Source organism: Gymnodraco acuticeps, unplaced genomic scaffold (assembly GCF_902827175.1).
Source record: "Gymnodraco acuticeps unplaced genomic scaffold, fGymAcu1.1, whole genome shotgun sequence".
Taxonomy (NCBI): domain Eukaryota; kingdom Metazoa; phylum Chordata; class Actinopteri; order Perciformes; family Bathydraconidae; genus Gymnodraco; species Gymnodraco acuticeps.
Genome location: NW_022990889.1, coordinates 1,973,129 through 2,040,134, shown reverse-complemented (window position 1 = coordinate 2,040,134; position 67,006 = coordinate 1,973,129). Strand labels below are relative to the sequence as shown.

General features: G+C 41.1%; 1 protein-coding gene across 2 annotated transcripts; it reads left to right on the top strand.

Moving 5' to 3' along the window:
- The first annotated feature begins 9,831 nt into the window (after positions 1 to 9,831).
- On the top strand, positions 9,832 to 63,185 carry LOC117557660 (FERM domain-containing protein 5). Of its 2 annotated transcripts, XM_034233584.1 has the most exons (14): positions 9,832 to 10,223; positions 49,070 to 49,174; positions 50,221 to 50,263; positions 50,439 to 50,517; positions 52,264 to 52,361; positions 53,472 to 53,595; positions 54,751 to 54,838; positions 54,982 to 55,070; positions 55,654 to 55,717; positions 55,836 to 55,927; positions 56,831 to 56,905; positions 57,792 to 57,860; positions 58,060 to 58,166; positions 62,166 to 63,185. In XM_034233584.1, exons 1-14 carry the CDS (start codon positions 10,122 to 10,124, stop codon positions 62,744 to 62,746), a joined length of 1,716 nt encoding a protein of 571 aa, XP_034089475.1. In that variant the 5' UTR covers positions 9,832 to 10,121; the 3' UTR covers positions 62,747 to 63,185. The 2 variants fall into 2 exon arrangements, with proteins under 2 accessions (XP_034089475.1, XP_034089476.1); XM_034233585.1 differs by lacking the exon at positions 57,792 to 57,860.
- Positions 63,186 to 67,006: the final 3,821 nt, after the last annotated feature.

The window sequence follows — 67,006 nt, the reverse complement described above, 5'->3', positions numbered from 1 at the left end:
TCCGGCGCAAGCAAGAGGGGAAAAAAAAAAAAACATGAAGAAACTAGAGCACCACTCGAAGGTGGGTTATTGTATGAGTCAAATGTACAACTTGCGAATGTTGTATAAGTCAAATTGCCATATTAAAACATCAGCTGCAATTCACGACATGAAGAAGGCAGTCTCTGCAGAGCATGCAGGCTAATGGAGATGCAGTTATTTCCAGCATTCTTTATTTAACATTAATTCAAGTATGTTATGCCTTTTATCTGCTAATGTACAGGAGGAAGAGTGATACACTGTCTGTCTAGTTGGCTTACATAACAGTTAAAGTTTGCAGCCTAAAAAACATGGAGAATTTCACAATGTCGCTTGGGGCCCCAAGTTGGCCAGGGGCGGCCCTGAGCATCTAGCAGCATCTAGCTCTCCTGCTTACAAACTTTTAGCCATCCCTGCTTATACAAGTAGTAGTTTTAGTTGTCTGCGAACTGTGGAGGCCTACTCCCACCTGTCGAGTGGAGCTGTACTGAGGTGTTTTTCCTCCGGAGACGTCACAAAGAGACGGAGCGGCTCCACCTGTTGCTGCATACGATCTGCGATTTACGGAGGCCTGCTCGTCGTGAAGAGACGGAGCGGCTCCACCTGTTTGCTGTCTGCGATCTGCGATCTACGGAGGCCTGCTCCCACCTGTAGAATACGGCTGTACTGGAGAGATTTTTACCCCGGAGTCAGTGCTGGAATTGGGCCGGTACTCACCGGTACGCAGTACCGGCACTTCTGGTTCTGACCCATGGAGTACCGGCACTTCTTGCTCAGTACCGGCATGCTGGTGGTATTCCGGTACTCATGCACCGTGCCAGTACTCAACACTCTCCCGCCGTTCTTATTATACATCCATATATATATATATATATATACAGCCGCCCGGTACTCAGTAGATGCGTCATGAGGTGCCGAACGGACATTCTCATCGCTCTAACCGCTGGAGTTTCACAGCGGCTGTCAGCTGTTTACTCCTGTCATTGAAACAGAACGTGCTGGAGAGGGGGCGGGGCTTATCTTCTCCATGTAAATACTGTGGTGGAAACGACTATGTCAAAATTAACCTATTTGACCGTGATTTAATAGTAATACACGTTTCAAAATAATAATAATAATAATAATAATGCCGAAGTAACATACTGAAAACTGTTAGTAAAACCATGTTTTAATGCTTTACAATTTACATACCTAGATGCACGTGTGTTGTGTTTATGCAGTGCAACTCCCACCCAGTGGGTGGCTATGTAGAGTGATAGAACAGAGCAGGCACGCCCCCGAGAGAAGGAAAGCAAGTCACGTCACAAATTAGCATTTCTAAAATGTTAGTGTGGATTAATAAAAGTGCAAAAAGACAGCGGTTGTCGCCGGAAGAAACTTCAAATACAGAGAATGCTGTGCCTGTGTTGGAAATTGTGTCTGATGGGGAGCTTTCTTTGGTTGATCCTCCTGCTCCAAGTTCTAGTGCATTAGCATTAGCACTAGCTCCGCCGCCTCCTCCAGAGCCTCTAACTTTAGCTGCTGCTGGCGCAACTGCCACCACCAACACCGGGCAAAGCGATGCACCTGACTGCTGGACAACGGACCAGGTGCAATATTTTTGCAAGACCAATGCATGGCTCCTTCTTAAAGATAAGAAGCTAGGATGTCGGATATGCAGAGATGTCAAATCTTTGGGAATACACACTGGACAAGGACTGAAACTGTCAACTGAATGGGGTGAGTGTGCAGTGTCTCATTTCGGTGTTGACAAGGGCAAACAACAAGCTAGCCTGAGAAAAAAAAATCAAAGAACATAAAGAATCACAAGCCCATGTAAAAGCTGCTGACATCCTTACATCTGCTTCACGTGAAACTATTCAACATCAAGTGCAGTCTATGCATAAATCTGAATTAGACACCACTATCAGAGTTTTTCGAACGGCATATAAAATTGGCAAACATAGCCGGCCATTCACAGACATGCCAATTGATTTGAATGTACAGAAACTGAATGGGCTGAACGTGGGCAGGGTTTTGCACTCCAATAAACCTGTGGCGAAATCATCGACCACATAGCTCATGAGCTGAAGAAAAAAATGGCAAAAGACATTACAGAAAACCAAAGAAAACTCTGTGTTTTGGTCGATGAATCTACCACTATTAGTGGTAAAACGGTGCTTGTTGTGTGTCTACGCTCAGCATTAGCTGATGCTGAGCCCGAAACGTTTTTTTGGGAGCTGATCGAGTTGGATGGAACAACGGCTGATGACATCACAAAGGCGTTAATGGAGTGTCTTGGAAGAGATTTTAACAAGGACTTTTTAGGTCAGTGTTTCGTTTCTTTTGCATGTGATGGGGCTTCAGTCATGCTAGGGAAGAGAACAGGCGTTGCTACCCAGTTGTGTAGTAAATTCCCAAGCCTGTTTGTGTGGCACTGCTCCAATCATCGTCTAGAGCTGGCAGTTGGGGATGTGGTCAAGGAGGTCTCAGGGCTCAATCATTTCCAGATCTTTTTTGACAAACTCTATTCCTTGTTCCATGCCTCCCCCAAAAATCAGAGGCAGTTAGCGCAGTGTGCGCAAGCAGTCGGACAGCGTCTCCTGGTGATAGGGCGTGTTTTTGTCCATCCGCTGGGGTGGCTTCAAGTGAAAGGAGCGTCAGAGCAGTCTGGGAAAACTACCGAGTGCTTCTTGATCACTTCACAAATGCTGCAAACGACACGAGCAGGGATTCCAGAGACAGAGCAAAGTACAAGGGCCTGGATGATGTGCTCACATCTGCAACGTTTGTCAGCAATCTGGGACTGATGTACGATGCGCTCACAGAGCTCAGCGACCTCTCTCGGCAACTCCAAAAAAGAGAGATGACACTGCCTACAGCAGATAGGCTCTTAACTCGAGAAATACGAGTTTTTGAATCCATGGTCACCATGCCTGGCCCACACATGACTACAGTTCATACAGCTCTAGCTGAGAAGTCCTTCAAGGGTGTTGCCCTGCGTGAGAATGGCAGGCTTGTACAGATTCATGCAGGTCAGTTTTTCCGCAGTATGGTAGAGAATCTGAGACACAGAATGACTTCCACAACCTCCTCTCATGTCAGCACAAGAGAAATCCCATTACATGGCCGGGAGGCCCGGGACAATCAGCTAATCCAGGACATGAAAGTTATCCATCCTGGAAGTTGGCCTGAAGAGGAGTTAGACGTACAGTATGGGGACGTAGAGGTGCTACGTTTGTGCGAAGTGCTGAAAGTGGACAGAAGAGAGACTGTTCAGGGCTTTCGCGAATACAAGGAAACCAGGGTATCCCGTACACCTGCTGCCATGGAGCCTCTACTGAAAGCAGTCCGAACCATCGCTGTCTCCACTAGTGAGTGTGAGCGGGCATTCAGCTGCATGAACGATATCCTTACTGCAAAAAGGAATGCTCTCTCTGTCAGCCGACTGTCCAGCCTGGTTTTCATTAAATGTAATGGACCATCACTAGGACAGTTCAATCCGGAACAGTATGTGAGGTCCTGGCTGGCAAAGGGAAGGAGAAGTGCTGATGAAAGAGCCTGTCCAGCTCCAGCCCCTGATACTGATGTCCCCAAGGCCTTCTGGAGCCTTTTCTAACAATGTGAAGTATATTGCAAAGCAGCTCACCCAGTGAGAAGACTTTTGGCATAATGTGCCGATTTGTACAGATCCTGGAGATAGAAGGACTTCAGACCAACCAGGGAGTTATCTGATCAGCTTGGTGTTCAATGTAACTATTTACCATGGCTCAGACTTTGTTACTTGCAGTTACAGTTTCTCATTTTAGATTGTGCAAATTTTGCATTTGTTTTTACATGTTCTTTGTTCATGCTCTTTATCATTTTTCTGAGTTGGAAAGTTAGATTGCATCATAGTTTACTTTATACATATTTGTATTCTTCAGTGGTGAAGTATATTGCAAAGCAGCTCAGCCATGTGAGAAGACTTTTGGCACTTTTTCGTTTTTCGTTTTCTGAGTTGGAAAGTTAGATTGCATTCAAAATGTACAGAAATACTTAATTTTGTTAAAGCTTTTTATAAAAAATGCTTCTGACCAGAGCTTTGTTTCCTTGTCATTAATGTTGAACACCACCAGAGGGGCTCTCACCTGAAAGGTCTCTGCTTCATGTGTCTTCAGCAGAAGATCTAGACTTTGATTGCTATATTTTCAGTTAATATTGACCTTACTGAGCTTTAGCCATATCCGCTGCCTATCATAAAAAATGTTAAGTACAGTGAACCTTTCTAAAATATACAGTAGTAAAGAGACAAACCCACCAGCATTATAGTAGCCAAATTCTTGTTTGTGGGCTGTATATATAAAATTGACTTGAAAAAGTTGCTGATTTTAGAGTACTGGCACCTTTTTCATTCCAATTCAAGCACTGTCTATAAGTGGAGGGTGTTTGAGGAGTGGTGCCTTTAAAAAGGACACATCTCTTTTCAATGTCCTGTCGGGGTGATTCTATCATTTCTACAGGACCTGATTGATAAACACAGAGCTTTCTCTATGATCAAAGTGTACCTGGCTGCTATTGCTGCATGCCATGTGGGCTTTGAGGGAAAGACGGCTAGCCAACATCCCTTGGTCTGCCGTTTTATGAAAGGTGCTCGCAGGCTCCTCCCTGTTTCCAGGTCACTGGTGCCCTTATGGGACTTGGCAGTGGTTTTAGATGGGCTCACTCGACCTCCATTTGAACCCCTGGAAGAAGCTGACATGAAACACCTGTCACTGAAGACAGTGTTGTTACTGGCTCTGGCATCTGCCAAGCGAGTCAGTGACATTCATGCGCTCTCTGTACATCCTTCATGCACTCAGTTTGCCCCGGGGCAAACGAGAGTGTTGCTGAAGACCAACCCTGCCTTTGTACCTAAGGTGGTTGGTTCATGTACCCCCATTAACATTGAGGCATTTCCTCCGCCACTGTGTTCCTCTGAGGAACAGCGGCCGAATTTGCTGTGCCCAGTCCGTGCTTTACGCACCTATATGGACAGGTCAAGAGAGTTTCGATGCAATGACCAACTCTTTGTATCCTGGGCTAACCCTCATAAGGGCAAACCCGTTACCAGGCAACGGCTCTCCCACTGGATTGTAGAAGCGATTGCTCTGGCTTATACGAGTCAGGGTTTGCAGACACCAACGGGCCTGCATGCTCATTCTACTCGTGGACTGGCTACATCCTGGGCTTTATTCAAGGGTGTTTCCATCCAAGACATTTGTGCAGCAGCGAGCTGGTCCTCACCGCTCACTTTTGTCCGCTTTTACAGGCTAGATGTTTCTGCTCCAAGTGTGGCCCGTGCAGTGCTGGGCCCCGTGTTGAGACAGGGTTCTACCTGTTAAGTTCTGGTTGTTTTGGTGATTTTCGAGATAAGCATGTCTAGCAATACGGGAGTTTCAATATCCCATAGTGCAGGGGTGGGGAACCTTTTTCCTCTCAAGGGCCATTTACATTTTTACAATATCCTCAGAGGGCCGTACAAATTATTGACCTCTGCTTAAAATAACTAAAATCACAGCCCATTCATTTCATTCTGTGCAAAGAAAAAGCAACCTCTTAACCCAGATATCTCACCATGACTCGCGTATGCATGCACGGTGTGGCGTGACCACCAAAACAGAAAGATATGGACACAAGATGTGTGCAAATGTATTTAGTTTCCTATCCATGTGAACATGATTTAAGTGGGGGGGGGGGGGGGCCTAACCTCCTCTAGGGGGGTCCGGGGGGCATGCTCCCCCGGGAAGATTTTTTTAAAATGTTGAAGTTAAAAGCATCAATCTGGTGCACTTTGAGAGCAACATGAAGAGATCTATGGAAACATCTCTCAACACCCATATGAAACAGAACTGGAAGCAGATTTACTTTTCTTTATGAATATTTTACAAATCACTCTCCTTTTAAACTGTATTCTTCTTTATTAATAACAACTTTTTTTTACTGTCATATAGTATTTTGTACCTGTTTACTTTATTCTCTTATTTTTTTATAACTATAATGATCATATAAAGATGTGCCTTTACCTCACTGGTTGTAGAAAAAGCTTCTTATATTCGTTAGCATAGCTAGCTAACCAGATGCTAATAACAACAAAGTTATTGACTGTATGATCAGTATGACGGATGAACAGATCGCCACTGGGCTTTCAACTAAAGACACAGCCACGCAAAAACTGCGGCGTGTGTACGGCTCCTTATGGCTACTGCAATTTCTGAAGTGCTGGAGCGGCGTTCTGGTGCTCTCCGTCAGAACTGCATCCCTGTCAGTCGAGACATATACCACGTGATGACACGTTAAACTCGTGTTGTGTTCAAGGACCCTGACCTTGGCCAGGAAAAACAGGCACTCGCTTGTTTAATTTTTTTTCGGTCTAGATTTCTTACATTTTTTTCTTTTTTGCGTGATTTTATAAATTACCTCGAGGGCCGTACCAAATTGTCTCGCGGGCCGTATACGGCCCAGAGGCCGGAGGTTCCCCACCCCTGCCATAGTGAGACATCGAATGGAGTGTTATGAATGAGAACTATAGGTTACTTACGTAACCCCAGTTCTCAGAGTAACATGAAGTGAGATGTCTCACCTGATGGCCCTTCTTGCTAAGGGGAAGCGAGCAGAGGTGCTTATTTTTGAATGACGCTGCGACGTAGCGCAAGCTACTTAAAGGGTGGGTGGATTCCCTGACGTAGACGTCAAGATCACCAGCCAATCAGGATTGGCGTAATGAGATTGATGCTTCTGTTTGCATACGCGTTGAGGCGCATCCCATAGTGAGACATCGAACGGAGTGTTACTCTGAGAACTGGGGTTACGTAAGTATCCTATAGTTTCTCTGATAGCCTATGTCATTGAGTAAAAGGAACATTTGTCTTGCTCCCTTTACCCTGTAACGTTACAAAGGGACATATTTAAGCGGTAATCTTAAAATAAATACGAAACCAAGGTCTAATGTATGCATATTTCACAACTACTAATAGCTAAAGTATTCGATGGCAGCACCAGTCCCTGATGGCTCGCCGTGGTGATCGTATAGTGGTTAGTACTCTGCGTTGTGGCGGCATCAACCCCGGTCGAATCCGGGTCACGGCAGGGAGTGAAAGACCTTTTGGATTTTCGTTGTATGAGGGTTACAATATTTACAACGCTGAAAAACAATTATGTGGTAAACGTGGTAAGCTGTAGTACACACATACATGTATGAAAGAAAGTAACGGTTTCCTGATAAAAATGTGGTCAACTCTGCTGTGAGAAGTAGGTCGAAATTGAATAGTAGAAATATTAAAATGCTTATAATTATAGCGAAAATTCCCTATCACCTTACATGTATCACCCAAACCATTAACATGCCATAGTACACTATGCACCATACAAACAGTAGTTGCACTGTCTACTTGAAACGCACTAACTATGACTGGCCTGCAGGTGGCAGTAGAATACATTAACCCTCCTGTTGTCTTCGGGTCATATCTGACCGATTTACTACTTTCATCAATCATAACTTCTTTGTTTTACATTCGATTGCATTAAGGCTTTATGATATCCTTCACAGTAGACATTTGAACATATATCATTGCTGACCACCACTTTCATTGAATTTTGGATGATTTAGTCAACTTTGTGTTCCCGGTCAAAAATGACCGCCATAAAGAAAATGAATTAGTAACCATCCGGATCAGATAAAACACAGTCAGTCTCTCTCTCTCTCTCTCTCTCTCTCTCTCTCTCTCTCTCTCTCTCTCTCTCTCTCTCTATCTCTCTCTCTCTCTCTCATATCTCTCTCTCTCTCTCTCTCTCTCTCTCTCTCTCTCTCTTCTCTCTCTCTCTCTCTCTCTCTCTCTCTCGCACACACACTCACGTAGCCTTACATTTTCTCATAGGGAGGGGGGGGGGGTGCAGGAGCTCCAACAAGCCGTTTAGGCCAGAGAGTGAATACACATTTTATGACTCGGTGGTCTCCAGTGTGATCTTCTTTGCTGTAGTGTGTTGGGGCAGCGGGGTGAAGACAGCTGATGCCAACAGACTCAACAAGCTCATCAGGAGAGCAGGTTCTGTCCTGGGAGTGGATCAGGAGTCGTTGGCAGTGGTGTCGGAGGGGAGAATGCTGAGGAAACTCCTCGGCATTCTGGACAACGGGTCTCACCCCCTGCATGCCACACTGGTTTCCTACCGGAGCACTTTCAGCCACAGACTGAGATCACCGATAACCACCACACAGCGCCACAGGAGGTCTTTCCTCCCAGTGGCAATCAAACTCTTTAACTCTTCACCCCTAAATAAAGGGCACTGAGAACTTACACACCAACACTATGTGCAATATACATATCAAGATAATTAACATCATTGCAATACACTAGCTGCTATATATATATAACTATGTGCAATATTATATTATTATTAGTATTAGTATTATTATTAATAATGCTATGATAATGTGCAATTACGTAACTGCCACTACGTTTAAATTGTTGCACTATAACTACTAAATACTGCTAATAATGATTGCATTGATTGTGTGACCATCTATGTTTCTATGTTTCTATGTTTCATGTTGTCTGTGGATGTTGAATTGCTCTTTTTCTGCTGTGTTTATTGTGTTTATTGTATTTTGTTACTCTGGCACAACAATTTCCTTCGGGATGAATAAAGTCTTATCTTATCTTATCTTATCTTATACTATACAGAGATGCTGTATGAGAAAACCAATATGATTTTGGTTCACATTGAACAATGTAAATCTATTCTAGTAGACCTCAACAATGGAATTATGATAAGTAGAAATGGCCATGACATGGGACCTTTAACAAAAATATTTAAATGTTAACAAACCAACCTGAGTGCTATGACACCTCAATACATTAATATTAGGTAGGGCTGGCATTGTTTAAAGCCAGTAAGCTCACCCCTCAGGACACATTGCTACAGATTTGTCATATGGTAGGCTATAGCTTCAGAAGATTCTTTCACACACACATACGGATATTGGGCCGAGGGCGACACCGTACTTCCGGTATCCGCCGTTTTACGCGAGGTGCAAGCAGGCCAAGGGTTTAGCCGTACACCGTCTAGGTGTTGCTTCGCTTCCTGTACTGAATATCATAGTCTATTGCCTTAATCAATATCTAGTCAACTCTAAAATACCACATATATGCAATGGCATGATAATATTATTGTGACAAGTGGGGTATTCACCTGGTGTTTCCAGAAATTAGACGTAGATGCAGCCAAAATCGATGCAGTCTGTAAGGGCAATCCGACAACCCACACAGCTCTAGTTTATGCTGGTAACGACCTAGAGCACACCCCTCAAGTCCAGAGATGTAATCCGAAGACATGCAGCGATTTCTTCAGTCGTTAATTCAGAAAAAAAAACTAGTGCGCTCTGCCATGCTACGTTAGCTAGCTGTTTATATTTGCACTTCCAGGATATTTGCACCTCCATGAAAATGGCGTATTTATATATATATGGCGCGTGTTGCATTGTGGGTAGCTCGTGACGTCACTGTGTGTGAAATAATCTGATAAATGGTATTAAAGCTTAGTCACATCCATAATGAATCACAAACATCTTTAGCATGTTATCATAACAGGTGTGTTAAACTGTAAGGCACCTGCTGTCAATAAACATTTTGCAAAATTAAAAAAATATGACTTTATATTTTAATTTAAATCTCTAGTTGATATTTAACCAACAGAAGCCACTTTTAATATTTTCTGGACAAATTGCGGAGTAAGAACGAATATATTAAAGTGCAGAGAAAAAACACCACACACCCCAGTTGGTTCACTTTGACGTCAGTTTTCATTGGGACCCGCCCGCCTGCTCAAGTGGCCGCGGTGAATGGTGAGAGATAATCCTCCTCGGCTCCACAGCAGACACACAACAGAGCTACCCTGCTGGATCTGGATGCGGGCATCCTTGGATTCTGCTCTTTTTAACACGGGCCCACAGCACGAAAACTTAACGGAACAACAATGGTGCACGCCTCGCCGGCTGCTGGTCGTTTAGGGGACCGGGGATTGTGGTCAATGTGACATTCACTGGCACGCTGCTGTTGAGTTGTATTGTTCTGGTCCTAGACGCAGAGCAGCAGCGATTCTCCGAGAAGATGTTGAGCCGATTCAAGAGTGGCAGCATCAGGAATCTTGAGCGGGAATACAGCTGCACCGTGAGACTGCTGGATGATACGGAATATACGTGCACCATTCAGGTTAGTCACCTGTCGACCACAGTGTTTCCACTCCGCAGAGCAGGGAATAGCGATGCATTTGTGTCTGACCTGGCAGACGGAAACGCGAGTGTTTGAGCAGAGTGCCCTTCATGTCCCGCTGCTAGTGTCGATCAAGAGACAATACACACCACAATTTCTCTCGTTTCAAATAACACAGGACTTGCGTATTGTTTTCTCATTCACGTGACCTACTATGTGAATTTAGTGGCAGGGCTTATTTCAGGGAGCTTTGTAGGACAGACATAGCAGTTCCCCTCCAGCAGAGGTTGATGGGGTGTCTAAAGCACATTACACTCTGAAATTCAAACTGAAAGGGATTCTTTTTGGCTATGTGTCAGTGTGTCTCCTTGCTTAAGGTAGTGTTGCTTGCTGGATTATTGCTTGTTGGTATTAATTATCATCACTTAGTGTTGTTGCTCATGTAGTTTGCCTTGAACCTCTGACATCAATATTGCAAACAGGGTATTGTGTTGCTCCTCTGGAGGACATGCCTACTAAGTTCATTTATTTTTGACTGATCTAAACTGATCTAAACTGGTTGAAGCATAGCTCAAATATGCCATTTCAATTCTCATTTAGTGAAGCAGTATTCCTATGTTTGCTTGTATGCATATATATATATATATATATATATATATATATTTCATATTATTATTTACCACAGTATATTATCAGTTGTTTCATGTTGCTTGTGGAGATGAAAACAGAACTAGGCCCTGATATAAAAAATCTCTCTCTCTTTGCCTTTTTGTCTCACCACTACAAGCATTGCTTTGATGATTGTGCAGTTTTACATTCTTGCTGATTTCATAACAAGTAGGTGAGAGGGCCTGTCACATCAATTACAACACAAACTCGTTCCCTTTGTGGATCCTGTACAGTTGTAGTGGGGGTGTAAGGAAATCCTTGGAGAATTCTCCTACTAGTCAGCAACATGTAGACTAGAGGCATTAAAGCCGCTCCACGATACACCAAGGAAACATTTAACCTGCAATGTGAAACAATTAAACATTAATAAGACATGCACAATTCTTGTCACTATGATATAGTGTTATCAGCAGCAGGCCATACTGCAGGCATTCCTATTTTCTCTCAGCAGCGAGCATGAAATAGATACTGCATTTACTGTAGGGCTGTGACTGTGTGCCCAGGTTGTAAACAGACCTGTGTTTGTGCTCGTAGAGCTGAGCCAGAGATGGATCTGGGCCAGATGGACTGAGAAGCCAGCAGGTGTGTGTGCAGCAGAGTCGTGTACTCTGGGGGGCTGACGTCAGCAGGCAGGAGGAAAGAGAGTGGAGTGAAAGAGGAGAATGCTCTGCTTTGACTGTCTGGCATCCTGACTATCACCTGTCTAACCTGGCTGTGGGAGGGATCAGGCTAATGCACCTGAATAACCACACTGCTGGAGTTTATTCCTCGTTTACTTCAAACTTTGCTCTTCCTGCCCCCCAGGCTTCTCGCTTGCCATAACCAACAAAAAAAAACAGTACCTAAACTGAGGAAGTAAAAAAAAAAGAGGCAAAACTAGGTCATATATTCTCAGTGTCTTATTCCACCATGTTTTTCTGTCTGTTTCTCTCTGCCACCTTCTTATCCTTTTCCAGTTTGCTGTAAATGTATTCCCGCTAGACCTTAATATTTAATTGCCCCAAATCCAGGTTGTCTCCTGACCTACGTCAGCCTCCTCATTTCTTCTGACATTAAACCAGGTATCCACCTATACAATGACATCCTAATGGTATTTACAGTAGTTCCATTAAGCTACCCCTCAGCAAAAATCTTCCAAAATTAGCAACACAAAATAAGCATCTACCACAGCTAAGAATAAACCACTTTTTAAAAGGAGGGCAGAAAATGTGTCCATCTTTTTAAGCAGTGGCAGCTGTAATGCATCAACTTATGTTTTGCCTTAATGAATTATGGATCTTTCCACTCTGTTTGGAGGAGAAAAAAGTGAGCACTCCTCATTACACAGCCCTGTAGATTAAGCTCTCATCTAGTCACAGGTTGATGGAAGCGCCTGAAATCCTCTGCTGCCCTGAGGCCTCTCCTGCTCTCTGATTTTAATGCAATGTTGCAACAGAGAGTCAGTCTTCACAGGGCCTTATGTATGTGCCATGTCTGAAAAAACAGTCAAACCATATGAAAATAAAAAAAACCTATATAGATGATTAAAGAAAAGACCAAGTACAGTCACCCACCCAGTCATACACTGTGTTTGAAGGTCTGCTGCTGAAGCAAAACTCAAACACTATTCTAATTTAGTTCCTTCAGATGCAATATTTATGAGTCATCTAAATGCAGTTTGTTTATCCCTTATCCCCAGTTTACCTTTAAAGTCTTCCAGATTGTGCATTTAAAAGAAGCTCCAAATATGCCACTCTTACACGGTCACTTCCCAATATTTTCTTCTGCATCTTTTTTCTTAAAGTGTCTGCATGCCTGTTGTAACAGTAAAACCGTTGAATAGATTTTGTGAGTTTTGCGTGGGGAGATTCGGCAAAAAGAGAGTTTGAATGACAGACAAAGGGAAACAATTGTTTATCCCTGAAAGCATTGTTCAGATTTGTGAAAAGTAAAAGAAACAGTAGGCTATGTTTAGGCTTCTTGTTTCTGACAATTTTCCTCTGCTTTTACTGATAATAATTTCTTCAAATGCTTACAAAGAAAAAGCGTTTTGTGGTATCGCATAGATCGTACTTATTTTCTCCTTCGCTAGAGCGAATCTGTTACGCATTCTGAAAACCTGCAGTCTTTTGTCATTTTGCTTCTAATTAATAAAAGATGTATTGAATTGCTGGCAGCATAGTGATATTGCCCACTCTATTCCAGATGCAGAGTTAACTATAGCGCACACACTGTGAAACCTGTGGTTTACTAATAACTGCTTTGCTAATAACACAACCACCAGCTTTCAGGTCAGGGTAACATGTAAACAAAAATGGAGATGGTTTCTGAAGTCTGTACTAAAAGATAAAGAGTAGGCATAGAAATCTTTACCCTTGCTCTCCTGCTGTGACCGAAATCCGCTCTGAACAAGTTCTCCTGAGGTCTTGGTGAGTAGAGTGCGGGGGGAGGGGACCTCTGTGTGTGTGGGTGTGGGTGTATGTTTGTCTGTGTGTTTAGGGGTGCTTTACTCTGAAGCATGATGCCAGGGTCTCAGTCGTTGCTACGGTGACTCCACAGTTACCCTAACAAAATGTAGTAACTCTAGTCACGATTCCCTTCCTAAAAGTCCCGACAAGCACTCAGCCATTAGCGCATACTGGGAGGTAATTTATTTCCTGAATTCCATTGGAGGACAATGGTGGTGAGGTGACTGCTGCCATGCCCACACCCACCAGGACCATCTTATTGGGACAGTCTCATTGTTTCCCTGACACACATTCAGTCTTGTACCTCCTGTGATGTCATTATCGTTGGATGGGTTGGAAAATTGCATTTAAGGCTAACTGTCATTCTATGATACATTAGCATAGAAACAATATCAAACGTTGATGCGATTAGCCCTTTTTCATAGAAACACTTGAAGTGTCACAGTAGAGCACAGGTGTACATCATATAATTAATGACGGCTGCATGCCATTAGGCTAGCTCAGTTTCAGGGTCCTGATATTGTGCATGCTGCCTCACTCTCATGGCTAAATGGGTAATTGAATGTAACAGAGCCATCAATATTGTTACTTATTTAGTGGGAATGCTGATACAGCATTCCAACTATCTGTTATGATACGCACAAAATTCTTTATTATTCCGCCGGGTTATTTTGCACCTCTTCTTCTCCCACATTCCACAGAAACTCCGTTCAAACATCAAAATGTTCAGCTCGGTCGGGAATCGATGGCTATTACTTTTCTTATTCATAACTTTCATAATTCCAGAGATACATCCCATAATTCATCAACTTTTTAACATGGAAGTCAATGGAGAAACTCTTCAGACTTGAACAATTGTCATGCAACTTCAACTGCTAACTGATCCTTCATACTTTCACTCAGAAACCTCATTCCAACTTTAAAATGTTACACATCCTTCTGACATTATTAGTGTAACACAACTTTTAAATCTGATTCATACTTTTAGAGATATTAAACATTGTTCAGACCTTGGTAAAGAGGCCTTCTTCAGATTTTAGAGTGCGTGATGTCGCAGCTAGAGTGGAGGACAGATTTAATTTTGCCTTCATATTTTCTTTTAAACCTGCCATAATTCCCAAACCCTACATTCCTGAGACAAACATCTTGTAGCTTGAAAAAAAAGAATAAATTAAGCAAAAATAATTAAACAAAATGCCTCTTGAGGGCATGAAGTGACAAAAACTTTCAACATGTCTCCATTAAACCCCATTGTAAGTTCAGCCTCATCCCCACCACAGCAGCCGCACACCTTTAGTTAATCTGCCAAAAAGGCCACATTATTAACCCGAAAGTACACAAAAAGTACACTTCAGATACTCAACTTCCTTGACATGCTTCACGCTTTGAAATGTCACCGATATCTGTTACGGTTCTTCAACAAAACGTTCACATGTAAGAGGTTTATCTCTCATTCAGAACAATGAAAATGCTCTCCTCTCAAAACTTCACAGGTTTGGTAACGATGCAGCCATCAACGCATCTAAGCGTATTATGGGATGTCATCAAATGCCGTTGGCATGGCGACAGATCATTCGCCATCAAGTTAGTTCAAAAGTTTGCAGTTAAAATATTCTGCTGCTTTTCCAAGCCTTTTTACTTCCTTTTCTTCTCTCATCACACATTCAAGCCCCCAGTGTTCATGTATAATTTCAGTCTAAATTATTCACTTGCTTCTTACACATTACATTTCAGCATAGCAGTTTAGCGTCAGCTTTTCAGCATAAAGCATTCCCACTAGCAATTTCTTCAGGAATTGCATTCTCTAGTTTTACCTGTTCTTTCCTTCTAATAAACCAAAACTATATATTTTGTTATCGTTTTTTAAAGAAATATAAGCAGGATTTTCTTAAAAATCACTTTCATTAACTAAAAAGTCACATGTGATCAAAGAATCCCCAAAAAAAGTTGCAAATATGACCAGAATTGTAATGCTGAATGTTACTTTAGGTTTTTCTCCATAATCCGTTTATTAAGGGGTAGAACTGACAACACAAGAACATTTGGTGAATAAAATATTGTATTGACAAAGCAAAGCAAGTAGTTCTGTTCACATTTTGGTTCCTTGAACATTTGTTGATACTTGGGTTTACGTGTACGAGCTGCTCTTACATTTGTCACTGTTCTTGTATACAGTGACTTTCCTGTGTTCAGTATTTGTATCTAATTAAAGTCAAACAACAAAGTGACCTAAGACTTATCTGACAAAAGATCATTACTCAAAGTCTTCATCTATCCACATAGCCAGCTCAGAGCAATGATTTTTATATAAAGTTCTTGCAGTTTCAGCTCCCTGGTGACTGCAGATTTTTAGCTGACTTCACATTGTCTGGACCTTCAGAAGTGTCCTGCGCCTCGTCTACAATAAGTCATCTAGAGTTGAAAGAGTGTATACTTCTCTGTCTGTGAGCAGGTGTGTGTGCTCTGAGCTCACAGCGACTGACACACTGTTGCTATGCTTCATATGAATGTTTAAAATGTGTGCTAGGTCTTAATGTTTCATGAGGAGTAACCTCCAGGAGAACGTCACTTGTGTTTACCAGCATCACCGCGCACCAACGTCACGATTGGCTGAACCTGTGGCGCATGGCTGGTTGAGATTAAGGATTACATCACTGAATCGTCTATCCATACAGCAGAGCAGTACAGGACAGCCTCAGTTATTAGCACTCTCCAATATCTCACTTAAGATGAGGGAGAGCCACTTGCCAGTTATACTTTATCAATCACGTCTTGTTTCTAATGAAAGAGCTGGTGCTGTGTGTCAAGGTCACAGAGGGCTGCTGCTTTGTTGCTGCATTTGGATGTTGTCCTTAATCTTCAGCCTTATATTCCAGTGGGGTATAACTGGGAAATTAAACTGTGCCTGACCTGCATTAGCTTACTGAGATTCACGAACCAGCTTAGCTGAAGATGAGAGGCATATGTCTCTTTGGCTAAGCACTCATTAAAAAACAAGTTCACACACATAAACACTTTTCTCAAATTGTCCCATCGAGATGCTGAGCCCACTAAATGTGGTTGCAGAGCTTGTTTGAGTTTGTGTCAGCAAATGGCCCTCTCATATTCCCCAGTGTGTCTTTGTGTGTGTGTCAGTGCATGTGTGTGAGTGCTGGATGGAGAGCAGTCTGTCAGTGTGTCGGGACTCGGTAGCAGTCTGCTGATCCCTCCTTTGTGCTCTCTTGGATGTATTGTATGACAGAGAGAAACACAGAGGGGCCTGAGGTTATGCTCAACCTGGAGGCATGAATATTACATCTTGTAGCAATATCTTCCTGTGGTGAATGCTCTGCTAATAGGAGATGAGGACAAGAGCAGAGCATTGTTGATGATCTTTCTCCACCATCAGGCCGGGTTCACTTTAGATGGCCAGCAGCTGCAGTAATGCAAACAGATTGCACAGCTTGTTGTTGATATTGATATACTTGGACTCATAAATGAGTTTCAGAATCAGAATACCTTTATTAGTCAGAGGGGAAATGTACGTTGTTACAGCAGAAAAAGAGCCACATTCAGCTTAATGTTACATATGTTACATGCATAAAAAAGTATTCAAGTTAAAAAAAGTTATAATAAAAAATATAATAAAAATAAAAAGTTACACAATTTACAAAATACACATCCTGTAACAGTTCTTAGGATTTAGCTGCCAGGTATTGCACATTTATTGTAAGGAGCTGTGAGATTTGGAAAGTATCCGGAACAAATACTCTCTCTCTCTTTTTGTCCTGATCCATCTATCTAAAAACCTGTCTGAAAATGAGCTGATCAGATTTGGCTACTTTGTGATCACAACTGTTGTTTTGGTTGTGTAACCATTAGCCAATAATGATCAAGGTAACACTTGCCCATTATCACCTGGATATCCTCCTAAAGCACCATTTTGTGTGTGTGTGTTTTTTTTTTAAACAAACACTTCTGCAGCTCATTAGCATTTAAAGCTACAGACACAGAATCCGCACTTTTGAAACAGGGCTGAAACAGAGGGGTTTATGGGATGCTATAATGCACGATCTGTTTAGAATTTCAAGCCAAACACTTCAGAGGCATGTTTTGTATATTTCTGAGACCTTTAATCTTTGATAAATTACAGATAATAATGTTTCTAATCTGCATTTATTATGTACAGGAGGGATGCACCCCCCCAAGCCAGAGTAAATCAGATGAGAGTCAGTCTTCAAACGCTGACCTCAAAAGTTTGTAAACACAATTCGGTATCAAACTGAATTTTAATTGCATGTTATATAATGCTCAACATTTGCTGTTGCAGGACAACATAATGGCCGTGGTTGATATTGGGCTGTGTTTAATTATGAGACATAATTTGGTGCAGAGTAATTTCTGCTGTGTAACAGCCCTAATGTTTTTGTTTTAGGACCATAGCATGCTGAATTGCCACTTTGCACTCAAACACTTACTTTGATATCAGTTGTGATAGAGCTGTAATATGTTTTCTGCCTCATTAATTCCTTGATATCTTAACATACACATTTAGAAAAGAAGACAGAGAATGTGTTGTTTTAGGAAAACATTTCAACAACAACAATGTCAGCGTTGCAATTTGAAAACTGAACTCCATTCTGATTGTTTACTATTTACTATAGTGTGCTTGTTCTATTTGTGCTGCTATGTTACTGTCCATAGTCAACAACACAAAATGCAGGACTCTACTTTGTCCTGATGGCTCTGGTCCTGTTTGCCTTTGGGCCACAGGGCTCTCTGCTTGTTGAGAGAATCCAGCCTTTGTTTCAGTGTGGACTTCAAGGCCCTGTGCTGTGCCTCTGCAGACTAATGAGGAAACACAGGCATATGCTCGTACTGCCACACTCACTGTGAAAAACAACAGAGCAGCACTTTTTGGTCACATTGTTGAACAACAGCAGGTTGAAAATTGAGAGATGTTGGTGCATTTGGATTATTATTTAATTGTTGAATCACTGACCATGCTTATATATATTTCATCTCTGTCAGTGAGATGATGTTGTTCCTTGTGAATAATCCTTGGTCCTGCTCTTCAACACAATACTTGCTTTGTGATGGAAATTGATAATAATGAGTGTGTCATCAACTCTTGGGACAGGTGCTGAGCTCAGATGCAGTCTCACAGCCGTGACGCTCTTGTGTTGGACCACAGAGCAGTGAAAGTCAAAAAAGTACTAATATAGAGAGAGGAATAGAGAGGGTAACTTGTTATTCAATTCTCAGTTCAGTCCTCATTGCAGCATATCAGTCTCATGTCCTACGAGGAAGCCTTTTCGAAACAAAAAGAGAGTCGTTTTTACGAGGCGTATTTCTCCCTTCTCCCCTTTGTCCTCCTGCTGTTTCTCTCTTTTATCCCCCCTCAACTGCTCCATGGGTAACCTCTTTCCCTCCGTCTGTACCATCAGGCTTGTGGTTCTGCTGCACACTGCCTCACTGCAGGGTTTTCTGAGCTAATGATTGCCGTCCCTCCCTTTCCTTCTTCCATCTTCCTTTCCCTTATTTCCATCCTAAGTGTCTCGTGTGTTGTCTGCCTTCTCAGCAAATTGACCTACTCTGCATGCTCTGTGTATCTTGCCTCTATAATGCTTTCAGTTTGGTCATTGCTTTTCAAGGAACAGATAGGTTGCTGTAATAATTTCTCAGGTTATCCTCATGATTTTAAGGGTAAAATAACTATTTTAATTCGGTCTTCCAGCTGTGCCAATATACATGTTCATGCAAAGGCTTATTCCAAGACTGACTGTGTACATATAAACTGGATTAATGCTTCAGTTGATGTGTATAAGGCAACTCGGTTCCTGGATCCTCTGGGATTTAACTTCACAAGATAGAGGCGTTACTCAGAGTGTATTCATTTGACTGGAATGATGACTTTGTGCTGGCTGGATAATAATATACACCCCAGGTAAAAAGATCTGCAAACAAAGAGCTGTCAGTTCCTGCAGGCTTTATGTTTAGCAGTTTAGCAGAATTACTGTTTTGTAACAGCTTATTTTCACATAGTAAAGCATGTTTGTGACATGACGAGAATAAATGAGTGAATGTAAGAGCGGACTCTGGTAGAGTTAACTCCACCAAACCGTATATAAATTAAACATTAAAAAAAACATGCAGACCAGCTGAGATGTTACCAGCTGACTAAATATGGTGCATGAGTTCCATGAGTAACCAATATTTAATGTAATATAATGATTACTTTCCGATGCACCAGCTGCTAACATCTAAGAAATGGCTTGTGTCCTGAGATTTGCCGCACAATATTATTTTGCCAAGAGAGGGGCTATAAACAAAAAGCATAATGTCAGCAAAAGCCCCTCAGAGGTTATTCAATTGACCGCTTGGTGCAGTAGTGATTTGCATAAAGCAGTCTCAGAATGCACAACGTGTCAACCTAAGCTGGAGAGGACAATGGAAGTTTCCGCTCCTGGACTAGAATATAAAACTACTAAGAGCTTTAGATTGCAGGACTTGTCTAAACAAGGGATGAACTATTTCTCTGCTGATACTTGAGTTTTTTAAGTCTCTGTTTATCTCTCTGTTTGGAACATAGTGGGATTATTTGTATTGCTGTGGCACACAAAAAAGTACCCAGTTGTGAGTGGTAGTGGAAACCGATGTGTCATACTTAACAAGTATACTTTATGTGGTGCAACAAATCCAGGTGTCTGAACACATACTGCTTTAAAGTTAGAGAACTAAATTAAGCACTGATTCTAACTGGTATGTCATGTGGGACTTGTTTTGCTGGTGCACATTAAGCTGTTTAGTGCCAAATTCTGATGTTTTTAACACCAGTGCACAATTAAAACAATAACAATAAAAACACCCTTGACAATGTTTATAAGTGTTATAAAATGTAGGTGGAATTACTTTAACCTGCTATAATGTGTTGTACTTTATATATACAGTCTACAGTGTTTCCCACATTTTATTTACGGGGGCACCGCACCCCCCCAAGGCAAGAAAAGCCAAAGGCCCCTTAACCTATTCGGGTGGTCCACGCATCCACCCCCCCCTCAAATAAGATAATACATGCGAGTTCATGGCTACTGTAGACAACGTTCTTGTTGCTCTGTGTTGCGTTGTTAATGAGTGAAACACACCGGAGTTGAGGATCTGTGGAATTTACAATTTAGCAGACGCCTTATTCCAAAGCGACTTACAATGACCAATTACAGGGACATTCTCCCTGGAGTAACCGAGGGCTAAGTGTCTTACTCAAGGGCACACTAGTAGTGGTGTTCCAGGCAGGATTTGAACTCGCAACCTTCCGATCATCAGCCCACCTCACTATCCATTAGACCACCAAAGAAAAAAAGAAAGAAAGAAAGAATAATAATAATATATATATATATATTTTTTTTATGAGATCCATTTGTGGCGGACGATATTTAATTGTGGCGGCTCGCCACAAATAAATCAATGTATGGGAAACACTGGTCTATGGTTCTACTGCTTATTAATACGGATTAAAAAAAGTTATCACCTGTAAAGCAACGGCATGTTTGTGCTGTTTACCAGGAAGAAGGTGAGCATCATATTAAAAGTGCTCACTAAGGAAACTCTCTGTTCTCTCTCAAATGAGAGCCTGGCTCTCAGAGAAACACAAGATCCTCTCATCTTCACACAGATGGGGCTAGGAGTCTGTGAAGAGGTCCACTTAGGCTCTACTGAGAGTACAAGGTTTGTTTCTTCTCTGCGGGTCTCACTCCTGATCTCCTTTACTGTCTTTTATCCCTCTGCTCAAAATAATGACAATACACGGCACGCTGTCCCTCGGTCTCAGGTGTGTGACGGCACACAGTTGGAACAAATCCGCTTACAGAAATGAGAAAGGCAGAGAGTAAAGGAGCTTAAAGATAGCCGTGAGGACTGGAGCAACAAGACGTTGAGACGAGGCGGATTTGTTATTTGTGGTATTTAGAGTTGAAAAACACTAGGGATGCACGATAATTATCGGACCGATAATTATCAGGCAAACCTGGAATATATTAGGAATTATGACGTCATCCAGTATTAATAGCCCCGATAATATACAATATATTTTTTGGGTAAAACAAAAGAAAAAAATGCTGCGGTGTGGGGTGGATTGGGATGAGGGGCGCTTGTTTTTCACTCGGCTCCTCCCGTTTTGCCAGTACTGTGGTATTAGTGGTTTAGGAAGAGGGGAGTTTTTCACAAATCCAGCGCTCCCTAACTCATGCCTGGCTGTGACGCAACTCAAGGCATATGCTCGAACCGGAGCTGCCTGGACGCTGCAATCATGTTGCGCACACTTTTCGTACAATGAATGTCCCACTGTCTGGCTTCCTGCATAAAGTCAAGTGCTCGGCGCAGTTGTGGCGAAATGTCGCTCCTCTGTTTTCATTTAAACAGCTCCGTATATCCGTTAGCGCAGCTAGCTAGCACCAGATGCTAACAACAACAATGCACGTAAGGTCTCTCTCTCGCTCGCTCGGGCCACACATACACACACACCCTCCCGGTCCTCCAGATGGCCAGTCGGTGCCTGCCGGTGAGCGTGGAAGTGTGGTCTGCCACAAGCGGGCGACAGGAGCGGGGCTGTCAGCATCAGCTTGTAGATGGTATTTTAAACTCGATGCGCTCTGAAACTACGGGGCGGTCGAGGAAAAAAAATACACATGCGTTAAAATAATTAGTGGCGTAAACATTTTTTTATTATCGGTATCGGTCTTGAGAAGCAGGAAGGTATCGGTTTAAAAAAAACAATATCGTGCATCCCTAAAAAACACCCTTTGAAATTGTAATTCATTAAATAATCGAATATTCCACCCACGCTGGATATTTTTCTCCAGAGAAGGAGTTTTCCACCAGGTACAGATGACAGGTTGAATCGCTTTTTGAGAGCCATTGTTTCTGTGTTATGCTTGGTCTGTGTGCATAATAGTGTACTTCCTAGGCATCAGTCATTGTTTTATTATTCCATCTTAGAATCAAATAAAGACCTGGCTCCCGTCGCTCCAGCTGTACCTGGGCCTGCTGATTACACTAACAGCTATTCATGCGTGCAATCAGTCTCCTTCCCCTTTGTGTGTGTGTCAGCGCAGCAGTCAGGAGAGATGAGTGTCTCCGGAGAGGAGAGGAACACACACGGGAGACAAAGAGGCTGGCCAGTGAAACACACAACAAGCCACACACACAAAGCCAGCTGTCCACGGCAGGTTCAGGCTCAAACAGTAACAGTAGTGTTAACAAATAAGATATAGTTATTTCCAGTTTGTAATGACATATCTTTTTAATGTTATACATGTTCACTTGATATTTTACATGATATTTGACCTTGGCTATACTGTTTATTTCACAGTTAAGTCTTGCGGCTGTTGTCCAGGGAAGCATGCAGATGGATGATTGGCTCTGGAAGTTGAAAGAAAATAGTAATTAATTAAATGAAAAAATAACTAGCATTAACTATTAAATTGACAATGGAAATGAGTTGGCTAGTGTCTAGCTTTCACCTAATGGCTTTACAACAATATATCATGTGTAATTTCTGCCTTTATCATGTTACGTCTCTGAATCTGTCCTGTGGAATGTCTTTCTATATCATCTATTCAGTCTGTAATTGCAGGACAACCTGGGAACAAGCCAGGATGGCCTCAATGACCATGACAACCCCAGCCTGTCACAACTGTATTATATATACAGTCTATGGTCACAACGCATTACCCAGGTGTCTTCCTTCCTTAACCAGCTGCTAGAAATCACTTAAGGAGAAACATTCTCATTATTCCTGGTTCATTAGGTTGTGTGTCTAGATATATTAGACAACAAGCCAAGAAGGACACTTGTTATGGAGGTTTCTCCTTTCCTTTCCTCAGTTCATTTGGTATGGATAACTCCTTTGTTTGCCCTATTATGATTGTAATTGTAACCTGAGACTATTTCCACATGTAGCACAGGAAAATAATATTAGGAAAAGCATTATCTCTGAACAACACCGCTGTCTCCAGGTAATGGGTTTTCAGGCCAAGTAGTGACATGAGGATTTTACAATTGAATATGAATATGATCAGGGCCGCCCCTCCCTACAGGCCAATCACGCAGGCTGCATGGGGCCCCGCCTTGCGCAGGGGGCCCCGCCCAGAGGGCCTCAGCTGCTGTGCGCAGTTCTCCGTTCAGTTCTCCGCGCACCCCCGGCGAGAGTGAGAGTGAGAGGTGACAAGAGGAGCACGTCTGTAACCCGACACCGTTGCAATGAATCGACATCTGACCAATCACGGCTTTGATACGGCCACTAGTGCAGGTGAAGAGATGTCGGGGAAAAGACAGTTTCAGTCCGGCGCAAAAAACAAAACATGAAGAAACTAGCGCATCACTCGAAGGTGGGTTATTGTATGAGTCAAATGTACAACTTGCGAATGTTGTATAAGTCAAATTGCCAATTGCCATCTTAAAACATCAGCTGCAATTCACGACATGAAGAAGGCAGTCTCTGCAGAGCATATAGGCCAGGGGTGGGGAACCTTTTTCCTCTCAAGGGCCATTTACATTTTTTCAACATCCTCCGAGGGCCGTTCAAATTATTGACCTCTGCTTAAAAATGCTAAAATTCATTCATTTGGCCTTTCTTTCATGCTGTGCAAAGAAAAAGCAACCTCTTAATCCAGATATTTTACCATGACTCGCGCATAGACACAAATGTATTTAGTTTCCTATCCATGTGCACATGATTTCAGTTGGGGGGTCCGGGGGCATGCTCCCCCGGGAAGATTTGTTTTTTTAAATGTTGAAGTTAAAAGCATCAATCTGGTGCACTTTGAGAGCAACATTAGGAGATCTATGGATACATCTCTCAACACCCATATGAAACAGAACTGTAAGCAGATTTATTTTTCTTTATGGATATTTTACAAATCACTCCCCTTTCAAACTGTATTCTTGTTTATTAATAACAACTTTTTGTTACTGTCATATAGTATTTTATACCTGTTTACTTTATTCTCTTATTGTTTTATAACTATAATGATCATATAAAGATGTGCCTTTACCTCACTGGTAGTAGAAAAAGCTTCTTGTATTCGTTACCATAGCTTGCTAACCAGATGCTAATAACAACAGTTATTGACTGTATGATGATCAGTATGACAGATCGCCACTGGGCTTACAACTAAAGACACAGCCACGCAAAAACGGCGGCATGTGTACGGCTCCTTATGGGTACTGCAATTTGTGAAGTCCCGGCCCGGAGCCGTTCTGGTGCTCTCTGTCAGATTTTCACCCCTGTCAGACGAGACATATAGCACGTGATGACACGTTAGGCTCGTGTTGTGTTCAAGGACCCTGACCGTGGCCAGGAAAAACAGGCACTCGCTTGTTTAATTTTTTTGCGGTCTAGATTTCTTTCACATTTTTCTTTTTTGCTTGTGTTTATAAATTACCTCGAGGGCCGTACAAAATGGTCTCGCGGGCCGTATACGGCCCGGGGGCCGGAGGTTCCCCACCCCTGATATAGGCTAATGGAGATGCAGTTATTTCCAGTATTCTTTATTTACCATTCATTCATTATGTTATGCCTTTTATCTGCTAATATACAGGAGGAAGAGTGATACTGTCTGTCTACTTGGCTTACATAACAGTTAAAGTTTACAGCCTAAAACACATGGAGTATTTGTTCCCCTTTTATTCATTTTTATGTCAATTTGCACATTTCATGGTGATGCTCAGCCTCTCTCCTTAACTCCTAACAGTCATCATCATGTCAACCACAACACAGAGAAATACTGATAGAAATGTGTGTGTAGTTGTTGACACATTGCTGACAGAGGGAACTAGAATACAGATTTAAGAAATATCAGTTTTTGAGCATGTCATAAGCATGTTTTGTCTTGACTATATTACAACTATATTATAATAAAACAATATAATATTTTTATTATTGAATTGTTTATGATTATTAGTAGAAGTAGTTTATTTGCATTAATTATGTTTTTATCTTTTTGAGGCTAGTATTTGGCAGGAAATGCAAAATTCACCTGTAAACGCATACTGAGCGACATACATGCACATTTACCATTTACCTCACTGTATGAAAAAGTAACCGTTGATAATAATAATAAACAGGAATTATATTTGCAAAGTAGCCTACTTTGTTTCCAAAAACAAAATGTTCACTCCTGTCGGTTGGGGGGGGGGGGGGGGCCTCATCTCACAATTTCGCTTGGGGCCCCAAGTTGGCCAGGGGCGGCCCTGAATATGATTGTCACAGTGATTGTCTCTCTGGGGGTGTTTTTGTCAGGAGTGACTGAATAGAGTACTGATATTCTCTGAGCCATCAGATGCACTCTTGCCTCTTATGTACAACTAGAGATGAGTCGTTGCTATTGTATGCTGTTCTGTTATTAGTCTCTCAAACCAAATATCACATTTCGAGCATTAATGAGGATGTGAACCATGAATGTCTGTACAACATTTTTGTGTAAGTACAACTCGTTAGTGTTGAGCTAATTCACAGTAAAACATTTTTTTATCATTCACATCCTAATATTATAAAATAACTCTCTAAAGTCTGACTGAACCTTTAATGAAAACAATGAGTGAAGGATGCTTTAAAAAAATACATTTATTAATTAAAACATGCCTCAAATTGTGGATTTGTAAATGATCCGTGTATCTGTAATATATGTAGACAAACATGTCTTTATTCGTCTCATTATATGTTGATTTCATCCGATATGAGCTGTGGTAGTACTGATAATCTTTTGCACATTTCTGGACAAAGAACAACCTTAGGAAATCATTTCTGCCTTTGGTCTCAGCTCTGTGTCTTTGTTTTGGCTGTGTACATAGACAGAGGTGTGCCATATGGCAGCAGAATAGCAGTCTGGAGGGGATTGATTCAACTGTGGTGCTTCCCTCTCAATAAATGGCGTTCATGGAGCTCCCCTCTGTCCCCAGGGTGTGAGACAGGTGCCGCTGACGGGAATAAAGGGCTGTTTGCACAGCTCCCCAGCACGTCAGTCTCCAAACTCATTTGTAAGGGAGGAGTGATTGCTTGCCCCGGGCCTCTTTGGCTGCACATACAGTGCAAGAGGGGAGGAACCACTTCAGTTTCATGCAGTATGAAACAATTGTTACACAGTATTCTCTAAAATTATCGGAGCAGCTGAAATATTTAGCTTTTAAGCTTTTGAACTATTCTAACAGAAATGCAATTAAGTTTGGATCAGTCCACTCAATACAGGGATCAATTGTGGATCCTGTGGGCTGCGGCTATATTGATGATGCTGATCATGCTGTGGTCCAGATTGTGCTGATTTTAGCTATTTTTAGAGCAAGTCATTCCTGAGAGCAGGTACAGAGAATACACTCTACAGAGGAGTCGGCCTACCCACCTCCGCCCACACAGTGCCTCAAGCACAGTGCAAAAAGTATCATGAACACATTCTGTGACTATTATCATCTGATCTGTCGGTGCCCCGCTTAAAAACGCTCAGGGAAGATTCAGTGATACGTCTTGGACGGATTGTGTTGCTCATACCCTGCTACAGATTTAGTGCCTTTCAGGCCAAAGCAGTTTTCTACATTGCATAATAATAGCTTGTGGCCTCCTTCTTCGAAAGAAGGCTCACACCAATGCACAAAAAACAGGTAAATTAATGATAACGATAATATATTCTAATATTATTTAAGCTATTGACTGTCTGTTTTCTTTATCTCTGGAATTCCGATTGCGTTTCAACTTAGGCGTGTAAGACACCGCAGTGTTTCTCTATTTGCTTCCTGCATTTGTTTTTTTGTTTTGTTTGAATTGGTTATTGGGTCTCTTTTTGCTTTTGTTTATTGCTATTCTCTGAGTAGGACTTTCATTCTATGGTATGGTAATTGTTGTAAGCATTGATTGCTGTAATAATGTTAGCAATACATTCTGGCTGGGAAATCAAACCGTTTTCAAAGCAATATTAATTGCTAATAATTCTCAGATTAAACTTTTACCGGGCGTTTCGTTTATCTGTGTTGCGTCTTTACCTTTATTGCTAATATCTTCTCAGTGTGGCATTCAGCAGGGAGAAGAGTTTGGTCCCTCCTGAGTTTTGCAGTGTCTTCATTGACCACAGTTCCCACTCTTAACTCCATTGGGCTTTCCTGAAATACACTAGGCATTAACTTCCCTCTATAATTAATGAGGGCAACAAACTGAAGACTGGCAACAGAGCATTATGGAAAGACCCCAGGAGTGCCCTTCAGAACATCCCTCTCTCTGGTGGGAGAAGTCACTAACGGCTGCTGGTTTAGTAATGATGTGGTGACAGTCAGGGCTGCTGTCTGTAGGAGGTACAATAAAGCTCACATTATTCTTCGTTATACAGTAGCTACTTATCTAGTGTGACTGCTGTCAGTGTGTTTACGTGTCTTTAACTCCATACTTTCCATTCCTTAATCAGCAGTATCTCTGATCTTGATGCTTGGTCATACAATGGAAAAGTCATGATCTGTACACATGGCTTAGAAGAAACAACAGTAAAGCGGGTTTGACTGTCACCCTTTCAGCTACCAGGGAAGTGATGAAATCCTTAAATTATGCTTGCTTTGTTACGTTGCATCAATTACATCATTACCTAAGCCAGTCACCAGCGACTGAATAATAGATGAGTGCATATGAATTATGTATTTTCTACGGAATACTGTGGATGTTTCATTCAGATATTGCCATGCTTAACTAGAACAGTGAAAATGCACTTACCTCTTACATTAATGAAACTGAATGTAGGCTACTCCTTCCAAGACTAAAGCCTGTTATTACTAATTTGGGAGAAAACAGCATATTGCCTGACTTTTGAACTCTACTGCGGGCGCAAAGTAAGTGATTCTCTGCCAAGGCTGTGCCCTTCTGCGAATGGAGGAGCAATTACCACCCAGCTGTCAGGCCCTGTTTGCTCTGTGACAGTTGGTCAGAATTTGCAGTCAATACTTTACTGCCCACTTCAGTCACCGCAAACATCACCTTGATTTGATTTATCGCTAAGACCCTTGTCTCAGAATCAAAGCACACAACGCAAGGGCTGGGTCAGCACCATTTTCTTTTGTGGGTTGTTTGTCCGTTATGACGGCAAACTTTTTATGGTGCACATTCTGAATTAATAATCAGTCACAGGTGGGACTTACAACATTAATAAATGCTGCATAACATGCCAGGTGTGTAACATGTCAGTACCACTGCTCTATAATTATACCTGCTTTCTTTCTCGTATGGTTACACCTACTGTTTTAGAGTTGTCGAGTGGAAGGGGTTTTTGAATTAGCTTCACTGTTGTGTTCAATGACACAGCTGTTACCAAACAACAACACACATCCCATCACATATTTTTTAGATCCTCAGGCTTTCTGCTGAAGAAGGTCATAGCTCTATGATGTACATTATGGATGTATTAAACATTAGATGAAGCAGCTATACCAAGTACTCTCTCCATTCCAGTAAAAGCTGCTTGGCCAGCAAATAACCTCTGCTGAAAAGGTTTCCATCACTTCTTCCTCCCATAATGTATGTGCATTAGCGCCATTTTTGGTAGCAGGCTTGTGATTGCCGGTCCACAGAACTCTTGTAGGCTATTGAGGTAATCAAATGTAATTGTCTATACAGTAGTGTAAGAGCCTTTTAATGTGTGATGTATCACAAAGCTACCCATTTATATCACAAAGCTACCTTATATCTGCAAGCTTTCCACATTTATTTTTTTACAGGTATATAAATATTTCATGTAAATATTGATATATTTTAATGTAATAATAGTTAAATTAAAATAGTTTTTTATAGTTGTTTTATTTTTGGCTCCTTTTCTTACAAATGATCTTGACTGTGTTAATGTATGCACCATACTGTATACACCAAGTCCATGTGTTTACCTTCTATAATAAAACCTGTTTCTGATTCCGATGATGCATAGCTTTGTTATTTAACCCTAAATCTTCTGGACACTTTGCAAATAAGTAAGCTGTAGATCAGTATTCTCTATTAAAATGACTTGCCATGGAGACTTGGTTTATACCTGTGCAAAAGACAATGGATTTGAGGCACTCTGCTCCTGTTCTGTAATTAATGACTCTAAATTGATCGGTAGTATAGTGATGCAATACTTGATTGGCACAGTTTATGCTATTTGAAAGTAATATGAAGATCTCTTTCTACCTACATTACTGATTATTTTATACTCAAAACGGTGTCTTCAGAATAAATGCATTTCACCTAAACTACAGCACATCTCTTTGGCCCAATTGAAACAGGCACAGGCATTTTTGGCAGTAATATACATGTTGCACATTGCATTTGTCCCTCTGGGCGGCGCTTGGCATATTGCACTGCTCCACTTTTCCTCCCTGCGTACTCTCCACCACAGATTATCGTGGTTTTGTTTTTCCTCATGAGTGAGAAAAGCACTTATTCACATGTAGAGAAACTAGAAATTAAATCCCCATTCTGTGTGACCCAAATACACAAGACTGGACCACCTCACCCGTATGCTATGAAATTACCTCAAATAATGTACTCTGAGTCCGGAAATATTATATATCTGTAGGCCCCCAACCCACAGGTTTGATTTAATTAGCATCATTTTCAGAACATGAATCATACATTTATAAATGTTGGAGACATATATCCTTCTATGGATGACAGATGGAAGTAAATGAAGGCCAATCCTAAAGTGCTTTGTAAATGTTGTCAGTGTTGCCATGCTGAATGTGGGTGTTGAAGGTCATTTGTCAAGGTTATTGCCTGATGAGTCACTGTGGGGAGGAATTGAGAGAAATGGAGAGTGGGCAGAACAGACTGCCAGATCAACAATGTAATATTATTTAAGCACAGACACAAATCCTTCAGTATGTCAACACTAGAAAAGGCAGATGGATGCCTCATTCCTTTTAGAGAATAAGGTCACAGAAAGGCAGCAGAAATATAATTCACAGACAATTAAATGTAATTTGATATTGAAAGTTTATAATATACTGCTTCATCCATCTTGTTTATCCTGTCTTTGGTAGTAGAAGGTTCTTCATCTCAGCCATAAAGATATAATAATAGTGTTCCTAGGTCATACACAGCCGAGGGATTACAGCTGTGCATCTAATCCAGGTTTTTTTCTAGCTGCTTCTGAGTCTCCATCTGCAGTAACTCCTTCTCACAGACCTTTATGTGTAGATCAAAGCCACTCTGTAGCTTTATTTCTCTGTGACCCTGTTTTGATATCCACTAGTGGATTATTTTTCTCAATCAAGATGTTTTACGTAACCACTAGCCTGAGAGGATTATAGAAAAACATTCCGCTTTTAGAATTCAGTCCAATGAACCATTAAGATGCGGCCCTACTTTCTGTTTTATGTGTATAATAATCCTTCTGGTTCAATGCTTTGCAAGGCATTATTGGAGATGTATCTGTAACTGTTCAACAAAGAAGGAAAGGTAGAGATTAAAATGCTTCTTGATTTCCTCGACTGTAATACATTTTTTTATTTGTATCCTCATTTGTCTTGTTCCTGAGTGGCAGCCAAGTGAAAATTACATTTCCATGTCCTTGGAGTTCTGGGATGCTGAAGCACCTCGTCACCATGGAAACTGCTCATTTCGTCATTGCTCCCCAGGTGTGCTGTGTGTAACGTGTGCCAAAATCTCTCAGCTCGAAGTGATGTCCCACCTCATGGTGCACTTCCTCTCTCACCTCACATAACATTGTGCTTTTATCACGACAGAGCTGGATGTTATTACATTCATAATTTAATAATCAGCCTTTGTTTACGCTAAGCTTTCACTTCTTCTCACCCTGGCATGCAAAAACGGTACCAGACCTGTGATATTAGATTTTTTTTTTAACTCTCTATTCAAAATGCTGCGTTCCCTTCCTCTATTTACAAAAGCAGTGTTCCAGTAAAGACTGGAACATAAAAGCAGGCAGCGACACATCACAGTAAGCTATACAGCCCGTGGATGAAAATCTGCTTGTTCTGGCACCATAATTAGAGCCCGAAGGGTGCTGCATTAGCACATTCTGCTAATCCAGCGCTGGTGCTCCAGTGGGCTCAGGGCGAGGAGAGTCGGCCTGAGTCCCAGTAGAGCAGATGGATGACGTGATCAGAGGGAGGCTAATCATTAAAAAGGTTGATTACATGGTGGTAATGAGATCAACATTTTGCGCTCATGGCTGGTGGTTTTCATAGTCCTCTCTGGGCTTCTAAAGCAGAGTTTAGAGGACTTTTGCGCTTAAAAGGTTTTTTTTGTGAATTTTACTCAAGGTTGGCACTCTCAGGGGAATTTGATAACCTTGGAATATTGTGTTTTGACATTGCCTTCATTAACCAAGATCACAGCACCAAATCCCTACATTATTAGATATAAACCATTTGTTTTGTTTTTTTGGCCAAGGCAAATTACATTTCCTCCCCACAAAACCACATTGGGAACAACTGGGGGGTTCGGTGTGTTGCTCAAGGTCAGTGCAACATATGAACAAGTCACATGATCAAACCACCAAGCCTTATAACTAAGGGCAAGTTTGTGAGGACAAATCTCTCTTTAGAAATTATGAAGCTCTGTACAAAGAACACTCATTACGATAATGATACTAATAATACCATATAGTGAATGATTATCTGTGTAATGTTTCTTTTGTTTTGATTATTGTTATCACAGAATAACTTAAGCGAAACAATTGGTTTTTAAATTGGCAATGCTTCATTCTGAGGCCCCCCTTAGCGCACCTTCATTCATCAATGTCACTGGAGCAGACAGCCAGTTACACATGGTTGGTGTGTGTGTGTCCCATAGTTAGAGCATTGTCTTTCTCTTTCTTGTTAAAACATTTACATAATGAAATTGAATGAATGGCTGTGTGCATCCTCATTCCTCCCAGATAGAGGATTACACTTTGATTAAGTATTTATTATTTAGGGATAGTCAAAAAAAAGCAAGAGCCGTGTTTGGAAGGATTAGAGCAGATTAAGTGGCCGTTGTGTGTTGTTTCTTTGGTATTGTGTCAATTTTGCTCTATTCAATTTAGAAAGTCATTATGCACGACTGGGCTAGCTGTCTGAACAAGTCCTGAAAGTCACCATCCATCTACCTTTACAGGTTGCATATTTATCGAACCGCGATCAGATGAGTCAGCGTTGTAATTTCGAGGTGTTTCCAGGCTTAAAGTACAATGTGTTTTTCTTTCATCACAGTGGATCCCTTTCGATTTGATGGTGTGTATAGTATAAATCCTCCTAGAGCCATAAATCCAGGTATGCTGACAAACCTATCAGCATACTTCCCAGTTGCAGTTTTCCTTTGCTGACCAGGGAAGTTCTGATTTTATGGGCTGTGCGATTTTCATTTTACGACAGCTCATCCATCTAAAGCAGAACAGCAGCAGCAGCAGCAGCAGCAGCAGCAGTACAGAGGGCAAAGAAGGTGGTGATAATGTTGAGAAACACCTTTTGCTTCTGGAACCACTGTGCTCTGTTTACTTTATTCTTTATTCAAGCCGATGGATGTTCTCTACCAAACCCACTATTGTGAACGTTAAATTAAGCTATACTTACTACGGTCTCTATAGGAAAGCTTCTTGATTTTGCGTTTAGGAAATGTGTCCAATATTCAAAAATGCTTATACCGTGTACAAATGCAAATATTAGTTTCCATGGCTCACATTGCACTTTTCTGTTTATGGCCATAGCTCATTTGTTTCCACACTATATTCCTCCATGATTTGAGGGGAAATGTTTATGCATGTGAGCGCACACATACCTCACACATTAACATAAAAGATGACTAGGCAAATATTCCTTATTCATCCATGGTAAGGCATTTTGTTACAAGTATTCATGTCAAGCATAAAGCACATGGAATGAACACCGGAACATTTTAGTAAAATCTCAGACTTTACAGTAGTATGTTTTAGTGAGACTCACCAGGGAGGCTGCCTGCATTGCTGCATGACATCATAGTTCCTAGAGCTGTATGACTGAGGAGAGTTTGGAAAGACAGGAGGAAAGGGAAGTGCAGCCTCCCACGCCAACCGGGTCCCAGTTACCCCAGACCACATGCCACCCTGTGCAGCCAAGCCATGCCATTCTTGCATCCCCCTGGGCAAACAAAGACCCCTTTCAGGCCAGTCCCTACTGCGATCATGCAGAGCAGAAGCAATCTGTTCCTCTTGGCTGCTCACTGTGAAGTGACCCAGCCTTTTCCTCGCTACAGCGTTGCTGGTTTGTGCAGCATTCAACTAGCAAACGCTGATTTAGCTTGGTCCTCTTCATCTGGCATAAATGCTGATATGAACTGTATCCTCCTCTTTTTGGGATTGCATCAGTGTTTTTAGTGTGGGTTTGATTTGAGATTTAGAGGTTCATGGTGTATGGCCCTTGAAAGCAAAACACAAATGGAGGTTAATGGTTGTGACATCTATCACAGTTGATTACAATTTTCGTAACTCTTGCCCTCGGTATTGCATGGCGAGCAGAAATGATTGTAGCGGATGAGCAGTTCTGTTCAAGCTGCCAGAGTTTGGAAATGACAACCCTTCATACAGCTGAAGACAGTCGCTCTGTTTTATTCTTCCAAATCAGAGTGACATTGAATTTGTGAGTGTGAGCAGTTAGTATTGTACATTTGTATTTATTGTACAACAAAACTGTTGCCTTAAAATGGTTAAAACACGTCTAAAAATGCATGACAACATGTCTCGAGTTCTTGTTGACTAAAACCAACACAAATTTAATAACTAACATTTTAAAAAGGTAACATTTCATGAAAACCAGGCGCAGGTGCCATGTCATCAAAGATTCTGTGACCAGAAAAACTAATCAAAATACCTTTCTGCTACTTGCAGCTATTTTACACTGGAGAAGTTAAATGCAATATCTTGGAACGATGTTAAAATGTTATTCCCGTGAGAGGACAATGAACAACAGAGGACAAATTCTCAGACCTCCACTACTCCAATAAACAGGAGTTAGATTGTAAATTGTATTTTACATTGGCTTTGCAGTGTAACTCACACATCCCATCTGAAGCCTCAGCCTTTGATAATGTGGATTCTGTTAGCATGAAGTGGAACAATAGCTGAAAGCTTTCAGTTAGATTGAGTGACTTTTCTGAGTTTACCTTCCTCCTGATGGTTTAGGATGCTCCAGGGCCAGAACGCTATTTGCTAAATTGAAGAAGTCTGGACTGGGCAGTCTGGACCAGCATGCACCTGTACTCCCATCAGCCCTCTGGTGGCACATCTCCACTCTCTGTCAGTCAATCTTTAAGTGGACTTACATTTCTTTCTACCTGTAGCATCAATCTACTGGCCTGATTCAGTCACATGAGGTGTTCAAAAAGCCTCAACCTTCAAAATAAAAAAAGCTTTTGAGCCCCCAAGACACTTTTAAGGTTACAAGGGAAGCTTTTCTCTGAAGTAGAACAAAGAAAACCACGGCCCTGTAAAGCAAGTATAAGTTATTTTTTGAAAGATAAAAGGTGAAAAATAATAATATTCCTCCTTATGTGTAACTCTTCCAATTAACTATCTTCCATTGACAGGTTGGGTCGTGTCAAACTATCACTCTTTCTCTTTGGCATAATGTTATTTGTATGTATATATATATATCCATTCAATGATTGGAATTTGCAGAAATGAAAGAAGCAGGTGACCATGTTCCTGTCTCTTACAGTATCTTTCACTTAGACGTTGTTTTCGCATCCAAGGCTTTTGCAATGTTAAGATTTATTGGTGTCACATTATGCGTGGGACATTTAACAGGGAGGTTAAAAGCAATATTACGAGTCAAACAGATCTTCTTTGATAAGATTGAAATATGTAATTCCCGTAGCTATAAAGAGTTGTGTCTTACTCACTTGTTTTTCCATTTGAAGTCTGGCACACTCAAATCATTACCTTATGTAAGCTGCGTGGGAGACAGCTGAGGATGAATTTGAGACTCTGTTACTTAAGAAGAATGAGTGCTATCTTTACATTGTGTGTGTTCTGCAAGCCTACCTTCATTCAAAGAGCAAGCATTGAAGAGTAAGGCTCTGAGTAAGAGAGGCTTGTAAGAAGTGCTTCTCACGGATACTGCTGTTGCTATGAGACAGAAAACGGGTTTGAATCAAAGCTCTTTTTTGAGAAAAGTTTTAATGTTTTTAACACCTAATGCTTTGGCTGGAGTGCACAAACATTATGCTAAGCCCTCTGCTATGAACAAGCAATAGTATCCCCATGAAGGCAGTGCTGTGAAAGTACACTTTACTGTTTTTTGTTGGATTTGTTCTCAGCTCCTCTCCTCTCTCTTTCACTGTTGACTGCTGTCCGATCAGCTGTTTGAGGGGATATATTTCACACTGCATGAATAACAAGGAGAGAAAGGGCCACATGTGTCCCTCTGGGTTTGTGTAAGGATGTTGAAGGAAGCTTCTTTGAGAATATACTCAATTGTCAGTGATGGTTTTGGAAATCCCAGGGTCACATGACAACAAACCAATGCTTTATTGCAGTTAATCCCTTCAGTGTGTCCGTTTGTTGAACATGCTCCTCTTACCTGCTGCCCCACAATTTGTTGTTTGTTGCTGAAAAACAGCTGGAAAGAACAGAGACACAATATATTCTTTGTCTTAGCAAATAATGATGGATCTGATAAGATTGCATGGGAGGTTTATAACTCTAAGTCCTTGTGGGACAACCAGGAGCATGTCTCCCCTGATGAGAAGGAGCTAAGCTGCCTGGGACAGGAGCAGAAAGGCTGAAACAGTTCTCACAGCTGCCTTTTAAAGTTCTCATTGTTGCTCCACTTCTGTAGATTCATCCTAAGAGGTTTCATTTAAGCTGTACAATGAGATTGCTCTCAAAATACCAACTTTTAATTGAGCATGCAAACCCATTAAATAAATAAATAAAAATGTGGAGTATTGATGATATTTAAATATTCCATCGGTCATATATTTATATATGTATGTATGTATACATAACACCTTGTTAATTCAACATGTATATTTGCTACTTTCTTGTTTATTTCTAGTCTTTGAATTTGAAAATGCCATGTCTTTCTTATGCTGCTACAACGCAAACATTTCCCAAATTGGGATCAATAAAGTACTATCTTATCTTATTAAGTTATGCTTTGTTTTTCCCTGTGGTTAACCTTATACAGTAGACAAGGTTAGCTGCAGAAGGGTTTGTGCTGATATTCATGAGCCTTTCAAGTTTAAAGTGAACAAGCTGAAGCCATGTCAGCTCGTTGAAAATCTGTGTGAAGCACTCAATACAGGTGATTTACACACCATTAACAGTGTCTGTAACATCCAGCCATCTCCTGTTTTTCTTTGCAAACCACAAGGGAACATAATATGCCCTTACCGTGATATAAATTCTATCTCTTTAAAATACGCTAGAGGGAACATGTAGTCGTGTACAGTAGAGGCTTGAGAATAGAGCTTTGGGGAACTCCACATTTTTATTTATTGACTCAGACTGGACTCAAAGTAGGCCCTGTCCTTTCTGTGTCACAAAGTCCAAACCAGTTTTACTCCATCTAGTAATATGCTGTGGTTTACCAAGTTGAATGTAGAACTAATAGAGGTCTATCATCACCAACACTGCAATGTTTCCACTCTGTGTTCATATCATGTTTAACCTTGACAAAGGCAGCCTTAGTGCTGTGGTTTAAATCCTGACTGGAAAACATCAAAACACATTTTCAGGGTAGAGAGGGTGTTATTGAAATACTGTCTTTTCAAACATAATGCTTCAAAATGGGAAGATTGATGTTGTGTCCTTTCAAAAGGAGCTTGAAAAAAACTGTGATCAAAATAGTTCTTTTTTTTTGATGGATGGCCACATTGTTTACTTCTGTCCTCATTGATCAAAGAGAACATTTCCAGTGTGTCAAATGTAGCTATAAAACTGGCAAGGATTATGCATTAGGGAGACTCTATCCTTGAAGCCTCATAAGTGACACTACAGTTAATCTCTGAAATAGGCTGTCACCCCAAATCCCCAGCCAACAGCTCAATAGCCCGTTTTAGCCTCCTCAGTGTGATATCAGTATCTGAATTAAAAGTAGAGAGCTCATGTGACGCTAATCGAAGGAAAGTGTGTATCTCTCTAATTAGAACAAGCATGTGGTTTACTTGATTACATGTTTGCTGTTGTTGCAGTCCTAAGAAACACAAAACAAATGTGAAATGGTCATGACAGTGGGTTTAAAGAGGCCTAATAGCTTTCTCACACACAGTAAGGACTTGCCGTGTCCTCTGGGAGTTTTCAAAGACTGCCTTTTGTTTCCCTGTAGGCGATCCAATTGTGTGTGACCAATACGATATTATCCTACTTTTTCCTATTAAAGTGGAGCCTTGCATTTATTAGCCTTAACGAGTGCTTCTAACATTTGAAGGTTATTTTACAATATTGTATCTCTGATGGAAATAGACCTTATGTCCCTCTCAACCAACTTCCTCCTGACTGCTTTTCTGTTTTGTTTTGTTTCTTTGTTTCTTTTTGGCTTTGTTTTTGTTTTTGTTTTGTTTGTCTACCCTCCCTCCCAAATGTAAAGCGTCTTTGGGTTCAAGAAAAGCGCTATAGAAATAAATGTATTATACAGTAATACAGTACTATATCATGTAATGTAGATTATTTTCTCAAATGTTAAATGAATTGTTTGTTCTGTAAACCTCCAATTGCAATATCTAGTAACCCAACCAGACATGACCAATTTGCTTATAAAAACACCACATATTCACATTTGAGCAGCTAAAGCTATTGATATATTTAAACATATTTTGATAAAATCCCTTAAAAAATTAAGTGATTATCAGAATTGTTACCAATCATGTCTGTCGACTGCCTTATTGATTGATTGATTGATTGATTAGTATTTGCAGCTTCAGTTAGCATAATGTCTGGTAGTAGATGGGTGCTGATTTAAATACAGATATATTTAAAAATGTTGCTCTGTTACACACAATAATAAAGTTTGGAAACATTTAAATATGTTAAATACTAAAATCTTACAGTAGGCTTCTCCAGCCTCTACCTAAATATATCATTCTCAACTCTGTCATCTCTCTGTGCTGATCTGCTGCTCCCCACTGAAAGACAAAAATAGTCTTTCCCACCCTTCAATACATAATTTAGCGACAGGAGCAGCACGTTTTACTAACCCACCCTCAGCCAGATACACCCCTTTTTTTTTAACTAGGTGGAACTGCATTCAACGAAAACCATGTCTCTCTAAATCATTTATTAAGAAGATTGCATCTCCCCTGGGCCTCCATTAGAGCGTTGACACACAGTGGTGGGCTTTTCACGCCTGTGTGCACAGGCAGCAAGTCTCCGGGGCCAAAGAGCTTTCTGAATTTTTATGGCTGGATTCACCACTGGAAAAGGATCTTTCCCGGGGCTCTGAAGACAATGCAGAGGGTGAAGTGGCACCACGGAGGGCCCCTCTGCTCAGCAGGAGGTGTTTAAAGCAGCCAAAGGGTGCCGACTCTGAGAAATGGTCTTTCTGCCAGTCAATTAGGCAGCAATTCTGCCAGCCACACAAGTACTGCTCATTTACAGATATTCAGATTCATACACATTACAGCAAATGCATCAAGCAGACAACCAACGGTGCTAGCTGTTGATCATTTAGCAGAAGCAGTGGTTTACTTCAGAGGCGATAACACACTTGGATTTAAAGCTGAGTGCCTCTGGCATGCTGGAGTCAGAAGCAGCTACAAAATATGTGGGAGGTCATCATAAGTAAGGCTCACTGAGGGAAATTCAGGCATCACTACAGTGAGGGGGTTTCTGAATGTGGTTTACAAAGAAGCGCTGCTTCACAACATGTCTTTTTTAGGAAAATGGCAATATCTTTATTTAGAAATCCAGAACTTTGGACAAATCCTCCAAATACAAGCATAGCAGAACGTCATGTGAAGTCCTTTTCATGCATGCTCTCATGGTGTCCAGCTAACAAAGAGATTCAAAGTTTTTTGTCAACCTAGATAACTTTGAAGTACTGTATATATGTTATGAACAGAATGGGCAATACAACACAGATTTGGCTTTCATCACAATTATTTCACAATTTTTCCATACTGTTTATCTCTAGGTATTTTAGAGCAATTGTGGAGATTGTTGCAGATCAATGAGCAAGCCTGCCAAGTCTTTTTTGGTTGACTAACAAAGCCTTACTCAGAAGGTTCACTTTCTGAAAAACAGGTGTTTCTGCAGAGCAAACAAATATTCCATTAGGAAGTGCATTCATCAGCAGAGCCAGAAAAATCAAGCTTCTGCCCACTCACTACAGAAAAGCTTTACTCAAAAGGTTTCTGCTGCCTTTGTCTCTTCTTGCTCACTTGAATGTGCTGCATAACTTTGCAACAGCAATCTTATCGTGGTTTCCTGCTGGCAAATGGGAAATGTACTTGCGTCGTCAAATAATTGCTTCGGTGTGCTTTGTTCTGCAATTATTATGTTTCTAAAGCCATCGGTCAATGTGCTGCATGGATTGTAGGACATCTGTATAACCTGTCTGGCGAAGATAAGCGACTCATGCAACGTACAAATATTTGAACAATCTATGCATGTCCTTCACTGAGGTGATAAATAAGTCAGGTGTTCAAAAGCTCTTTATTATGCAAAAGGGTAAGAGGCTCTCCAAACCAAGAGACTGTTTTCATTGTGATCTGCAGATATTTGAGAGACGCTGAGGACAACAAGAGCCTGTCACTCAAGCTTTTCGATTTGTTTAATGCGTTCTCTCCTGAGCAAACAATTCAAACAATGACACCAAAGCTCATTCAGGCAACAACAGATGTCCTCAGGAATGTCTGCCATAATTTCACCATTATCTAAATTCACGCACCTTCAATGAAACAAGACATAAACACGTCTCATCTTAACTCCATTATGGACTTCTGAAGCCATCTATTAAGCACCCCTAGACTAAGTAATGTGCCTGTCATCTCCACTCTGCTCAAAGCTGGTTCGAGGTTCTCAGAAGAGCTGACTGTTTCAGACAAGGAAGCCTCGCGTTAGACTAACTCAATGTGACAGAGGAGGGAATCTCAAGAACATACATCTCCATAGATGGAGCCCTGAGGCGTCTTCTTTAATGCGCTGCAACTGATTCTGAAGTACAAAACTATTCTTCAGTTATCCAAACAGAACACTAAACACTTGTTCTGTATTTTTAGGAAACTGCTGGGAACAAAAGTAATTTGCTATCCTGGTCTTTTATTCAGCATTCAATGTGATTCTATTGAAAAGATGGCAAAATGGTTATTCCCAACTGTTGTTTTCTCCTGTGACTTCTCATTCAATCAGCCTACTTTACAAAAATAGGAGAGGTTACAGCTGGGAAATATCCCACTTCAATAATAATAGAAAAAGTCAAAGAATTCAGAAGGGAAATTACAATTGGCAGTTAAAAGATAACTTTGTCTGAGTTATTCCTTCCCAGCTCTTTCTGCCCTCTATCTTGTGCAGTCTTGCTTTTCATTTAAGTACTGACAGCAGTAGTTCGTTTAAGGTGACACACAAAGATTTAACCAGCTTTTATGTTTGTGTCAACAAAGCCTTTAAAGGTCCCATGACATGACCATTTCTACTGATCATAATTCCATTGTTGAGGTCTACTAGAATAGATTTACATTGTTCAATGTTCCAAAATCACATTGAGTTTCTCAACATACAGCATCTCTGTATAGTATGTGTATTCACTCTCTGTCCTGAACGGCTTGTTGGAGCTCCTGCTCCCCCTCCCTGTGAGCCCAGTGTGCTCTGATTGGTCAGCTCGCCCACTCTGTTCTGATGAGTCCACCACCGTTACAGCGGAACATCAGTGATTATGTGTTACAATGGCGTTAGCAACCAGAAAATGACACCAGTAATGACAAACGGATGAGAATGCTGCGTGGGGTCTGGGTGCCGTGTTGGCGGGACGTTGCGGGGCTCGCTGCTGCAGACAGTGTGAGCTGGATTACTGGGGTTGTTTCCTGATTGCTGCGTGGGGTCTGCGAGACACCGAGAAATCCGCGGAGCCGCAGCTGAGAAAATATAAGGGTGTGTGTGTGTGTGTGTGTGTGTGTGTGTGTGTGTGTGTGTGTGTGTGTGTGTGTGTGTGTGTGTGTGTGTGTGTGTGTGTGTGTGTGTGTGTGTGTGTGTGTGTGTGGTGTGTGTGTGTGTGTGTGTGTGTGTGTGGTGTGTGTGTGTGTGTGTGTGTGTGTGTGTGTGTGTGTGTGTGTGTGTGTGTGTGTGTGTGTGTGTGTGTGTGTGTGTGTGTGTGTGTGTGTGTGTGTGTGTGTGGGGCTCCACGGATTGGACCTGGGCATGGTTACGTCACCATACTCAGGAAGACAAAAATGGAAAAAAGAAAAATCTCCAACTTGGCGTTCTGGGGCAGCATAGGTATTTTCTGTGTTAGAGTTTTACTCGCTACAGGGTATACTTTGAGGGTTTGTGACTTTGCAGACCGTTTACATGCAGAAAAAGCTACACAACACACAAGGGGATGGGTAAGAACCGTAAAAGCATGACATGGGACCTTTAAGTAGCAGAAGAAAAAAAAGTGTGGACAATGGATAGTTAAATAACTAAATGTGCAGGTGACATGCTCTGACACAAAAAGGCAATCAGTGTACAGTCAGGAAGGGGATTGTGAGAGGAAACCAGTGAATGTGTGCTCTCAAAGAAAGAGGTTTCTCATTGTCAGCACAGTATAGCTGATTGGTGCCAGACAGAAGGTATCATGCTAGTGGAACAATTAAGCCCAATGGCAGGCCAGGCATATTTTAGACATGGCAGTCTGGAGAGAAAGAGCCAGTAGTGAAGACTGCTGGGTAAGCTCAGGCTGCCTTTTCCTGACAGGGTTTAGGGGTTTTGGGAAAGAGGATGAGAGTGGAGCTTAGTGAACTTTTCGGCCCATTGTTTAAAGAATCATACTTACTGGAAGTTATAGCCTGAGAGTGATGAGAAAATCATGTACTACAGCTTTGAAAAAGAAACCTGTGTAGTTTCTGTTAGGGTCTAATGTTCTTAAATGTCAATAATGACATGGATGAAAAAACAAGGCTAAAAGGCTTTAACAGCTGCCAAGGAATCTAATAGTGCAGTGCTTTTGGCTATAGCACTGATAAATAACATCAATGATTCCACGTGTGAATGGGTCTCTGACAACAACTCAAATGTGCATTTCTCGTCATGTCGAGGTCTAAACCCCGGTGGGGTTATGGTTACACTGCACGCACGACGTAAAACAGTAATCATCTCATGTTGAGGTTAATGTTGCATGAGAATAAATGTCAGGTCTGAGGGGCTGATACAGTCTGGATTAGTGACACTGAGTCATTGCCCGACAGCCTTTCAATACACTGGGAGAGACTAAACTGGCGCGTCACCACCAAAGCTGTGCAAATTCCCAAAGAATTAAGCATTGTTTATATGCTAATCCCAAGCATGACACCAATTGTGCTGCTCATTCTGTTTTGGGGGGTATTTGTCACACTTTTTAGTAAGAAAACCTAACTGTTGTACAGAGGGGGGAACAACTCCAAGCTCACTAAAATGTATAGTAACTAGGGATATGTTAAATGCATTTAAAAACATATTTAGCTGGCCAACAAAAGACCAATCTAATGTCTGTATACGTTATTGTGTCATCCTTGCTTTTAGATGCAAAGCCTAGCTCTGCAGGGTTATGTAGGAAATGTTTGGATGCAGTTGCTGCCCCAATGCCTAGCTGTATGTGCACGAGATGTCACAGAAAAGCTATTAGAGCCAGGCAGGTAGAGAAATCCATCACTGTGGGCTGAAGGACTAATGACTCAGAAATCCTCTTTGAGAAACGTATTTAGTTCCTCATTCGAGCAGGAAGGTGCATCATTAAGGCACACTTCACAAACAACTCCTCATCAATGTCACTTTTTGCAGGTGCTGATTCTACATTCAGCTTGTATCTCAGTAGTAATTTACTGTATGTAGATAGCGGTTTGCAATGGCTAACTATTAACAGTGAATGCGTTCACTTGAAAGTAATGACACTGTATGGTATGGTAAATGCAGCTAACACTGTTCAACCAGCCTTGTTCAAACCTGTATTGACTTTACAGGATTTGTTCTCCTCTATAAACTGAATGTCAATCTGTTCATCGATCCACCACTCAGCGCCCTAACCCTAACTCAACAAATGCTGCATGGATTGCCATGCAATGTTATACAAGGGGAGGCGTGTGGCGCAACCCAGAGGATGAATTGCAATTAGATTGGTGATCCTTTTCGTTAAGTGCCTACATCAGGTAAAAATCCAATGCACTTCCAAATCTTAGCATAATGCATTTTAATGATGCATAACTCCATTACACGAGTTGCAATCCGTTTTAAATCCCCCAAGCTAAGACATACACAGCTGTCTTGACTAATGTTACTAATCTTGATGAACAGCATGTGTTTCCTTAACTGACTTCATCACACAGTTAATTATCAGTCTTAATTTGACTTTTTTACCAAACATCCCATAGCCTAAAGCTTTAGCGAACACTGCCAAGTTTGTAGTAGTATTGTGGTTTAAATCCTATTATCACATAACGTAACTAATGAAGCTCCCTCCAAAAGTGTCCCTGCCAAACAATGTAGAGCTCAGTTCTTTGAATCGACTCTTCTCAGCTAATGTTTGTGTTGACGAACAATAACATTGGTCATAATGGTGTTGATTTATTAAAAAGCCCTGCCACGACATAGCATGGCTACAACTAAACATCTCAATTATGAAAAAAAACGATTTGAGCCGTCTCGGCATTTAGCTCAGTCCCTCTCACAAAGTCCTCTTTAATCATAAATGCCAACTCACATCTTCACATATTCAGATCTTCTTGAGAAGCTTTAAAAGCAATTATCCATGTCGCCTGTGTCCACAGCTATCTTTTGCTTTCCTTTTTTCTTATTTCCTCACATTTCTGGGCTAACTTCTTGCACTTTCCTACTTTGTTAATATGGATCTAAAAATCCTTTTTAGATTTGTTTTTTAAATATGATGTATATTCTACGTACATTTGCTTGCTCTTTTTAGGGTCAATATTTGCTCAGTCTTCAAATGCTTCGTCTTTGCACGTCATGCTGTGTAGTTATTCGAGGCCTCACTTTGACATTGCGGTGTCTTAATCACTCTTAAGATATTGTGTCACTTTCCATTATATTCTGTGTCTCCTTCCACCGCCCAGGGTTACATATAAGTTAATAACCCTATTTAAAAACTGCCATTGAGCTACTACAATGACGGCAAATGTCCGTCCATGTGCAGATCGATTGGTTCCACTTTAGCCATTATGCCTAATTGCCTTTTATGACATATTTGGCCTCACCATTTGTTTTAGATACCTCTGGGTACAGTAAATGTATAATATGTTATCATATGTTACTCTGCCCAGTGGATTGCTGTGAGGTTGATGCTGTTTAATAATGTTTTTTTGTATCAGAAATCTTATATTGTCATACTCAGCTAATTACTTAATTGCTGGCTGATTTGACTTAATGGAAGAACATGTTTTTAGAGTTTTATAGTTAATATGCAGAACTCTTTTATTCCATGTTTCCACCCCATTAGCCACTGGCATTATCCTGAGAAGTGTATTTGCAGTATTGTGTTGACAGTTTGAAAAGTAACCCCATAAATGCAGTTTATTATGGTCCTCTCATGTGTGATTTTACAGTTGTGTTTTATAACATTACTTGGCATTTATTATCAGCTTGGGAAATCTAAAAAATAACTTAAGTGTTTTGTGTCTTGACGCACTGATCGTAATTTTAATGTTTTTCCCACAAATATTATTGCTCTTTAAATGTGGTATAACAAAGCTTTTAATTGGTTTATCAAAAAACCTGCTTTGTGTTTAATTTCTGTGACATTGTAGTAGGTCTTTCTCCATTGATTTGTGTAGACAATAATTGTTTCCCCCTGCTCCTATCAGCTTCAAACTTATTTTATGAGGGGACATCAGTTCATTTATTTTCCCCGATTGGACTTCTGAAACATGATTCAGATCACTGATGGGCATTTTTATTTAAATGCTACAACAACCTGCCTCTCTGTATTGAGAATAGCATAATAATAATGTACAAAATCCTTGTGTTGCGCTGGATTGAACCATAACACAGGTATTTCAGTTTATTGAAAAACACACATTTGGTTGTACAGCAAAGAGAGCTTCATGTTAACTGTAAGAGTTTGCAGGTTGGCTTTATGGGGCTCCCAGTCCCAGCTGAAGCGGCAGGGTCATGACTCCAAGCAGCTCGGTAGGACTCTGAAACGCTCCAACACATTTACCAGCGCAACCACTCAGTCTCCTGGGAGAAAAAAAACGTAATCCACTTATAAAACCAAATAAATCACCTCAGGGTTCTGTGTACCTTTAGCCTTACACTTCACACACACACACAAAGTCCCACTCAGTCGATGGCATTATGTTTCCACTCCTCTCACTATAAAGTGATACAATATTTTATTAATGGTCTGCGCTCCTGCGTTGACATGGAGACCATTTTAATGATTAATCTGAAAGGAAAGTGCCCATTGTACACTGGGGGCCATATAGGAAGTAAGAAAACCACCGTGTTGTTTTCAGTCCGAGGCGTGTCAGAAAGTCCTTTTTAATTCTCATGTGACTATCGTTGATAACCTTTTATCCTCTGTTTACTCAACACCAAGCAACACATTATTTGGCAAGGCCATTTCAGATGTATTTATTATTTATTGGTAACAGGTGATTACTTAGTGAACAAATGCATCCTCTTTAACATTCAAAAAATGTGTCTCTTCTCATAATTTGTCACAAAGATCTTGAGGTGACAGATGTTTCGGTGTTATTGATTCAACAAATACAACACAGCAGGAATGGATGTTGTTAACAGGGTCCCACACGGTTGAAAACTCAGGTCAAACCAATAAACGCTTGTGTAAATCTGTCGGGGCTCCTGTAGAGCTATATTAAGATGCCAATCTAGGTGCGGAAAAGGTTCATTAGTGTTAATTAGACATTTCAGGACATCCTTTCTCTCTCGCAATCACCTCAGTCTTTAATTAGTGGGACCAGCTGGGGAATAATACAGCTGTGTTCAGGGTGGGGCAGAGAAGAGGTAGGGGGCACTGGGGAACAAGAAAAAGGGGGAGACAGGGATGGGGGGTTGTTGGTGGGAGTGCTGTTGAATACTAACAAACTTGCTCTCTCCGTGCAACAATAGAGCAGATGTCTTTCCTGATTCAGTGTGTCCTCTGCATGCAGGACCGTTTTTAAATTGTGGTTGCCTTTGTTGCTCCCTCTAGCTTTTAGCCCAATGATAAACCCACAGGAGAAAGTATACTTTACATTTTAAATGAGCGTAAAACTAAGATATATTTAGCTTTTCTTGTATCCTTTTTTAAATCTAAGGGCATATAACCTGAATATATTTAGATTAGGCAGATTGTTGTACATGTATATCTTTACTTGTATACTTAAAATCACCTTTCACCAAAATAAATCTAGCTGTAAAATTGTGTATAATCTTTTACCCTGATTTCAAAGACTGTTTTTCGCAGGTTTTGTGTAATCTGATTACTTTGAAAAGCTTATTGAAACCGTTGAAACCTGGCTACTTAAGAGCATTTCAGTAAGAGGATTATATAACAACTTTGAGAAAATACTAGTTTGCAAAATTCACCATGCATTTTTGTGTTTATGCATGTGTGTGTGATTCTTAAAAATGCATTTACATATGTTACTGTGTTTTGAGCACACCATAACAATCCAGCCTGTCAATCTTCTGTACTATCTAATAGAATAGTCCTTTTTCATTTGATCAAGGCACTGTAAATTATTAGGCATGTCATAACGGTTTTTAATATAACAACGAGGGAATAATCTTGAAGTGACAGCAACGAGCACCCATGGAGCTCCTCGGTCTCGCTACAGAAAGGTCAGTTATCTCCAGTAGCGGAGATCCTATCCGCATTTGGATACAGAGTCACAGCGGTTCAGCTACAAGCCCAGCATCGACAGGCCTTTGTCCTAATGAAGTGCCTTTATCTGCAGCATGAGTAATGACATGGAGGAGAGTGCTGCCAGTGACACTTCTACTCGCCGTCACAGGGCGAACGAGCAGAGAGAGAGTGGAAGGAGGAGAGAGATGTGACCAGGCCTGCTGACCTTAGCTGACCTCCTCATCAGCCGTAATGGAGGCGGAGACTTGAGTGTCCATGACCATGACATTAGTTCACACGTGATTTATTCTGTGAAAAGGACTCAGTATGATTTTCAAATGCTAATACCTTGGTTCAAGCAATAATAACTTCAACATGTTTATCTACAAAACCATGAAACACTAACGGCTGTATGATAAATCTAGAGGAACTTTTATAATGAACCAATATTCCAAATTAAGATTAGAAAATATCTGATCAAAGAATCTGTAAAATGATTATTAATCTTATCAAACATTTGTAAATTTGAAAATGCTTGTTTATTTATCGAATAGCAATTGAGGTTTGCCACATTAAAGGTAACAACCTAGTTTGTACACAACAGGTACATATTAACACCTTCTGAAACTAAAACCGGTATCTAGTTACAGCAGAGTGACATTAGCATTTGCAGTCGTGTATTTTAGCTCTGTTTTGGTCTCCACCAACAATTCAGGGAAATATCTGCCTCTTCAGCTGCTAAATGCTCTACTATGTTCACCAGCCAAACACATAGACAGGTGTTTCTCTGTCTTGGAAGGATAAAAGGAAAAGTCCTGAAAAGTTAATGTTTTCCTTTCTTCATGATACTGATTAATCACAACCACCTTCTGTCCAACCCCTTTGATTCACTGGAAAGATGCAATTGTGTATTGCCACAAAACAGCATAATTGTACATAGGCTATATAGGCTATTTTGATGTAATGATATCCAGTCTTATACATTTGCTTAACATTTCAGTTTTGCATACTGAGTTGCTTCAGATATGATGTTATAGTTTGAGAGGTTGTCATGTTTCATTGTCTTTAACATTCAGACTTGATTCCAGCCCCTGACAGTGACTGACACTGATTTGAACTGTGTGACACCTCTGCAGCTTCTGATTAGTCGCAGAGCTGTCACTTACTCTACCTGACTCTCTGCAGGGAAGCGCCACGTTATAATCATCACTCTTAATGTGCTCATCCCAATTATATCAGCATTGATTTGTGTTGCAGCATTTGACTTGTTTTTATCCAGCCATCTTTTTAGAGGAGTGTCTTAGCAGTGAACAGTTTGACGTGCTACTTTTGGATCTCTACACAATAATCTGATGCAAATATGTTGGTGCTGTGATGCAGTTGCATTGTTGCAAGCAGGAATAGGGTATCAGATAATTACTGGACACTTTGAAGGATGTCTAGGCTTTTCTGTGCTGCATTAAACCCTAGGGTTTCTCGAAGGAAATGCAGAGTATTAGCAAAATCTCATTGAGATTTCAGTTTATTTAATCCGTCCTCTCTGTGAGCTCCTCTTTTAGCTGTGGATGGGTTTATTCCAGACACTTCAGATAGCTCTGCCTGTGTATTAATATTGGATGAATCTGAGATATCTCTGCCAGGGTTTTAAATAAATCTGAAGTACCGTCTGCTGGCAGGAATGATTTCTCATAGATAGTACATTTTATTTTGTTGTATCTTTTTTGGACACATATCCAAATATGTTTTTGATTTGTTGTTGTGGGTATACTTGCTGATTTGTGTGTTTCTCCTCTTCTATTACAGCGGGATGCAAAGGGATCGTATCTGTTTGACATCATCTGCCACCATCTCAACTTGCTGGAGAAAGACTATTTTGGCATCAGATATGTGGATCCAGACAAGCAGCGGGTAAGTGTGCGTGTGTGTTTGTGTGTGTGTATGCGTGCTTAAATGCTAATTAATATTTTCATTCTTTTATAAAGCATTTTAAATGATTAAGAAAAGAGAAGCATATCCATTCAATAGTACACAGTTGTATTCAGGCTATATTTAACTAACATATTATGGCTTTACTATCCTGGGTTATAGTGTGTGCCTTGTTAATAATACAATTACATAGTTCATTTCTTAATTGAAACCATAAGTTTGTTTTGTTATCCATTGCATCCAATGTGTTAAAGCTATAATAGGTAATATGTGTACTTAAAATGACTTCATACCCACATAACTGGGTTGCTTCGTGACCATATACATCATGTGTGGCTATACTTTTAAAAATGGATTGGCTTTGATTCATTGCCAAAGTGAAAAGCTGTGTTCTTCAGCTTCTCTTATTCACAAAGCCTCTCAGACGGACGGTAGCTCCATCAGGCTCTTCTGCTGTGAGGCATGTAGTAGCACTGCCGGATTCATGAAGTATTCACATGTTCACACACATGTTGTAGTCCTGCAGACAAGAGCCAGGTCCGGCTGATGCTGCATTTCCGACACTATCACACTGTGGGTGGGGTTGGAAAGAAGTCAACCTACGAGAAATATTTAGAGAGAATATGCTTCCAGAGAGAAAGCTAACATTTATCTGGCTGCGGACACACAGAGAGTGTGAGACTGTCATCACCAGCAGCTCAGTGTTAAGTCTAAACCTGTTGTCTAATGAGCCTTCCTGCTCTAACTGTGTCTCAAGAGACCTCCACAGTCACATTTTCAAAAGAAACCCCGCTGAATATTAATGTGCAAAGCAGCTTTTGCATATTGCATATTTATCTAACAGTGCAGTAAAACTGCATCATATTCGGCCTGACTAGGATTCCCCAGAAAACTGTCAGTAATAACAGCTGATCACCATGACAACTGATATTTTAATTGTCACCTGAATGTTTTGATTGATGGAGGAGAGAGGATTTTTTGTGTATTTTGTTATTTTGCATTGATCTTTTTTTTTCTTTCCAATGCAGCATTGGCTGGAGTGTTCGAAATCAATTGCAAAACAAATTAAATGTAAGTACTGTTTACGTTTATATAGAGGACGCATGGATGATTGAATATTAATCTGCTTGTGTTAAACAGTCCTGCTGTCTCCTTCGATCTCCTGTTGAGTGTTTTTATAACTTACCTACCTAATTTAATAGGTTTTCTGTATGTTTCCTAAATGTTTTGCTTATGTTTCCTGCAGCTCAGCCTCCCTTCACCATGTGTCTGAGAGTCAAATTCTACCCTCCTGAACCTGCTGCGCTAAAGGAGGAAATCACTCGGTATGGCCAGCTGTTGTTGCTTTCACTTTAGATGAAACGGCTCTTATTTTGCTCCAGTTTGATCAAAAGGAAGAAACATATTTTTTTTAGATGTTCCTGTAGTACAGATAGTGCTCTAAAAGTTTTACGCGGAGAAAACATTGGTCTTTCTAAATCTATTTATGGGCCTTCATAATTAAAAAGCCTGAGTACTTTACTGTCTAAAAGCTTATGATAAATATGACACAGAACACAGTTTCAAGAGGAGTTGTGAAGCGGAGAGGAGAGTTAAACACTTCACTAATAAATAAATGACCAGAAACCTGAAACGGACGTGTGTGTGTGTGTGTGTGTGTGTGTGTGTGTGTGGTGTTGTGTGTGTGTGTGTGTGTGTGTGTGTGTGTGTGTGTGTGTGTGTGTGTGTGTGTGTGTGGTGTGTGTGTGTGTGTGTGTGTGTGTGTGTGTGTGTGTGTGTGTGTGTGTGTGTGTGTGTGTGTGTGTGTTGTGTGTGTGTGTGTGTGTGTGTGTGTGTGTGTGTGTGTGTGTGTGTGTGTGTGTGTGTGTGTGTGTGTGTGTGTGTGTGTGTGTGTGTGTGTGTGTGTGTGTGTGTGTTTACTGATACATTCATCACTGACATAAGGGAGAGGTGACCATTCTCTCTCTCTCTGTGCTGTAATGAGATGAAATGTGCGCCACATGTAGAGTGTTGATGCAGAGTGAAAAGGAAAAAGGAGGCGAAAGTAAAAGGGGGGGGTGGCGGGGTGATACATGATGATGAGAGTGTGTAGAGGGCAGAACGCAGAGGGCAGGAGAGGGTAAATAATCAAGTACATACAAGGTTCATTCAGTGGATGCTCCCACTCATCATACTGTGCAGAGATTTATCTTGGACAGATTGTTAATGCCACATAAATAATATAGACATCAAAAAATGCAGCTCTTCCCATAAATGATTATGATCCTTTTTTCTCAACAAATATTTCTGACTTGTCATTGTAGAAAAAAGCACAGATGTTACTCGTAACATTTATGATGGCGCTGTTTCAATTTCAGATTTCTAAACTGACCTTGTACTATTATATCTGTAAAGGTGAATATACTTCTGCAAATGTGCCATATCTGTGAGTGCCTTCATCTGCAGCAATTAACACTAAATGGCAGTTTAATTATTTCCCATTTATTGTATTTGTCAAACCTCTAAAAGGTTTTCGTGCAGAGTGAGAAACGTGGGAAGTGCAAGCATCTTGTTAATGTGTTTCTCTGCACAGAAAGCAGTGTTAGTCTTTGTGGAAATGGCCTAGATAGAGACAAGCAGGTCTGCTGGCTAATTCTGAAAAACAAACGAGATCCTGTTCGTGGTTCAGGGGTTTGTAAAATAAGAAATGTAATAAGTTCTCCTTGAATAATGATCGTGATAATAATGTTAATAATCAGTCGTCGTCACCAACATGCTGCAGATGTCAGAGTAAATTGCATGCTTCAGGATCTCATCGGTTGGGTGAGAAACTAGGCTGGAAGCTTTAAGAGAAGCACAGCAGCGTCAGTACTGTAGCAGCCTCTCCCTCAGGGCCTTCCTATCCTCCTTTCCCCAAAACAAAACCCTAATTTCAGTTAAATCAAAAAGAAATATTCAATCCTCCCATAGGGAATATGAACTCAACAGACTGCTGTGTCTTTACCTTTCTTTTCACTGAGAACTGTACAAGTAGTTTGGTGTATTATGAATATCATTAGAATGTCATACCACTGTTGTCCTTTCCTCTGTAGATATCTTGTCTTCATGCAAATCAAGAGAGACCTCTACCACGGTCGGCTGCTGTGTAAAACCTCGGACGCGGCCATGCTGGCTGCCCACATACTTCAAGGTAATGGAGGGTGACAGATGGAAGTGACCTGCACCACTCAACGCTCCACACTGTGTTCACGACCTCTGTTTTACCGTGCTCTGTAGGTTACCCCTCTGATTATTACTGCTCGCAAAGCTTATATATGTTTTTTTATGGAAAGATGCTGAATTAGGTGATGAAGAATGTAATAATAATAATAATACGTTTGATTTCTATAGCGCTTTTCTTGAACCCAAAGAAGCTTAAATGTACAGCACGAAGGCTTTCAAAGGAAATGCCTGCAGGCTTTTTTATGCACACAGAAGATTGTCTACGCTTTAAGGCATGTACTAAGCATTTCACGCTCATTACATTTGATTCCCATACTGATACTGTATTGAATCTGAAACTCAAAGTAAAAGGCTTTTCTGTGCTTTGTATGATAATTAGTTCATAACTTCCACAGTCTTTAATGAACAAGAGCCCATGATTATTTATGAAGTCTTTGAAGTCATTATCTGGCATCTTATCATCTTTTGCCTCACATATATACATAAACAAACACAACACTCATGAAGTATCAATCAATCAATCAATGTTTATTTATATAGCCCAATATCACAAATGTTACATTTGTCTCAGTGGACTTTACAGTTTGTACAAAATATCAGTATGACAATATGACACCCTCTGTCCTTAGACCCTCACATCGTACAAGGAAAAACTTCCAAAGAAAACCCACAGTTTAAAGGGAAACATGGGAGAAACCTCAGGGAGAGCAACAGAGGAGGGATCCCTCTCCCAGGACGGACAGACGTGCAATAGATGCCGTGTGTAAATTGAAAAGATAATACATTTGCAACATATGATGGTGGAAGCTTAGCAGAAGACACAGCATTTGAGGATAAGGAGAGCCAGGTCCTCTGAGGAGGGGCTGATGAATTAAAGATGGGCTGCATGGTCAGCTCCTCGCAGAGAGAATCAGCATCAGGGTCATCTGAGGGAGTGCAGTGTGGCACGAAGGAACACAAATCATCTATTTTCACCCCCAAAAGATGCACCTTGCTGAACAATGAAGTCATCTTTTTAACTCCCCATGATTGTGTGTGAATGTGTTAAACATTTAACTTTTTCTTATCCTCCCTCTAGCTGAGATTGGAAATTACGACCCTGGGAAGCATCCTGAAGGTTACAGCTCCAAGTTCCAGTTCTTTCCTAAACACTCGGAGAAGCTGGAGCGCCGGATTGCAGACCTACACAAGACAGAGCTGATGTAAGAGCCAGATTATAAAACCATGCAATCAATTTCTCTCTTGTTTTCACGTAACTATACCAATCCCGCTCCTACAGTATGCCGGCTAAACAAACACCAAGCTATCTGTGGCATTTATGTCATTAGGTGCAGTAATGAGGCACCATTGTTGCTGTTGTGAATTGGACAGAGTGTCGCTTATATGAGCAGAAAGCAGGGAAAAGCGCTCTCTGACTGGCGTTTATTAGAGGTATTAGTGATGGGTCACACACACACACACACACACACACACACACACACACACACACACACACACACACACACACACACACACACACACACACACACACCATGTTTACATCACTTCAGGGGACATTACATTGACTTACATGCATTTCCTGGAGACTTATCCTAACCTTAACCATAACCATAACCAACATATCCCTAACCCTTGCCCTAACCCTAACCAAGTATTCACCCTAAAATTATTGATTCCCTTTATGGGGACCTCCCTTATGTCCCCATAAGGGTGGCGAGTCCCCACACGTGACTGTGTAAACAGATTTAGGTCCCCACAAGTATAGTAATGCTAGGTCACACACACACACACACACACACACACACACACACACACACACACACACACACACACACACACACACACACACACACACACACACAGTATTACTGTCACATGTGCAATCCAACTGATTATTATTTGCACTAATGAGTGTTTTATCACTCCTAATGTGAATAAGCTTCTGTGTTAATGATGTACAGTAAAATGACAGACATTAACAAAGTTCAATTTTTAAAGCTGTAGGAGCATAACGACAAACATGACAAACATCATGAGCCTCTGCTGCCCACTAGTGGTTTCCTCTTGCTTCACCACCAAGTAAACACTGCTTCACTATGAATGTTCACATTGATTTGACTCCCTGATTAAACCAGAGTTACAGCCAGATACACAATAACTGCTTTTTAAATATATCATGACATATTTAATTTGACCTTATCTGGTCTTTATAATAATGTATAATCTGTATTATCTCTGAATACTTCCAGTCTCTAAATGAATGTATCCAACTGTTTTATATTACTTGTTTGTGCCTTGTTCATGTGTCCTCTTTCAAGACTGACACAGATGTTTGGTGTGTTGTTGCTCTTCCTCAGTGGACAAATACCTGAAACATCAGAGCGAAATTTCCTGCATAAAGCCCAGATGCTGGAGACATATGGCGTTGATCCACATCCATGCAAGGTTTTTCAAGCACTGCTGTAATATTTTTAGATAGTGAACATTCAAACATAGAGCAAATGCTAAAACATTATGTAGTATCATTTTCTTTAATCATTGTTGAAATGTGTGTGCTCAAGTTATACTTTGAATTTGTTCTCTTCCAGGATGTGTCTGGGAACCCAGCCTTCCTCGCCTTCACGCCGTTTGGCTTCGTGGTGCTTCAGGGAAACAAGAGGGTTCATTTTCTCAAATGGTGAGCCAAACATGCAAAACTGTTTCATGTGAGCCAGAGACAGAGCACTCCTCCTCCTATTTGCAGGAAGTTAGATAGACAAACAAACACATACAGGCATAATATGCATTAAACAGCACTACAGCTGGTTGCACAATAACACTCAACAAAGCTAATCCATCTGCCTCTACCTGTGAAGAGCCCGCAGTTAGTATGTGCACAGATGGCTAATTACAACAGTTTACGCCTACTGATTTGAATTCAGCCTATTGCTTTACTGATGAATTGAAAATATGTACAAGATGGTGCATTTATTTGTAGCTTTCTGCTTTTAACTGAAAAGGTCCCTGTTACACTAATGAAACCAGACTTACTATGTTTGCAGTATTTATTCTGGCTCTGTTTGTTTGCCTTCAGCACGCTCAGGTTTCCTCATTCTCCATTCCCAGTCTGCAGGGAATATTATCAGTTATTTGTTTTATCAGGCAAACACAGAGCTCCGTGGCTGTTTATGTGATCTCAAAGTGGTTGTCATGAATATTTAAAGAGCTCTGTGGCTTTCTGTTTCTGCTTTGTTTCATCTGTGACGGTCTCTCCTGGACAGGCACGAGGTGACCAAACTGAAATTCGAAGGCAAGACGTTTCACGTTTATGCAAATCAGAAGGAGGTGAGTTTAAGTATTGTTGCATTTGGGGGGCAGAGGGAACCCAGCACTGCATAATGAGTTTGTTTTCTGTCTCAGTGTGTTATATTTTCCTGCAAATACTCTTTATTTCAATGTGCAGGACCAAAAGATCATCTTGACATACTTTGCGCCCACACCGGAGGCCTGCAAGCATCTTTGGAAGTGTGGAGTGGAGAACCAAGCTTTCTACAAGTAAGTCAACAAATCTCTTCTTTTGTTTATCTTCAATGTTCCTATTATTCTCCTGCACTGTCATGATTTAGTTGCCTGCTCTGCATCTTTGAGCGCTGTCGGGTTGTGTACCATCACGGTATCTTGCTGTCCTTAAAAGCCCAATCCCCTCGGGTTGTTTGTGAGCGGGGAAAATTAGGTGTGAGTTGCCCCTGACCTTTTATTGAATGAGTGTTCGCTGGCACGAGACTGCAAGCACTTCAGTGCCCCCTCTGAGATATGACCCCCTGTCTCGGGCCATGAATAATAGTGCTGGTCCCCTCTGTTCTCTGCAGCTCAGGAAAGGTGATTTAAAAAAACAAGTGAGCTGGCTGGCTTCAGAGTGGTGAAGGGTGCAAAGGGGGGGTTAGCATATGGAGAGAGAGAGAGAGGGTATGGGAAGGGCAGAGCTTAGCACCCATATTAAAGTTAATGTGATGGGACCTTTTGATGATTATCAGCCTCCCGCTCATTAAAACCATGCTGAGGGGAGTCAGAGGAACTGAAAGGCAAAAGGACATGTGATAAAGATGTCTTTCGGAGAAGCACACAAATCCATTGAAAGCTAAATGAAACATGAAACATTAATGTCTCACTTACTATGACAATATAAACATATTGAATACTGTATGGAGTCGAGGATGCACAGCCTACACTGCGAGGAGAGGGCATGCATAATTTAACAGCAGGGCATTTGATCCTAGTTTCTGCTTGTTCTGGGATCCAGAAGGCAGGAAGTTCATATATTCACGCTTGAACTGTTGGATCATATTCTTATAATAGTCAGTCAGGAATTGTTTATATTTTAAGTTTGTACTTGTAGTTATTCTTCCTGTTTTTCTTGTTTAGCTGCAGTAGGCTTCATTTCTCTTTCTCTTTTTTCAGGCTTGACAAGTCAAGTCAGGTTCGCACGGTGTCCAGCAGCAACCTGTTCTTCAAGGGCAGTCGTTTCCGTTTCAGGTAGAGTACACAACAAGACACTATGACTGATGACAGGGAGGGGAGGACACTGCAGAACACCCCCAGCTGGAAGTGGATAGAAGTGTTCCCAGAAGACGTGGCCTCCTGGCCCTCTGTGCTGTTACGTCAGCGTTCTTTAGCCCAGAGGATAGTACTGACACCTCACAAGAGGACACAGAGGGGAAAACCAAAGAGATCACATGAAGCATTATCACCTTGCTGTATAGCTAAGTCATTGTCCTTTTTTATTAAAGGATCAGGTCACATAAATAATATATTTTTTTTAATTCTCACTTATTTTCTAGCCTGGTATTACAGTTTTTGTTTTATTTGCTCAGATTTTGAGATATCCAGCTAAAGAAATGTTGTAGATACAGTTCAATGTTTTAACCATAAATAAATCCAAAAACCTTGCTTAATTTTCATTGGAACTCCTATATACTAATACAATTAGCCCTAGTTAAATATGGATATCTCAAAAAACCTGGACTGTGAAAACCAAAACTACTAGAGATAAATGAGAAAATAGATTTTAATTTTGATAAAATTGCCCTTTTGTGTTTTAGGGATGTCAAGTAATTTTTAGAAACTGTTAGTGTACTATAGTCACAGTCAGTTACATTTTGAGTTTACTGTTGAAGGGATCATCGTTATGATTTATTTGCCTGCAGGTCTGTGTGTGCATTTGTCTGACTGATGGTAGTTCACTTTCACAAAGCTGAATTCACCGGGTTGATTCAATCATGATGCTCATGCAGTGTACTCATCCACTGCAGTGATGGCTTTCATGGCATTGATTGACACCAGTTACCTGTGTGTGAATGTGTGTGTGTATGTGTGTGTATGTGAAACTCATCCTGAGCATCGTCTCTGTGCTTTACAACAGTGGACGAGTGGCAAAAGAGGTGATGGAGCAGAGTGCCAAAATCAAACGCGAACCTCCAGAAATACACAGGTAGAGTTTTAAACTCACGAGAGCTCAGAATGTCCTCAATCAGATTTTTGTTTTGGTTTCCTCTATTTTCTTAGGCACCAAGCTACTGTAGATGTCTTTAAATCCCCAACACCTACACGCTACAGTATGAGTTACCTCCACTTGTAGTGATCTCTCTGCAGTTACATTACTGCATCTGTATCTTTGTTGTTCTCCGCAGGGCTGGCCTGGTGCCCAGCAGAAGTTGTCCATCCATCACCCACGGGCCTCGCCTCACCAGTGTACCGCGCACACGTCGGAGAGCCGTGCACATTTCTATTATGGAGGGTAAGAACTGAGCTGCACTCCTACACTTCTCCTAAGGCCTAAACACTGACCTGCTGGGGACAAATGTGTGTTTTACAAGACATGTATTCCGTAAATGCCTCCCACACAGTCATCCTCACACACTGAAACATGTCAGACATTGCTGTTTTATGATTATTTTGAATTGATCTATAATTTTTGTGAAGTATACTGATTTGTTGGGTGTTAAATCTGATCAAATTGACCTTAATACTTATACCAGTCTTCCTGGCAGCGGTTATTTTCTCTCTTCAGATATAATTACTGATAATGCGTTACAACTGGCTGCTCCAAAGTCTTTAATGTATTAGTGAGCCTTTAGTCCAATTTGTGCCAACTCCTCCCCCTTCTTGAGAAAACATACTTCTGCCCACACACATACACACACATGCTGTAACTTGAGCCATTTGGCCCACTTGATGCTTGCGGCCCTGGTGGGACACGCTGCAGGTGTGTACGTCAGCCTGCTCCACTTCAATGCAGTTTCAGAGCTGTGTGTGTGAACTTTAGTGGTTGTTTATTTGATGGGCCAACACAGTGGCAGCTCACTCGTTCAGACCACCTGCAAACAGGAACAGGTGGCCTCATTGAGATGGGTGCAGCAGGCGTGCTATTCTCCATGGCTCTGGGTAAAAACAGCAGTAGACCGATAGACTCTACCTTTCAAGTACATACTGTACCTCTTTGTACAGGGAGATAAAATAGATGTCAGGAGCAGGTGTACTGTGTATATTGAGGGTCTTTTGCTGCTGATTCAAGAGAGCCATAAGAGCTTCCACCCCCAGTGTGTGCTGACTGGATGTCTTACAGTGGTATTAATACCCCAGCTGAAAATACCCTGGGTCTTCTGCTCCATGTATGTCACTGGCCCGGGTGTGGCCAAAGCAGGCCAGACCAATGGTGACGATTGTAGCACTGCTGCAGAAAGCCACCGTTTTACCTCACACACTCCTCTCCGCTAACTGCAACTAAGGCTGATCCCTTTGGCCCAACACACACTCACACACACAGGGAGACTGTGGCCTGGACTCCGGGACAGGGACCATAAGGACGGAATAAACACGTGCATGCCGCAGCCATGGTGAAGTGTCTGATCCGTATCACCACCCGGGTGAATGTCCACCTGCGTATGATCAACCATTGCTATCGGGATGTGAAGGTTCGCGTGCTGAGCCTCGGGCCCCGTATGCTGGGCAAGGCCCTGGGCGTCCTCCCCCTTTACCCTTCCCTGACGGGGCAGGAGGAGTCCGCCAGCGTCACCCCTCTACCTGGCACTCCACTGCCCCCCGTTCAACCCAGCAACCCTCCAGGTAAACTCATCCCAGAGCTAGCCAGCGGTGTGCTTTACATGGAAGTGGCAATGGCTTTCTCAGGTTTAAATCAGTCTCTGCCTCAGCAATGGTGGTGTGGGAGCAGCACCATTCCTCTGTGTGTCTGTGCCTTTTGGAGGGCTATAAAAAAACGTTTTTTTTTTGTTTGTTTTGTTTGTTGGTTGAATTATTTGTTGATCTTGCAGCTATATTTGGTTTCAACCAGTAAACAGTAAATTAAGAGGTGAAGTGTTTTTATTGGCATTTCTCTTAAAGTTAACAACTTGTGAAATAAAAATAAAAAGGTCATGTTTTTTCAGCTTGTTGCTTTCATGTGGTAAGCTTAATGTAAGCAGTGGCAGATCAACACTGAGTAAAGATGGCCGCTGACAGTCACTCAGCCTGTATGCCTCCTTTTAGTTTGACAGAAGTTTAAAGTCAGCAGAAGCTTAGGCACCGGACATAATCGGTCCTACCTTTCCTGCAGTTTTAAAAAAAGTCCCTTTTATGATTTGCTTCCTCAACAAAAGATTAATTTGAATCTTTTCCATTAAAGTGAAGGTGTAGTGTTGCTCTGGAGAATGTGATAGGGTCAGCAAAGGGCTCATCCTCACTGACATGTACACTGTTGTGAGGCTCTCTCTCACATACTGTACTGTCACTTCATACTGCAGATGGGACTGTACAGAGACTTTTACATATGCAGATATACATTTCAGGTTTTACCATACCCTTTCTACCATGGGAAGTTCCTGTTTTCCTTTGATATCTAGTATCAACTTTGTTGGAAATGTTGCAAGTCAATAAGCGTCACTGTTTTATGACTTTTTTTAAGTTATGTATGATTTTAGTTTCAATTTCATGAAGTATTTTGATTTGTTGGATGTTACATCTGATGCAATTGGCCTTAACAGTTATACCAGTCTTGCTATTTATCCATATACAGACTTTCCTTCATCACAATATCAAATGGCATATACAGTAAAATAATATATTATCTAGCTCATTCTTGTGGATTTAAAATATGTTTGCCTGCCATTTCCTTTTGGTTGGTAGTCTTTGACTGTTTGGTGTTGATAAAAGCGTGTTGATTTACATTTTTCAAAATGCGACAATTTTTGGTTGCTTCAACTGCTCAGTGTTTATGCAAAACACTACGGCTAACTAGCTCTGTTAAACATGTTTGCAGGCCACATATATTTAGTCATATCATTTCAGCTGAACATTGCAAAAATTGACAAGACTGTGGATTTAAAGAACCCCTCTCCTGTTATATTGAATAACATTGGAAAGGGATGTCCTCGCAGCCAATGTTGACAGGTTATGGCTACTTCAATATTATATAGATATTGTTATATTATATATGTAAGAGAATATTTTACTCTGATCTTGATTATAGAGTTTCTTACAGTTTATTAGAATCTGTGATACTGCAAACATCTGTTGTAGTATCAGTCAAAAACTCCTCTGTAGGTTGAGGTCACAGGTCAAACGCTTCTCCCATATCCTGTGGGGGAAGGGTCCAGGCCTGCCTGCATTTCTTTGTGACAAGCAGATTATTGCCTCACATCTGCTATTGATTAGGTAAACGCGGGTTTCTGAGAGCCCGCCTCTCCTCATGTTGATGCGTGCTGTGGTTCTTTTCGGGTCAGAGATGATTTGGTGGAGGCACAGGAGAGTGTGAAACCAAGTGACCTCCCGGCCGTATTGTTGTACTGTGTTCAATAAACTCTCAGTGCTTTGGCTAACGACGTTCCAGACTCCTTCATTCTACCTCAACATTGCAACAACAGAAGTTTAACTTCACAATATAGATATAGTAAAGTGAATTAATTTAGTAAATGTAGCAGACTGTTCTAGCGCTTCAATTATTTCCCAGTTAGTCATTATGTCATAATTACTGATGATTATTTATCAAAAATCCCATTTTTGTGCTTTTAAAATATTTCTTCAAAGCACAAGAGTGAACCCTGCAATGTTTTAGCAAAATCGATATCAAGCTATTTGGTCAAAAAATATTGTGATATTTGTTTTTCTAGAACAGGGCTTGTCAGTGTGGTTTTAACACAGAATGGTATGTAAGCATATCCTTGATCCTTCTGGTTTGTATTTATGTTTCATTGCAGCTCTGTTTAAAGGTCAAGCGTTCCTTTACAAGTATTTAACACAACCGAGACATATCAAGTCATCTAATATCTAAAGTAGGATCATGGCTGTAATCTCTTTTTATTTTTAAGGATAAGGACTCCGATAGAGTCGAGATAAAGACGATGTTGGCTATCTTAACTAGCTTTTTAACTAACTTGTATTCTCTGCGGTTAAACTCTACACTTCCAGTACAAGTGAAACATGATGATCTCCTCCATTAGGGAGGATGATAAGGCATCACATCAGCTCATGAGCTTTCTATGAAACTACTAGAGACTGTATAGACTATACTATACTATAGAAGAGCATTCCATAACTGTGTGTCTGCTCTGTTGCACAAACAGCAGAATTTACCTCTCAGCATTTGGAAGCAGATTTACAGTATAACGTGTCAGTGAACGCCACACTAGTAGCTTATAGATTCTACATTTATAAAACACTTATCATGCTGTAAAACCTGTGTAACATTCCTTTCTTCTTGTCTGTTTCCCTCCCGCTCTTCCTCCCTGAACCCCTCCCTCAGGTCTGGAGTCGTTGCGTGACAGTGCCCACTCCACGCCGGTGCGTTCAGTGTCCCATGGGGATTTCATGCCACGCTCCCGGAGCCAGGCCACAGACGCCAGTGAGAGGACTGCGGTCATCTCTGACGAGGCGTACAGCCCCTCCGACAGCGTGCTGCCCACCCCGGTGTCCGAGCACAGCGCGGAGCTGTCCGCCTCCCGCCAGACCAACGGGGCGCCCTGCAGCATCGAGGAGGAGAAGGAGTCGGAGGCAGGCACCCCGCGTGGGGATGGGGGAGATTTAGGTGCGGAGGGTAAATCCGCACAGGAGGGTGCTGGGGGGGACTCGACCCTCAGCGAGGTGGAACAGGTGAATAAATTTGTCTTGAGCGTCCTGCGTTTGCTCCTTGTGACCATCGGACTCCTCTTTGTCTTGCTCCTCCTCCTCATCATCCTCACAGAGTCAGACCTTGACATTGCATTTTTACGTGATATCCGCCAGACCCCCGAATTTGAGCAGTTCCATTTCGAATACTTTTGTCCCCTCAGGCGGTGGTTTGCCTGCAAGCTCCGCTGGGTGGGCGGGTTGCTCATTAACAAGTGAGGGGAGGTCGTAGAGTTCGTAAGCCCGCTCGGGGTCTGAGGTGACGGTTAGGACTCCGGAGCGATGAAGGGCAGCCTCGGCCCCAACATGAACCCTGCTCCTCATCCTCCTCCTGCAGACACAGCCTCTCACCAGGCAGGATCTCTCCTCCTCTCCTCCAATTTGATTTACCCCCCCCACCACCCAACCACCTCCTCGTTTCGCTTCTTTTCTTCTTCTTTTTTTCTACAAAACCAGAGGACATGTTTTGCATTTTTTTTATTTCAACTCATTTCAGGTATTTTATTTTTTCAAATAACACAAAGGAAAAAAATTAAAACTGGAATCAAAGGACTGGAGATGTTTAAACAGTTCCTATCACAAGGACTGGAGAGTTGCATTAATTGTTTTAAACGTGTATTTGCAAGAGAAGGGAAAGAGATAAACAGCAATCGAGGAAGTTGATTTGTCATTAAATGAAGATGGAAGTGAGTTATGTCAGGGTCGATACTGCTCTGAAGAATATATGAGGCACTGTATTATAATATCGTTTGATTTTGGTTCATCCCCATCAGATGCATTTAGACAAACGGCAGATTCAACTCAGCGGGAAAAAACAGAACAATCTGAAGGGAATAAAAATGAAGGTTTATGAAACAGAGAGCAGACGGGATGATTACCAAATGCCTTTTTGAGAAGATGTTGATGATTGAAAGTTGTTTTAAGACACCATTACACTTTAGTATACAATGGTGAACAAAGTAAACTGATGAAGAACAAGGGAGTTTTTCTAACATTTTATAGGGATACAGTCAAATAAACCAGTACCAATAGTGTTATGTGACCCAGTAGTGTCAGAAGCAGTTAGAGGAGTATTCAGAAAGATTTGCTGGCACCATAGATTATAGTCTAGATAGAGGTGCAATGCTCATATGGTTTGAATAATGAAGTACTTTGAATGTGCTCATTTGTTCAGTTGTTCTCTTATTTCTCCAATTAATTTGATTTGCATTTTTTCATCTAGTTGAAATTCGATGAATTTCAACAATTTCTTTGTATGAAGAGTTTATGATTTATTTTGGTTTCATATCAACCTAGCTCTTAGGTTTATGTAACATACTATATATTATTATTATTATTAGAATAAGAATAATGATGTACTTTTTGTACAAATTAGTTTGTTTCCTAATATATATTGACAGGTTTTCCATGTATATTTTAACAGAACTGAAATGTTATTTTGTTATTGAAGATTAAATTATACCTTTTTTAGCACTGTGTAAGGTCAGAAGTATTTATGGAAATGTGGAAGTGGGGACTAAAGAACAGGGTTTTTATCCAGATCCACTGAACACTGTTCACACCGTATCACTCCACCAGCAGTCAGTCAGCAATGTAAATGAACATGTCTCTACGAAAGGAAATCTGCAGATATCATTATACCACCACAAATACCAAATAATCCAAAAGCACATTTACATAACTTTACAATATGTATTTTTTACTTGAAGAGTTTAGAGAGGTGACTTCTAGCCTGACCGATACCGAGTCTTTTCACTTATTCCTTAAACCCATGGCCTATACTCAATGTAAAAATAAAAAAATAAAATATTGACATCATTACTAGAGCTGAAAAACATATTTTGAAGGTTTTCTGATATCTTTTATTCCATTATTGTTCATTGAATTTATTTAGGTTTTGTAGGTACGATGAAATAAATCTATTTAAATTATATTGCTGTTGGTTGAGAGATTTTCACTATTTTCTGATATTTTATTGGCCAAACAATTAATCAATTAAACTAGAAAAAAATGGACAGATGAAGCGTTATTTAAATAATTGTTAGTTGGTGCCCCGAACAAAAGTTTGTCACTAAAAGACTGAGAATTAATAATGAAATGGGCCAGGCAGGAAACTGCATAATATAAGTACTACATTTTAAAGGTTTCTTGTGCCGATTCTTTTTTTGTAATAATGCAATTAAATTACTTTCCTGGAATATTATATCAGCCAAAACTAAAGCACCAACATATCCGAAAAGCGCATATTGGCGAATAATGCCTGCCCTTAGATTTGTCGGTCAGGCTCTAGGCGCTTCTCCCTCTCAGCTCCAAGAAGCAATAACTCTGAAGGCTGCTGGATTCTGGGTAAAATCTGTTTTTTATATTGCGTGTCTACCTCCTGCACCAAGTGCAGGTGTAAGTGTTACTCTGTCTGTGTGTAGGAATGGAAACAGGGCTCAATGTGGTAGTATTAGATGGAGAGGAGTACAAATAAAAACATGTAAAAAAGAGCATGAGAAGGATTAAATGAAATGAGGTAGATTAGACTGAGAGATATCAGAGGCCTTTGGGAGAAGCTCTTTAAAAGTGTGATTTAAGAAACAGATTGGGAATGAAAGGCACTCGGGTAGTCATCACTCCAATGGCTGTACAGGGTTGCTTGTTTTGGCCTGCTATCTCCAAGCCGACCCTCTCCTACCAGCAGCTGCTCCACTGAAGTCCCGACGGTGCTACCTTCCTTGTTGCTCCTGAGTAATCCGAGCGTGTCCGTCCGGGGCTGAGTTGTAGTCTTGACCACAGAGTAGCATGCACTTTGGCGTTGTGGCTGGATCCACTCCTGTAGCTTGTTATCCTCCACCAGTTATCTGTGGTCGAGTCGAGGGAGCAGCACCGACATTTCCCAGCGGAACGCTAGAGGGAATATAAAATCATTAGAGCTATGTTGGCCAGAAACCTGTCATACATAGGGGAGACCAGGGACAGTTGCAACACTTTTGGGGTTTTTCCCCAATAAGTAAAAAAACATTTACAATAGGATAGCCATTTTGCTATATTATACATTATCAATATGTCAGCTACTGAAACAATGTATTTAAGATGTTTTTATGAAATAAGTACAGGTTGGAAAATGTTTTTGTTTTTTTAAACTCAACTGTTACAACTGTCCTCGTGTAGGCCTACAGGGACAGTTGTAACACATGCCAGGCACGGTTGTAACATGTTAATAACGGTTACCTTTTTCACACTACATGACAACAAATAGGGAAAGCTGTCAAATTCGAAGGCAACAAGATTTGAATGGGGTTTCACACATCCTCCAACAAACAATGAACAGGATAACAGATAACACACACAGCATCATCCTCTGTGAAGGATTAAACTGTTCTCTGAGAGGTGCTTCTACCTTAATTATGTAGACCTACCTCCTTTGAGCTGAGACCATAATATAAATCAGATGCCTCCATCAGGTAGTCTCTCAAAAGCATCTCCTGCTCTGTTGAGAACACCTTCTTTGGTGTCTAGTAGCCTACTCTTGGGGGTGTTTGTGATCCCTGACTCTCCAACCTCAGCCTCTTTGTATGGAACCGGTACAGGGTGACATGGCATATATCCAGGGACTTTGCTACTTCCCTGAATGATTTCCCCTTCTCAACATCATTTGAGGCCCCCTGCAGCAGAGCAAGTGGCACTCCCCTGTCTGTCTTCCTCTTTCTGACATTTGGCATACTGTAAACACACACACACACTTTAGGCCTAATGTACAGTATTATATTCTGTTTATTTTTACAGGGACAATGCACACCAACCAACAATACAACTGTATGCTTGAATGAACAATTGATCATTCAAGCAAATGAGCCACCATTGTAAATGTGCCATGTTACAACCGTCCCGTTACAACCGTCCCAGGACCACCAGTCTTGCTTCCACCCCGTGAACCTGCCTGGTTGCTAGCTTGACCCATATTTAGCTAGTTATATTTGGAGCTTACAAAACAGTGATTCTAATAATACTAGTTTGGATTCCTAGACATTTGAACTCAAGACAGTATCCAAAAAATACATCATATAATTTGTGTTAATATTTTACCTCAGAAACACACTTTTACTGATATCTTACGCGAGAAATTCAAACGTGGCTCTTTTTTTTCTCAGCGATCTTACCATCTAACTGCGCATGTGCAGAGTGAGTTTCATCACTCTAGCTTGTTTGTGATTGGAGATATTGAAGGTGTTACTTAACCGACCCGTGTTACAACTGTCCCTGGTCTCCTACACTGCAGGAGCTTATGTCAAGATAATAATGTGTAACTTGGATACATCCAGATAAATAGCAATGTGGAGATGAAGCACATTTTCCCTACGGGAAGGAGAAGGGTGGGCTTTCTTCTTTGTGCACATTCATTCTTCATATTTATTACTTCTTTACTGACATACAGGTCAAGGGGATGAGTTGTTAGTAGGACATATTCAAGGCCAGTCTGCAAAGGTGCATACA

What these genes read in the sequence shown, in the direction of transcription:
- LOC117557660 (XM_034233584.1), top strand. Translation starts at nt 10,122, where the DNA reads ATGTTGAGCCGATTCAAGAGTGGCAGCATCAGGAATCTTGAGCGGGAA. An exon ending in CTAAAGGAGGAAATCACTCG is followed by an intron (nt 50,518 to 52,263) that starts GTATGGCCAGCT and finishes TTTCCTCTGTAG; the next exon opens with ATATCTTGTCTTCATGCAAA. An exon ending in GCACATTTCTATTATGGAGG is followed by an intron (nt 58,167 to 62,165) that starts GTAAGAACTGAG and finishes CCCCTCCCTCAG; the next exon opens with GTCTGGAGTCGTTGCGTGAC.